Here is a 72,089-nt window from a genome sequence, read left to right as displayed (position 1 = left end):
CGCAGTTTCTCCAGATGAGATTTCTGTGGTGCTGGTGGAGGTTGTGGCTGTGGTTGTGGTGGTGGAATTGCCCCCATCATTTGCCGATAGAATTCGGTCATTTGCTGAAATAGAGCAAACTAAGGTTGGGTAGGTGCCTCAACTGCTAGTAGAGCAGATTCTCCCCTGCCCCCAGATTTAGCCCTGGGTGGAGCACGACTCTCCACCTCTTCATCAACTGCTCTTTGCGAAGCAGGATTCATATCATATTCAAAATAAGAAAACAAACAGATCTGCATCAGTGTCACCTCAACACTCACAAATGCAATGCAATGGTATGCACTTTATCTAGGCCCAGAAACGCCTAAATCGATGCTCTGATACCACTAAATATGACACCCCTTACCCGTCTACAGTATAGCCGAGCAAGATATGTCACTCAGTGTGCCGGAGCACCAATTCATATTTTAATTATAATTTATCCCTTTAATTCATTTATTTGCAATTTTTTGATAAATCCAAAATTTTCCACAAATTTTATGAAAAATCCGGCAGAGTGCCGGCTGTAAATTTGAAAAATAGTTCTTCTGAACCTGTTTAAAAACACTTCCAATATAATTTCCAAATCCAAACTCCATTTTACACATTCAAGTCAATCTCAAAATCTCAATCTCAAATCACAACACTATTTTCAGAAAATTTCCTTTTCACTTCATTACTGGAAGCACATTCCCAAATATTTCTCAACATAATATACAGAAAATTCCAATGATATGAAATTTCATATATTTACATCATTATATAATTACAAGAGTTTATAGTTACAACCCAAAGCTAATACAAAATGCAAAATATAAAATGCTACCCAAAATCCTAATGTCCTACCTTATGCACTGCAGAGGTGAGGTGACTCTGGACTCTGGATGCAGCTCTGAAGGCTCACCCTGTCTGATGTTTGCTGGGCTCCCCAGCTAGGTCTCTAATACCTGCGCGTGGCAAAAGTGACGCGCTAAACAATTTTGCTTAGTGGTGACAATATAAAATAAAATAAAATAAAATAAAACAAAGTATGCAGAATGTATGTTTACATTTTTTAGTAGACTTAATTTCTGATATTATTTACAGTATTATTCAATTAAAATTTGGTAAGGTTTATTATCATTGCCCGAGTAACCTATATCGATCGGATTGGGGTGGATAAGCAGTAATCGCACCTTTGGGTACTAAGTACCTCGGACCATCACACCATCGGTCACATTGTGTCTCTCAGTGTGCAACAGAACAGCTAATAAGCTGTAATAATTGTCAGGGTTAAAACCCAAGTATATCAACTCAAATAACATAGCCAAAGGCTAGTATGTCACAGAATGGCATGGGAAGCCATGAAACACAGAATGGCATGAAGCTATATGCAGTACTGCTAATAGAACCCTATTGGCATGCCAACCTATCCAAACCAATCACATTAGGCCTACTAGGGTATTTAACACTTTTAATTTATGTAATTCTTTGAAATTGAAATTTTTTTTGAAATTGAAATTTTATGGCTACTATTCATTTCATTAGTCAACTAAAATGTTGACTTTTGAATTGACAATAGGTATATTGGTTTAAGTATTATCAACATACCACATTTTGCAATTTAAATTTGTTGGTATTGGTTGCCAATACCATTTTTAAGCTTAATGTTAATTGGACAGAATTTTCAGTTTTCATGCTTTGTCTTTACTGTTCTATTAGTCATTTTTGCAGTGGGAATTTGGCAAAATGATCAACATGAAAGTTGTTTCTTATTTTGTCTAGTTGCATTTCCTCTTTTGAATCACTCCATTTGGAGTTTTGTAGCTCAAGTTATTGCCCAAATACCACAACTGGCCGGATTGAAATTTTGTCCAAAATTTCTAGACTGACCAAATCAATAGTACATGGAACAGTGACTGCAACTCACCTTTTGAATATGTTCTGGTCATAATTTGGGTTAGGTTTCTTCATAAAAGTTGTTGGTCTATATCTTAGCTTATTGCTGGTAAAATTTCAGGTCAATTGGACCTTTGTACATTGAGTTATGGCTAAATGACCAAATACTGTTCATTTGGTCATTTTGCCCAGGCAGACTGCAGGTCACCTAGATTAGGGCAAACTTTTGGTCAACTTGGTTTAGTTTTTCGGGCATGGTTTCTTCACCAAAGTTGTGTCATTATGTGTCTAATTTCATGTCCAATTAGCCTTGCACTAATTGAACCTCTACAATTCAAGTTATTGCTACTCAAACCTGCTGGACTCATGCTCAGTCTTGCAGGTCAGCCAAGGCAGCAACACTAACTGCAATTCCCACTAATCAAACCACCTCATTTCTTGTTTACACATAACCAAATGGTCATTAATTGACCATTAAAACTTACTTTCATCATTACATGATCAAAGTCTCCATTTTATATCCAAACCCTAACCCTAACATCTCAAATCATGCATTTAACTTGCATTTCATCATCCTAAACAATAGGTTAGTGTTAAGGGCAGCTAGGGTACCATTTTAATTCAAGAAAATCTTCAAAACCCTACCAAGCCCAAGGCTAATGGAATTTTAGGAAAAGTTTACACATGGTATATTTTTAATTTTCATGCAAATTTACATTCCACTCCACTCCTTTAACATGAATCAAAAGAGAATGAGTGAGTTTAGTCACTAACCTTTAATGAAGTAAATTCCAAGCTTATCAAAGCTCCTCCTTTCTATTTCTTTTTGCTATCTTTAGCTTGCCCAAGATGTATAAACAATTTTTTGTGAAGACAAAGTTGAGTTTCAAGGTAATTTAGTGGGTGATTTCAAGCTTTCCTAAGCTTCCATGGAGTTTCTCTTCTCTTTCTCTTTCTCTAATATTCCTGTTGGTTTTGGAAAGAAAATGGCTGCTGGAATTTTCTTCTTTGTTTTTATCTTATTTTGTGTCCCTTTTATCTCTTTAGTCATTTTGTTAAGTGGTGATTGGGTGGAAACTCCTAATTACATAAGCATGACATCATAATTCCCAATTTAACTCCTTTTTCTTTATTTTCTTTTCTACCAAATTTCAATTTAATTTTTAGCAATATTTATTTATATTTTGTGTCATAATAATTATTTACTTAACTGGACAAGTCGGTCAAAAATCACCTCTGAAGGTGAAATGACCAAAATGCCCTTCGTTTGGCTTAACAGACTAAAATTATCTGTACCGATTGAAAAATTTTTCTAAGCATTTTCTTGGTATTCTAATGCCATAGGAACCTCAATGACCCTTCTCTGGAGTCCCAATAATTATTTTATAATTTTTCCCCCTGGGTCTAGGGCTCCTAGTTGCGAGAACCGCAACTTCTCACTAGGTTACCCATCGCTAGGGCACCGGCTCATTTAACTTGGTTGTATTTTATTTCTAAAATTTTTCCTAAATTTTTCTTATTAATATTTGAGTTAATTATGATTCCTCACTTTAGTTTAAATATTGTTCCGGATGTTCTAGCTGTCCAGACCGACACTGGTCACCGGAACAGTATAATGTACGGAGTAGCTAAAGTGAGGATGTTACATGTGCAGCATCCCACTTGGGATCATTACCCTCTCTCCAAAAGATGCAACTAAAGGAGTGTGTAGCATCCCGCATTCTCAACCAATGTGTAACTTAGTCACCCTGCCTACTCCTCTCAGAGCGCTTGGCGTGACAATCAATGGGAAGAACTCAGTCACCCTACCTACTCATTTTTAGAGCGCTTGGTGTGACAATCAACAAAACATCCATTGCCTTTAGTGAAATCACTTCGATCCCCTTTCTCTAGGGTGGTAATACTTGCATAGTAGATTCCTTCATGCTCTCCACCATTCATGGATCGGTGGTTGCTCTGATACCAACTGTCACGGATCCAGGTTTGAGCCCTCACTTGGAACTGTGCGGCACTTGGCTTGAACTCTTTCAAGACAAGTCAGCCAAGAGAATCTGTTCAATATGATGAATATATTAGCATGGCTTGGCAAGCCAATTGGGAAAAATATCACAAGCATCACATTTCAACAAGCATCTCAAGCATAATAAAGAACAAGGCACCAATATATCAAGAATATGCTACTTTTTTCATTCATTAGTCATAATCGATACAATTAAGTTGGTTTTCCATACATCACTTGTAGGCAGGGGGGAACCTACAAGGAGTAGCAGGACAAGTACTCACCATGCCAGTGGCCAGCTGTACCGGTTGCTTCATGGTAGTCAACTAGTCACTCCCCCCTAAAGAGCATTAGGAACACAATGAGGTGTGACAGGAGGAGACATCACTATGCTTGAGCCATCACACCCCAAAATTACATAAATAGAAAAATAATTATAAATATCCCCTTTAGTCCCTAAAATTTACATATTACTACTTGAACTTTCTAACCCCCTCACATTCTCCCCCACTTGAATAGTCGACGTCCTCATCGACTAAGTTTATGGCAACTCTTCAACCTTCTGTGCATATGGTTGTAAGATACGCGATGAGATACTGCGTCATTAAAAAACCTTGACCAAGTAAAACCCAGTGGGAAAAAACCTTGGTGAAGGAAAAAGAGTGTAGTGCGTATTTACAACCAAGATTGCATTTGCAAGAACTCTCCACTGTACTATCTTTGTGGTTGGATGTCTGTTTCTAATTTGATGAGGTACTCCTTGTATGCCTGACACTGGGTGGTTTTGACAACTTGCTCTGGTAGGATTTCTTCTACAGCTTGGTTGATTAGTGCTGTGTAAATGAAAGCTAATCTGGCGGGTTTATCACAACTAGGATCCATCTCTTCTGCATGGTGTTGCTTTGTACTAGTACATGGCAAAGTGATTGAATCTTCATCCATTTTGATAACTCTACTCTGTTAGTTAGCTAGTCAACCCCGATAATCAGTGACAGTGGCTTCTTATCCCTGTGAATTAGTCTCTTGTACGCGTTGGTTCCATATTTTTGGCACTCCTTGTGAGCTGCTTATGGTCCTTGGCTTTCATATGTCCACTTCTTCATAAGTCTGTATGCTTGACGAATCTTGCCTTTGTTAGACATATGCCTGAAGAATTTGACTTTGGGTTGCTTTGACATGCCTTTCTCTCTCTTGTAAAAGAGTTTATTCTCTTACACCTTCTCAAAGCTAAGTAGAGATATTCCTCTAAAGTGTACGTATATGCCATGGTATCATCAAGGTGGACCACCACAACTTATCGGGATAATCGCAAAATACCTGGTTCATTGAAGTACAAAGATATCCAAAACATTTGTTAGTTAAAAAAGGTACAGTAAGAAGTTTTAAAGATACTTATACCGTGTTACACATATGGTTTTGGGTTCAATCTTCCCACACACATTAGTTTCTTTAAGCTTGCTTAACACCTTCCCTGAATTAGAGAGAATCAATATCACTTTCCTTTCGCAAATGGTAGTATAACTTGTAAGCATTGCACAAGGTCGGTCTCCTTTGTTCGGTAGTTAGTTTCAGCTTTTGCTTCTCCAAGGCTCTATAAAGCATAGGGTATCTACCATCAATGGAGCACTATCTTTTTCCTTTGTTCTCTCTTTTGGGATCCTTCTCCTCTTCTTGGATGGCCTTTTAAGGCATTTAAACACCTTTTTAGGAATAATAATTTCATAATTATATTTATTTTACTTAATTTAATAATTTTACATTTATGTTTTTTTATTAAGATACATAATATACTCATATTTTATATATTATTACTCTTGAAAAAATATTTTTCACTATGGAAATTAAATAATTTAGAATGGCAAAATATAAACAATGATATGAAAAATGATAGATGAGGTTGAAAAAAAAAAGGGCTTTGTGAAGGAAAAGAATGATGATATGAAGATGAGGTTGAAAAATTGAGTTTTGCGAGGGAAGAAAAGTAAAAAGTGAAAGTATGAGTAATTTTGTCATAAAAAATTTTGTAATAAATTTTATGAAATTCATTTAGAAATTTCATGTACTTTTATTGAATTTTTTATAATTATGTTTAATTTTGTAGAATTCAAATCATAAAATCAAAATTCATATTTTTCTAGAAATTTTGAATTTTAAAAAAATTTCCACAAAATTGAAATCCATTCCCACAGACTGATGCTCTTCTACGTTCATTCAGTTTTTTTAACTTATCTCTTCAAGTGAGTTGATAAAAAAAAAATTAAAAATCAATATATTACTTAATGATGTGCAGTAATAGTGTTGAACTCATAATTAATATGTTAAAAAATTTAACTTAATTTTGTAAATAAATTCATTAATCAATAAAATAGTCATATAATATAATATTGATATTGAAAAATGATGATACAATCTAACAAAATAAAATAAATTTTTTAAAATTATAATTTTTAAATTTGAGAATTGATGAAGATAGGAGGTTAAAAATTTAAGATTCAATGATATTAAAGCAGAGGCAGATTGACATACTGTTTATTTGGATACTATTTAATAAATATTAAATTTATATTATGTAGTTAATAGCATGTTATACATTTATATTTTATACATTTATATTAGTATGTCAATTTTTTAATATTATTTTAACTAATTTTTTAATATTAATATATTACATTTGTATTATATACTATTCAATTAAAATTAAATTTATGTTATGCGATTAATAATTTTTTCATAAATTATTATTAAGTTAAATATTAATATACTAAATTAATATTATCTTAATAAATATAATTTTTATAAATTAATTTTATTATTTTAACTTATATTAGAAATATATTATTTTAATATTTAATTAATTTATCTAATTTATCCTTAAATTTTAGTTAATAATACTAAAATTTTTAGTGGACAATCATATTTCTAATACTGACCATTGAAAACACCAATAATAAATTTTCATTATTAATAACAATAATTTAAAGTTATCTTCTAAAGAAATGGATATTACTATTGCGTTTAGAATGTTAAAAAAGAAAAATTAAAATGTAGCCATTTTATATATTTTTTTTATGCAAATGTTTGTCACATGCCATTAATTATTGACTGCTGTTTCTATAAAATAGTATCATTTTGTAAAAAGATTAAAATAAAAGATTAAAATTTGATTGACCTATGTGATCCATGATCAGTGACGCTACCACAAGTTCCTAGGACTTGGTCCTAATTTCACGTAAGCTTGCAATAAGGAAAAAAAATGAGGCGAGTAGCCTTTTAGGAAGTCACTTTGATGTTCAAGTTAGAGAACTGGATGTAAGAATGTTGAAAGAACTATAATGAGAATTTGTGAATGAGTATGCATATCTATTTTTGGTTACTTGGTTGGTATTTGTAGGCATTTTTAGGGAAATAGTTGTTGCTTCGTTTATGAAGAGAATATTGGCCGATCCACCAAGATTATCTCTAAGAAATTTGCTCTTGCTTGATTACTAGTATGATTATTGCTTGACATGTAAGATCTGGACTTTGCTTGATTACTGGCATGATTATTGCTTGATATATCTTTTGCTAGCCTTATTGGGCGATTGAAGGTATTTTATTCAGTCTTGTTTTAGTCCATAGTGCTTTGTTCGGCTCGCTTGATCTTTTGATCATCTAAAATAGTTTTTAACCTTTCTAATTGCCACGTTAGACATTCATGTAAATTTTTAACTGTTTGACTTGGATTTTGGGTAAGTAGTATCAATCAAATCAACCAAGTTTGACCAAATTTGATCACATTTTATAAATTTCGATATGATTTTGCAATTTTTAATTTTTAAGAATAAATCAAATTGATCAAAAGTGCAATTCTGATAAAACTGAACTAAAGGGTTCGAGTTTAACCATACTGCATAAAACATTGTATAAGAGTACTTTGGTACTGCTCCTTAATTATTTAGATATTTAAACAATAATTTGAAATTAATAAAAATTCCGATATGAAATAATATCAACAAATATAAAGAAGATAAACACATAAGATAGTTCTTTTCACGAGGGAAAAAGAGTGATTAATATTAATTAACAGCGGTAATTCTAAATTAAATTTTTGACGAAAAAATTAAAATAATAATTTCTCTAATTTTATTAATAAAATATTAATATCATATTTTATACAATTAATTAAAACAAAAATTGAGAAAATAAACTAATTTTGAATTAATAGATTGATTTCCAATTAATATTAAATCGATATTTGAGACAGTTGTTGTAATGACCTAAATTTAGACCGTTACCAATGATAGAGCACTGGGAGGCATAAGGTCATCAGCACCCATGGTAAGGTTAAACATTGATCTTTCCTCCTTTCTTTTATAATACCTTTATGAACATACAAGGAGAATTGATTTAAATGTTAACTATAAAACATCATCTCATTTATACTTTTTCTATTTACTTCCATATTCCACTTCTATTTTTATGGACTCGTTTTATTGGGCCAAGGCAATCCCTTCATCATAAACATTCAGTTTCTTTCATCTAAGGATGGAATCTGTTTAAATGGAACTTTTTATTCACTATTACCTTTATATTCACCTTGAAAATATAAACTGCCTCTTAAAATGACAAAGTCTCTTTAATTTATTATCATTACAAATTTTGCAGTAGCAACCGTAGTGCCCCAAATAACCAAAATTATACATATCTCAGAATAGCTTTACAAAATAATACAAGAAAATACACAAATTGGACCACGTCAAACCTTGGAGCTTACTTATCCAATTGTTCCCTTTACTTAGGTCCTTGAAGGGGATAGATAAAAGATGTGGGGGTGAGTATATGAACCTAATGAGTAGAGAATTATATGGGGAAGGAAAATATATTATTTAAAATACAGTTCAAGCACATGGATGCATCATTCACATTAATGTTTTCACAATAAACAATTCATAACAAGGTAGCTATACCACCAAAGGTTCCCTTTCCCTTTACTTTTTATGATTCCAATGTGCTTGACTGTCTATGGGAGCTCTTCAGATATTCCTCTTATCATTCGTTTCATATAAGCAGATGTCAAAGATATAGAACTGCCTTACCTGGACACCTTTGATATCATGTGAGTTCATTTTGCATGCATGCCATAATTTCCTTTTTCATATCGTTCCCATTGGGAACCATTGGGTCATTCGACATCTTTGTGAGTCAAATACATATATAATTATACATGCAATCCTATATGCATTATATCTAATTAAAATAGTTAAATGATACATGAATGTACTTGTGAAGTCAAATAGGATTTAAGAAAGAATTTTGTAATTTCTACTTACCTTGAGAGTAGTCTCTTTAACTTGACATTTACTTCTAATTAGATGTATTCCCCTCAATTCTAAAACTATGTTTTATAAGGTAGACAACTTCTGATAACTGAACATGGGATCTTCTGTTAGTAGTATGCCCTAGAGCATATCATTTAGTATGTATCTTGTACATCTTTTATTAATAAAAGGCATTTTCACTTTTCCATTTATATAATATATTTATGTGTAATAGAAAAGGTCCATTGATATTTTGTTAGAAATTCTATTCTTAAGTTGTTAAGAATATGAGTGACAGTATTTCTAGCACAAAGTATCATAAATAGGTTCACAATCGAGGATACTTCACAATAAGGACATGACTTATCCAAAAAAATTGTAATCATGTTTGTTCCTAAGTTATTTATATGAGATGTAAATAAGATGGAATGGTGAGTCTCATGCCATATAACAAACATGATAGGCACTTATACATGATAAGTAGGCCGAACCAGTGACACTTATGACAAGCACATGGAGTTTACTCTTGTCAATGCATTGTCATAAATCATATAAGTGCATATAATCTTTAGACCTAAGATAGCACAGTTATCTTGTATATAGGTGGTTTGAGTTTGATACTACTTTCATACTTGTACTGTGTATGGGTATATGGGCATGTGTTGGCTCTTACTAGTTATATATGGAGGTAGGTGTTGATCAAGATAGAATCTGTTCCTCTAAGTAAATAGGGATAAAATCCTATGTTCATTTAATTGTTCTTGATGTTTCAAGTTCCTAGCCAGGACAGATAGATTTAATCAGAAAAGAGTTTCTGATGAGAAAAGTCTTTTTAATCAAGAACTGAAATTAAAAGAGAACATAATATTCATAGCAAATGGGGTTTGACATAAACCATGACTCCAGCTTGAATTGAGATTTGGTAACAGAGAGATTCTAGTGCATGGTAATATATAATTATAGGTTCATTTAAGGTAAACCTTATTACTAATTGGGTGGCCATGGCATGCTATGCTAGGTGTTAACCATGGTCTATGAGGTGCATAAAATGATTTAGAGAAATCATTTATGGTAAGAAAGAGTTCTAATGATATTAAGAGTTGATATCATGTCTCATTGCCAATTAATGATGAGCCTAGTAAGTCACACACATACACAAGTAATCACCAAATTAAATAGGTTTGGTTTGCAATTAGATTGCAAAGTCCCTCGCATGGCTTGAAACCAAATCTAGGTTATTGGATGTATAATATAAGTTAAATTTATATTTAAAGTGTTTAAATATGAATTTAATTAATGAGAAATTAATTAATAGAGATTAATTAATTAATTTATATTTGATATAAATTGATTAGAAGAAGAAAAATAATTATTTTGGGTTGAGAACTCAAAATTAAGACACAGGGGTATTTTGGTCATTTCACAGGGTGATATGTGGCACCATGAGATGGTGACACATGGCACTACACATAAGCTTGCCAAATATCTTTTAATCATGTAAGATGATTAAAATTAAGATTAAATATAGGTTTGACACTTGGCACAATGTGATTGGGTCAATTAAACCTAGAGCCAATCAGAAGGTAACATGTGGCAAGGGTTTTAAGTGGGTACCTAGCTATATAAGTGTAAGGATGAAAGAACAAAAATACAATCTGCTCATTCTCACTTTGTGCCGCCACCCTTGGCTGCCCTCTCCCCTCTTCTTCTTCATCTCTCATCAGTTCAAAAAGATTAGCAAACAATCTCTTGAATTAAAAATACTAGAAATTGTTTCTAGTGTCCTATTTACATCTCTAATCTCTCAAAAGGCAAAACTTGATTTTCTAATTCATAGAAAAAGTTTTAGAAGCAGTTTAAGGGCTGTTATAGGTGATCTTGGTGTGGACAAGCTAGAGGGACAACATCTGGTGTCCTAAAGATGCATCGCAAAGGTGCCAAACACACTGTAGTGCATCAAGAGGTTAGTGCACTTGTTCTTGATGTAATCTAGGGTTCTAAAATTAATCTGATTAATTCTAAAATCTTAAATGGCAAATGTAGATCCAAAAATATATTAAAAGAGTTTTAATATGTTGTTTATCATTGAAATAAAATAATTAAAAATAAATCTTGCATGATGCATGTGACCCTAGATGAAAAATTTTGAATTTCAATGATCTAAACTTGTGTTTTTCATGTTTCTGCTCCTTCACCTTCAGCATTAGAAATCGCATGCATGATGTTCCTTACTGTTTACATAGTTTGACTATTGAAACTTGATGTTTTAGCCACTAAACCTATGTTTACTAGAATATTTGTTTTATTTTATCTCTTGATTTTATTTATTTAATCTTCCCTATTTATTTCAAAATTGTTTTTATCATCATATAAACTTAGTTAAGTTCTCATTTTGGTTATACAAAAATATATATTTCTTACCAATCACTTTGTAATATCATTTATTAATTAACCTTTTTAAACTTTAACAACACACATCAAATTAGGTAATCTAGCTTAGTTATGCAAGACCATTCTAATTACTATTAAATGAGCATGGGTGTGAAAAACACTTACTTGATTTATCTCTTAAGGTTTCCCTTTCCTGCACTCTTTTTTATTAACTCTAGATTTCCTACTTATCTTTTTAGTATTCTTGAGGCTATCGTACATTTGGTTGCTCCATTTTGCAAAGGTTTAGAAAGGGAGGGAGAAGAGAATATAGAGGGAAAAGAGCAAAAGGAAAGGGTGAGGGAATGTTAAGGTTCTTGAGTGTAAGAGAATGTAATACCCACCACCTGAGGTGGCCAGAGTAGGTGTACAGAGTTGGGACATTTGTCAAGAGGGGAGAGATGTAGGGCCAATAATAAAAGTGAAAAAAAGAAGGCTAAGGGAGGATTTGCTATGATAAGCAACTTCGCTCGTTAAAGTTCTTTTTTATATGGGGGTGGGGGGGGGGGGGGGGGGGAGGGGGGTTTGGTGGGGGGGAGGGGGTGGGCAGAAACCACACCTTATCTTACTTTTCCCTTTCCAGCTACATACCACCCAACCAATATCGTGTTAAAACAACCATTCCTCTCCTTTTCTCACCAATTCTCCCAAATCTCTCATTCCCAAGTGATTCCTATATCTAAAAGCTTCTTTAAACATCATTAAGTGTAAGAAACTATCCTTTTTATCCAATTTCCAATTTGGATGCAAGGAAGAGCAAGAGGGAGATTATTGTTCTAAGCTAACCTTAAGAGTTTTGAGTAAGTGTTGGTTCTCTCTTCACTCTTTCCCATTTTTTTAAATGTATCATGTAAGTGTAGAGGGATTTAAAGGGTTTTAGATATAAGGGATAAAAGTTAAGGTTTAGGGTAAATTGTTAGGGAAACCCTAAATCTAAGTTAAACAGAGTTTAATCAAGTTGTTTTATGGCTATAATGGTACGTGCTAGCTTAAAGAAGTAAATGAAACTTGATTTGGGTGTAAGGATGGAAAATGACACAAACCTAGGTTAGAATTGCGTTATGTAAAACCTAGCTTCAGCAGTTGAAGTGTGCTTTGGTAGTCGAAGTTTGCATGAATAGTCATGCATACAACGCATGGGAACTTTGGTCGCTGAATATGGGTTCGGCCATCGAACTTCCTATAACTCAGAAAATTCATGTTTTTCCTATTCTTTTCTTTTATATTATTATTTATTAATGGAGGCTCTATTATATTTTAAAGACTTGGAGGCAGGGCATCAAGAGAGTGATCCCTATAGATGGTATTTGAAGGGGAATATAAGTAAGTGGAATTAAGAGTAAGTTCTACAAGGAGAGTAGACACTATTAAATGTTTTCTTTAAAGAAATTTCTTTGAAATGCATCAATGCATCATTATTGAGAGCAAGTTCTGCATGTGCATTAATGTACCATTACTTATTTTACTAGATAATTGCATGATAGGATAACCATATAAGATATATGTATTATGTACACAAAATTATGCATAATTATTGATATGTGTAAACCCTTATTTTTGTGACATTGTGGGCATGTGCATTGAGGTTGTGAGGAACTTGATAATGAAAATTTTTTATGATTATAAGACATATGTAGAGGCATTAAAATTAGGTAATCATATATATGGCATGTTTGCTAGAGAAAATAATTTTGAAAAGTAAAAACTATTTAATTAAATTTAAATGAAATTTATTTTTTGTTTAAATTTAATTTTGAGAATTTATTTTTTAAAAAAACCTAATTGGACCGAACTGGGCTTTGTAAGGCCAGTAATGCCCAGTAGGAAATTTTGATTAAATAAATAAAAATCTACAATTCTTTTTTATTTTTAAAGGAAAATAAAAATAAAATAGAAAGTTTTCTTCTTTAAGACTCCTTAAATTTTATTATTTAGAGATTACATAAACATTCTATATAATTTTTTGACCTAAACCCTATAAATACCTGACAAAAGAAGAAAAAAAGAGGGAGGGGAGGAGAGAACAAAAAAATACACAAAAAAAAAACCCTCACTCCATCTCTCTAATTCATTAAGTTTTTCTCATTTCTCTCTTTCTTTCTTTCTTCTTACTTTCTTCCTTTTTTTTAAGAAACCTTTAAGATTTCTTTAAAGTATGTATTCTAAATTATGAATATTTAAGAAATATGCCATACATTTGTCCTTTCATGTTTATGTGCCTTTAGATGGTATCATGTTTGTTGGTTTTATAACCCCGCAAGTGCACGGATCGCTAACAAGCAATAAAGTAGTGAGCAGAGTATCGTCCCCCGAGGAATTTAATTAGCAAGTACCAAGTTACACGACAATTATGACTGTCTAGGCTACCAAATATAATGGGAGAGTGAATCTAATTTAACTTGAGCACTAAAGTTTAGAAGAATAATGAACTTAAAATTAAACAATCTATTAAAAAAATTCCAGAATTAAGATTTCACACTTTAACCTTGTTATGGATTCAATTTTGTCTATTCATTGGATTGAGGATCGTTGCTTTGATGGAAATTAATCTATGATATCCTAGATCCTCTCTCAAGGCACCTGAAGTGTGTTTCAATTAGAGCTAAACCCTACTTTCGTTGGTGATTAGTCCTAATAAAAAACCTTTAAGATCTATGATTAATTATGGAATTCCATGAGTCATTAGTCTATCTCTAGATCAAATTTCCTAAGTTTAATACTCTGATTTTCCAATACCAATATTTACCTTTCAGTTCTTCAATTAGTATCTTATATCATGTCTAAGCAGGTACCGACACATAACATGCATTTAGAACACAAAATATTTGATGTGTCTTATGAAGGAGAGAATGAAATTGATTAGTTATAAAAAAATAAGAAATTCTTCTGGAATGAATCGAGGAACAAGAATAAGCAAAAATTAAGAAATATAACATCAAAATCAACTTCAATGAAAAAAAAAAGGATTTCTTATTGGTATTTTATGATTTAAGATGCAACAGTAATGAAAGAAAAAAAAAAAAGAAGATAACTATAGAATGTAAAATTTGATAAGAGTAATCTTGCCACAAAGATTACAATCCCAATGAAGACGCCACACAATGAACTTTTGTGATAAGTCAAGACTTCGCCACAAAAAAATAATGTTTGATAAGAAAGAAGAAGCAGCACTTGCTATTGATTAAAATTCAGAATGCTTTGAGCTTACAAGAGTTAGCCTTTATATAAGCTAATTATAAGCACTATAAAGGAAAATCGCAAGGTTACTAAATGGGAAGTTTGAATAGTCTTCTAAATAGGAAATAATATTGAATTTTGAGAAAAAATACTCTAGAAATATGCCCATAGAGTGATGTATGAATTTGAGTAGATTTGGTGAATTTTCAACCTTATTCCTTCCTTAATTGAAAGATATTTCAATCTCCTTCTGATTTCTTTGACTTGGTCAATTCCAAATAGTAAATAGGGGCCTTTTACACACATATGAGCTTGTTTTCTTCATAATCAACCCATTATCTTTATTTTAACTTAAGCCTAAACATTTTAGTTTGCACCCATCTCACATGCCCCATGGACTTGTCAAGTCCAGCCCAACTTCTTTAATTATGAATACAAGCAAACAAAGTAATGAGCTTACTTTTGGACCTAGTCGATGGGCCCTCGTATGTCATGTCATCATATGGCACATCATCTCCCCCTTGTTGATTAGGACTTGCCCTCAAATCCAATTCTTCCCTATCATCAAAATCATCTTCCAAGTAACGAGAAAGATCCCTCGCATTGAAAGTAGAAGAAACATTGTACTCACTGGGCAAATCCACCTTATAGGCATTGTCATTGATTCTTGCTACCACATGGAATGGACCATCAGCTCTTGGCAATAGCTTGGACTTCCTCTGATTTGGAAATCTCTCTTTTCTCAAGTGAAGCCACACTAGATCACCTAGTTCAAACCGCACTTGCTTCCTCTTCTTGTTAATGGTTTTGCTGTATTGTTCATTTTTGGCCTCAACGTGCTTTCTAACTTACTCATGCATAGACTGAAGGAGCGAAAGTATGAAAAACATAAGTTTAGATCATTGAATTCAAAATTTTTCTTCTAGAGTCTCATGCATCATGCAAGATTCATTATTTATCTATTTGATTTCAATGTTAAAAAGCATATTAAAACACTTTTAATATATTTTTGGATCTACATTTGCATTTAATATTTTAGAATTAACAGATTAATTCATTAGAACCCTAGATTAAATCAAGAATAAGTGCACTAACCTTTTGATGCACTGTAGTTGTGCTTGGTACCTTTAGGATGCACCTAGGACACTAGATGTTGTCCCTCTAGCTTGTCCACACCAAGATCACCAATGGCAGCCCCTTGAACAGCTTCTCAAGCCTTTCCAATCAATTAGAAATTAAGGTTTTACCTTTAGAGATGTTATAGATGTATACAGGACACTAGAAACGATTTCTAGCAATTTTAATTCAATAGAATGTTGGCAATTCTCTTTGAATTGATGAGAGATGAAGAAGAAGAGAGGAAGAGGTAGACAAGGTGGCAGCACCTCTTTTGAGAAAATCAGATTGTATTTTGTTCTTTCATCCTTTCCCTTATATAGCTAGGTCATCACTTAAAACCCTTGCCACATGTCATCTTCTGATTGGTTCAGAATTTTAATTGACCCAATCATATTATGCCAAGTGTCAAAACTAGATTTAATCTTGACTTTGATCATCTTACATGATTGGAAGACAAATGGCAAGCTTATGTGTAGTGCCATGTGTCACCATCTCATGGTGCCACATGTCACCCTGTGAAATGACCAAATTATCCTTGTGTCTTAATTTTGAGTTCTCAACCCAAAATAATTATTTCTCTTCTTCTAATCAATTTATATCAAATATAAATTAATTAATTAATCTCTATTAATTAATTTTTTATAATTAAATTCATATTTAAACACTTTAAATATAAATTTAACTTATACTATACATCCAATAACCTAGATTTGGTTTCAAGCCATGCTAGGGACTTTGCAATCTAATTGCAAACCAAACCTATTTAATTAATCAATTAAACTCTCTAACTAATTAATTAAATCATTTAACTTGGTGATTACTTGAGTATGTGTGTGACTTACTAGGCTCATCACTAATTGGCAATGAGATATGATATCAACTCTTAATATCATCAGAACTCTTTCTTACCATAAATGATTTCTCTAAATCATTTTAGGCAGCTCATAGACTATGGTTAATACCTAGCATAGCATGCCATAGCCACCCAATCAGTAATAAGGTTTACTTTAAATGAACCTATAATCATATGTTACCATGCACTAGAATCTCTCTGCTACAAAATCCCAATTCGAGCTGGAGTCATGGTTTATGGCAAACCCCATTTTCTATGAATATTATGTTCTCTTTTAACTCCAGTTTTTAATTAAAAAGATTTTCTCATCAGAAACTCTTTTCTGATTAAATCTATCTGTCCTAGTCAGGAACTTGAAACATCAAGAGCAATTAAATGAACATAGGATTTTATCCCTATTTACTTAGGGTAATAGATTCCATCTTGATCAATACGTACCTGCATATATAACTAGTAGGAGCCAACACATGCCCATATACCTATACATAGTACAAGTATGAAAGCAGTATCAAACTCAAACCACCTATATACAAGATAACTGTGCTATCTCAGGTCTAAAGATTATATGCACTGATATGATTTATGACAATGCATTAACAAGAGTAAACTCCATGTGCTTGTCATAAATGTCACTGGTTTGGCCTACTTATCATGCATAAGTGCCTATCATCATGAGACTCACCATTCCATCTTATTTACATCACATATAAATAACTTGGGAATAAACATGATTATAATCTTTCTGGATAAGTCATGTCCTTATTGTGAAGTACCCTCAATTGTTAACCAATTTATGATACTTTGTGCTAGAAATACTGTCACTCATATTCTTAACAACTTAAGAATAGAATTTCTAATAAAATATCAATGGACCTTTTCTATTGCACATAAATATATTATGTAAACGGAAAAGTGAAAATGCCTTTTATTAATAAAATATGTATAAGATACATACTAAATGATATACTCTAGGGCATACTACTAACATAGACTTCACCATCTTTGCCTTCTTTTTCCCATCAACATTGGCTCATTCTTGAACAGGAATTGGCATCAAATCCATTGGTGTGATTGGATTAAAGCCATAGACTACTTCAATAGGAGAGTGCTTAGTTGAGCTCTGCACACTTTGATTGTAAGCAAATTCAACATAAGCCAAGCATTCATCCCAACTCTTCAAATTCTTCTTAATGATAGTTTTTAGCAAGGTAGAGAGAGTTCTATTCACCACCTCCATTTTCCCATCTGTTTGAGGATGACAGGTTGTGCTAAAGAGGAGGCGAGTTCTAAGTTTCTTCCATAAAGTCTTCCAAATATAGCTTAGGAACTTGGCATCATGATCTGAAATAATGCTTTTTGGAATGCCATGTAACCTAACAATTTCCTTAAAGAAAAGGTTAGCAATAAGAGAAGCATCATTAGTTTTATGGCGAGGAACAAAATGAGCAATTTTAGAAAACCGGTCAACAACAACCAATATGGAATCTTTGCCCCTTTGAGTTCTGAGCAAGCCAAGCACAAAACCCATGCTCACATGTTCCCATGGATGATTAGGAACTGGAATAGGCATATACAGCCCTTGTGCCATCTCCTTGCTTTTAGTCTTTTTACACGCCACACATTTCTCCACTACCTTGTGCACATCTTTCATCATACTTGGCCAATAGAAATTCTCCTTTAAGGCTTCCAAAGTCTTCTTTTCACCGAAATGGCCAATAAGACCCCCTCCTTGTGCCTCCCTTACCAATAATTCTCTGATAGAACAGTTGGAAATACACAACTTTCCCATTTTAAAGAGGTAGCCATCATATTGGTAGAATCCCCGAAAGGCTTTCTCTTTGCAAGAATCATAGATAGAAGAAAAGTCCCTATCTGACTTATATTGCTCAATCATCAATTCAAATCCCAAAAGCTTAGTATTTGGCAAAGAGATTAAGGCATACCTCTTGGTTAATGCATTAGCCATAATGTTGGAGTGTCCTTTCTTATGCTTGATCACATATGGGAATGATTTAAGAAACTCCACGCATTTGGCATGTCACTTGTTCAACTTACTTTGTCCTTTTAGGTGCTTTAAGGACTCATAGTCTGTGTGGATAACAAACTCTCTTGGCAAGAGGTAGTGTTGCCAAGTCTCCAAGGCACAAACAAGAGCGTAGAACTCTTTATCATAGGTTGAGTAGTTCAAATTAGCTCCATTCAATTTTTCAATGAAATAAGCAATGGGATGTCCTTCTTGCATTAGAACAGCCCTGATTCCCACTCCGAAAGCATTGCATTGTACCTCAAAGGTCTTCGAAAGATCCGGAAATGAAAGTATTGGAGTATAGGTCAGTTTTGCTTTGATGAGTTCAAAGCTCTTTTGGGCAGCTTCACTCCAATTAAATTTTCCTTCCTTCTTTAAGCATTCTGTTATGGGGGCCATGATGGTGCTGAAATTCTTTACAAACCTCCTGTAGAAAGAGGCTAGGCCATGAAAGCTTCTCACCTCCGAGATTGTAGTTGGTACTAGCGATTCTTATATTGCTTGCACCTTCTCTTTGTCCACCTCCACGCCATGTTTGGTTACCACAAAGCCAAGGAATGTGACTTGATCGTGGCTGCATTTCTTGATGTTTGCATACAACTTTTCTTGGTGTAGAACTTCAAAAATAGCCCTTAGATGCTTGAGATGATCTTTAAAACTCCTACTATAAATCAGAATATCATCAAAATAAACAACCACAAATTTGCTAATGAAGTGGTGAAGTACATGGTTCATGAGTCTCATAAAAATGCTAGGGGCATCAGAAAGGCCAAAAGGCATGACCATCCACTCATACAACCCAAACTTTATTTTAAAGGCTATTTTCTATTCATCCCCCTCCTTCATTTGAATCTGATGGTAACCACTTTTTAGATCAACTTTTGAAAAGATAATAGCACCATGTAACTCATCAAGCATGTCATCAAGTCTGGGGATGGGATAGCGATACTTTACAGTGATTTTGTTGATGGCCCTACTATCAACACACATGCGCATGGAACCATCCTTTTTGGGCACCAACAAAGCTAGAACAGAGCATGGGCTCATGGACTCACCAACATAGCCCTTTTTCAATAGCTCCATGACTTGCTTATGCAACTCCTTAGCCTCTTCGGGATTGCTTCTGTAGGCTGGTCTATTTGGTAATGCCGCTCCAAGAATTAAATCAATCTAATGTTCAATGCCACGAAGGGGAGGTAGTCCCTCTGGCAATTCTTCAGGAAAAACATCTTCAAATTCTTCCAATAGTTCGGCGACCATGGGAGGAACTACAATGTGGTTAGATTCCAGTAATTCTTTAACAATAAGCACAAAAACAAAATTATGGTTAGTGATAGCCTTCAAAACATCCCCCTTGTTGAGGAACAAACTCTCCTTCTTTTGTTTGTTACTAATCAGCTGCTCTTGATGTATATGTTGGGGACTAAGAGGGGCTAATACAATTCTTTTCACATCTTTCATAAAATAATAAGTATTTTTAAAACCATCATGCACAACCCTTCTATCAAATTACCGTGGCCTCCCTAACAACAAATGGCTAGCATTCATGGGCACAATGTCACACACAATTTCATCTTTATACTTGCCTATGGAGAAAGGAACAACTACTTGCTTAGTTACCTTAACATCACCATCATCATTCAGCCATTGCAATTTATAAGGATGAGGATGCACTAAGGTGGGCAGATTAAGTTTCTTGACTAAAGTAGTAGAAGCAACATTAGTATAGCTACCACCATCAATAATGACATTACATACCTTGCTAAGAATAGTGAATCTAGTATGGAAGATGTTCTCTCTTTGCTCTTCCTCTTTTGTTACATGTGCACTTAAGGTTCTTCTGACCACTAACATCTCCCCAACATCAGCATACTCTACTTCCTCATCACCATATGCTTCGTGATTCTCTTCCTCTAGCAAGTCTCATTTTCACTCTCTAGCTCCCATTGGGCTTCCCTCAACACCATTACTCTCTTGTTGGGACATTCTGAAGCAATGTGTCCATGGCCAAGGCACTTGAAGCATTTTATGTCTCTACTTCTTTTGGGAGGGGCTAGATCTACTTCATTCTCCTTGCCCTTGCTTACACCAATTGGTGCTTTGGCAGAGCTCTCCCCTTTGTCATGCTTCTTCATGCCACCTTTATCACTAGTAAGTGGGGTGCTAGTGTTAGAAGGTTTTGTGAATGCTTTGGTAGTAGTGCCTTTGTATCCACCTTTCATTCTTTGTCTTTCAACCTTAATGGCAAGTTTGATCACTTCTTGCAAAAACACATATGGTTGCAATTCAATAGTATTAGCAATTTCATAATTCAAACCACCAAGAAAATGGGCAATGGTTTGTTTTTATGGTTCCCTCACTTCACATCACAACATCAGCATATCAAATTCTTTAACATAGTCTTCCACACACATTCCACCTTGGCGCAAACTTTGGAGTTTAATATACAACTCCTTTTTGTAATATTTAGGTACAAATCGCTTCTCCATGATTCTTTTCATTTCACGCCAAGTTTGTACATCATCAAGCCCATCCCTAAGTCTTTGAGCCTTTACGTTCTCCCACCATAAGTTTTCATAATCAATAAACGCAATGGCAGCAAGTTTGCACTTCTTTGCTTCACTGTATTCCTGATACTCAAAGATTTTATCAACTCTTTGTACCCATTCTAGGTACTCTTCAGGTGAACTAGTACCTCGAAAGGTTGGAATCTTCATCTTGATGTTGTCTCTTTGGTCATGTGGATGCTTAGGCAGGTGCTAATCATAAGCACCTTCTTCAACTCCAGGTTCTTCATCATCATCACCATGCCCTTGCTGCCTAGGACCATTGTGCTTTCCTTGTGGCTGGAGTGCAACTAGTCTTGCCAAAGCTTGTGTGATCTGAGCAATTTGCTCTTGCATTGCATTCTGCTATCTTTCAAGTCTTAGCATATGAGCTTGATCCAATATGAGACCTCTTGGAACTGGTGGAGGCTCCTTTCCATCATCAGACATGTTGCTATCACAACCAAACTCACTAAGTGTTTCACTCAGTTAAAGGACATGCTGGTTTACTCCGTCACGTGTTTGCACTCTAAAGGCTTCAAAGTGCTGCTTAACCAAGGCTTTGATACCAAACTGATGTGCCTTGTGAAGGAGAGAATGAAATTGATTAGTTATAAAAAAATAAGAAATTCTTCGGGAATGAATCGAGGAACAAGAATAAGCAAAAATTAAGCAAAATAACATCAAAATCAATTTCAACAAAAAAAGAATGGATTTCTTGTTGGTATTTTATGATTTATGATGCAACAGTAATGAAAGACAAAAATAAGAAGATAGCTATGGAACGTAAAATTTGATAAGAGTAATCTCGCCATAAAGATTACAATCCCAATGAAGACGCCATACAAGGAACTCTTGTGATCAGTCAAGACTTCGCCATAAACAAATAATGTTTAATAAGAAAGAAGAAGCAGCCCTTGCTATTGGCTATATCGCCTTGCTTAACTATTTCTCTGATAATGTGGTAGTGCCTTTCTATGTGTTTGGATTTCTAGTGAGACTGGGGTTCCTTATATCCAAACAACTTCTTTTGCAGCATCTGATGCAGCAATATATTTAGCCTCGGTAGTGGAATTTACAGTCGTACTCTGTTTGGAACTCTTCCAACTGACTGCACCTCCATTACAAATGAACACATATCCAGAGGTAGACTTTCTATCATTGATATCTGATTGAAAATCAGAATCAGTAAAACCATCCAATTGCAAGTCTCCACCTCCATATATCAAGAATAAATCCTTAGTTCTTCTCAAGTAATTAAAGATATTCTTGATAGCTATCCAGTGTTCCAAACCTGGATTGGATAGATACCTGCTAGTCAAACTAATAGCATATACGATATCCGGCCTAGTACACAACATTGCATACATCAAACTTCCAATAGCCGAAGCATGTGGAATCCTAGCCATTTTATCTCTTTCTTCAGGTATCTTTGGAGACATCTCTTTAGAAAGGTGGATACTATGTCTCACTGGTAACAATCCTCTCTTGGAATCAAGCATGTTAAACCTCTTTAACACCTTTTCCAAGTATAGACTCTGGGATAAACCAATTATTCTTTTCGCTCTATCTCTATAGATGCGAATCCCAAGAATATAGGTTACCTCCCCTAAGTCTTTCATGGAGAATATATTTGACAACCATACCTTTACAGTTGTTAACATACCCGTGTCATTACCCATCAACAGTATGTCATCCACATATAAGACAAGGAAAGTGATAGCACTGTCACTAACCTTCTTATATACACATGGCTCATCCTCATTTTTTGATAAAACCAAATGACTTAATGGCTTCATCAAAATGGATGTTCCAACTCCTCGAAGCTTGTTTCAACCCATAAATGGATCGCTTTAGCTTGCATACTTTGGAACCATCTTGGGATTCAAAACCCCTAGGTTGTTCCATGAAAATGTTTTCCATTGTGACACCCCTTACTCGTCTACAGTGTAGCCGAGCACGTTATGCCACTTAGTGTACTGGAGCACCAATTCATGTTTCTATTATAATTTATCCCTTTTAATTCATTTATTTATAATTTTTGATAAATCTGAATTTTTACACAATTTTTATAGAAAATCCGGCAGAGTGCCGGCTGTAAATTGGAAAAACAGTTCTTCTGAACCTGCTTAAAAATACTTCCAATATAATTTCCAAATCCAAACTCCATTATAGACACATTTCTCAACTCAATCTCAAAATCTCAATATTATTTTCAGAAACTTTTCTTTTCTGTTCACATCATCACTGAAAGCACATTTATATTTCTTAGCATTTTATTTATCAACATACGTTATACAGAAAATTTCAATAACATGAAATTTCATATATTTACATTGTTACATAATTTCAAGAGTTTATAGTTACAAACCAAAATTAATACAAAATGCAAAATACAAAGTGCTACCCCGAAATCCTAATGTCCTACCATATGCACTGTAGATATGAGGTGACTCTGGACTCCGGATGCAAATACAAAGTGCTAATACAAAGTGCTCCTCCTGTCTGATGTTTGTTGGGCTCCCCAGCTAGGTCTCCAGTACCTGCGCGTGGCAAAAGCGATGTGCTAAGCAATTCTGCTTAGTGGTGACAATATAAAATAAAATAAAATAAAATATAATAAAAATAAGTATGCAGAATGTATGTTTACATTTATGAGTAGACTTAATTTTTGATATTATTTATAGTATTATTCAATTAAAATTTAGTAAGGTTTATTATCATTGCCCGAGTAAACCATACTAGTTAACTGGACTGGATAAACGGGTAAACTGGCACTGGGTACTAAGTACCTCAGACCATCACACCATCGGTCACACTGTGTCTCCCGGTGTGCAACAGAACAGCTAATAAGCTGTAATAATTATCAGGGTTAAAACCCGAGTGTAATAACTCAAATAACATAGCCAAAGGCTATTATGTCACAGAATGGCAAGGGAAGCCATGAAACACAGAGTGGCATGAAGCTATATGCAGTACTGCTAACAGAACCCTATTGGCATGCCAACCTATCCAAACCAATCACATTAGGCTACTAGGGCATTTAACACTTTTAATTTATGTAATTTTTTGAAATTGAAATTTTATAGCTACTATTCATTTCATTGGTCAACTAAAATATTGACTTTTGCATTGAAAATGGGTATATTGGTTTAAATATCATCAACATACCACATTTTGCATTTTAAATTTGTTGGTGTTGGTTGCCAATACCATTTCTAAACTTAATGTTAATTGGACAGAATTTTCAGTTTTCATGCTTTGTCTTTACTGTTCCATTAGTCTTTCTTGCAGTGGGAATTTGGCAAAATGATCAACATGAAAGTTGTTCCTTATTTTGTCTAGTTGCATTTTCTTTTTTGAATCACTCCATTTGGAGTTTTGTAGCTCAAGTTATGGCCCAAAAACCACAACTGGCCGGATTGAAAGTTATTCCAGAATTTCTAAACTGACCAAATCTACAGTGTTAGGAACAGTGACTGCAACTCACTTTTTGAATATGTTCTGGTCATAATTTGTGTTAGGTTTCTTCATAAAAGTTATTGGTCTATATCTCAGCTATTGCTGGTAAAATTTAGGTCAATTGGACCTTTCTACACTGAGTTATGGCCAAATGACCAAACACTGTTCATTTGGTCATTTTGTCCAGGCAGAATGCAGGTCACCTGGATTAGGGTAAACTTTTGGTCAACTTGGTTTGGTTTTCTGGGCATGGTTTCTTCACTAAAGTTGTGCCATTATGTGTCTAGTTTCATATCAAATTGGCCTTGCACCAATTAAACCTCTACAATTCAAGTTATTGCTGCTCAAACCTGCTAGACTCATGTCCAATTCTGCAGGTCACCAAGGGCAATCACACCAAACTCCAATCCCACTACACAATTCTCTTCATTTTTTGTTTAAACAGAACCAAATGGTCACTAATTGACCATTAAAACCTACTTCCCTCATCACATGGTCAAAGTCTCATTTTTCACCCCAAACCCTAACTCAAACATTACAATTCATGCATTATCATTGCATTTCTCCAATCCACTTAAGAAAGACATATTGTGGGCAGCCACACTAGCATTTTAGCTCACAAAAATCATCACCATATTACCCTAACCAAGGCTGCTGAAATTTATAGTTTACATACAAATGGTATTCAACAATTTTTCTTTGTAATTTACACTCATTCAAAGTCCTTAACATGAATTTAAAGTAAAATTCATGGTTAGGTCACTAACCACTATGGAGTGAGATTTTCCCACTTGCTAGAGTTCCTCTTTTTCCTTTCTTTTTGCTCCCAAAAGAATCACCAAGATGCAAGAACACTTTTTTGCGTTGCTAGGTTAGGGTTTTATTGGGTAGAAGTGAGTGAAAATCAAGCTTTGAAAGCTTGAAAATGGTTTGGCTATGGAGGAGGTTCACGGCAAGGAAGATGAAGAGAAGAGAAATCTGATTTTTGTTTCATTTTTCCAGTCCATTTGTCTCTTTTAAATAAGTTTATGCCATGTATCCACATTGGGTTGGTTGGGAAAACTTTAATGACATCACTATGATGTCATAATGCCATTTTCTTTCATTTTCTCTCCATTTCTTGTCTAATTAATTTCAATTAAATTTTTAACAACATTTAATCATATTTTATGTTATATAAATTATTTATTTAACTGGAAAAGTTGGCCAAAAATCATCTTTGAAGATGAAAAGACTAAAATGCCCTCCGTTTGGCTTAACGAGCCAAAATTGTCTGTGCCATAAGAAAAATTTTTCTAAGCATTTTCTTGGCATTCTAATGCCATAAAAGCCTCAATGACCCTTCTCTGGAGTCCCAATAATTATTTTATAATTTTTTTCCCCCGGGTCTAGGGCTCTTAGTTGCGAGAACCGCAACTTCTCACTAGGTTACCCATCGCTAGGGCACCGGCTCATTTAATTTGGTTGTATTTTATTTCTAAAATTTTTCCTAAATTTTTTTTATTAATATTTGAGTTAATTATGGTTCCGCACTTTAGTTTAAATATTTTTTCTAGACGTTCTAGCTGTCCGGACCGACACTGGTCACCGGAACAGTAGACTGTACAGACTAGCTAAAGTGAGGATGTTACATCCTTAATGTATCCATTGAGAAAAGCTGTTTTGACATCCATCCGCCAAATCTCATAATCATAGTATGCAGCTATTGCTAATTGAATCCTAATTGATTTAAGCATGGCAATAGGAGAGAAAGTCTCCTCATAGTCGATTCCTTGCCTTTGGCGAAACCCTTTCGCTACTAGCCTTGCCTTATAAGTCTCTACCTTTCCATTAGAACCAATTTTTTTTCTTGAAAACCCATTTGTTTCTTATAGGTACAATACCTTTAGATGGGTCAACAAGATCCCAAACTTGATTCTTATACATGGAATCAATCTCGAATTTCATAGCATCAATCCATTTTGAAGAGTCTATATCTGATATAGCTTCTTCATAGGTAAGTGGATCATCTCTATGATCTACTTTTTCATGAGTAGACAACTCTTGCTCTTCTTCATGAAGAAAACCATATCTGACTAGTGGGTGAGATACCCTAGTTGTTCTACGAGGAACAGCTGTAGATGTTTCATTAATAATTGTAGGTTGACTAGATGGATCTATATCCATCTGATTTGTTGGTTGGTCAAAATTCTCCAATTCTAACTCTATTTGTCTTCCTTTGCCTCCTTCTTGAACAAACTGTTGCTCAAGAAATGTGGCATCTCTACTTATCACAACCTCTTGTGATGTAGGCAAATAAAAATAGTATCCAAAACTATCTTTTGGATATCCAACAAATCAACCCTTCTCTGATCTGGTTTCCAATTTATCAGTGTTCAGCTTTTTGATATAAGTTGGACAACCCCAATTCTTAACATGCTTAAGACTTGGTTTTCTTCCATGCCATATCTCATAAGGTGTGGAAGAAACTGATTTTGATGGAATTCCATGCCATTCAGCTGTGGTGTTCCTGGAGGAGTCAGCTGGGAAACAATGCCATGCTCTCTTAAGTATTCATCAAATTTAGTACTCAAGTATTCACCTCCACGATCTGATCGAAGAGCTTTAATACTTTTTTCTGTTTGATTTTCTACTTCAGATTTAAATTCTTTGAACTTTTCAAAGGATTCATGTTCGTATTTCATCAAATAAAAATACCCAAACCTTGATTTATCATTAGTAAAGACAATAAAATAATGAAAACCACCTCTAGCCATATTTTTAAATGGACCACATACATCACTATGTATTAGCTCCAAAATATTTTCAGCTCTTAGCCCTTGTCCTATAAAGGGTGATCTAGTCATTTTGCCCTGAAGGCAGGATTCACAGGTTGGAGTAGGTTCAGAACCCAATGAGGATAGAATTTTCATTTTCTCCAGTTTTGTAATCCTATCTTCTGCAACATGACTTGACCTTAAGTGCCAAATATATTTTGAACTTGAGTTGATTTTCACCATGGCATTGCATTCATTTAGATCACTTGCATTCATTTTGTGTTTGTCATTATTATCCAAATAATACAGACCATCATTCATATAACTCGAACCAACATATTTATTTCCAAAATAAATATTGCAAACATCATATGTGAACTGAAATTCATAGCCATTTCTAGTCAAACTAGATATAGAAATGATGTTCTTAAAAGCATCAGGTACATATAAAATGTTATCCAAACGCAAAACATGTTCAGACATGTAAAAAGATTTAGATCCTATGGCTAAAGCTTCAACAGTTTAGTCATCACCAATCCGGAGTCTAACATTTTGAGAACACAAGTTGCTACTATTTGCTAGTTCCTGCATATCATAAGAAATGTGAGAACTGGCACCAGTATCTAAAACCCAAGTTGTAGATGAACTATGTGTATCATCAGAATCTAAATAACAAGATATGGACATACCTTTAGAAGGTGTATCCTTATTGTTCTTCAGAGAAGCAAGATACTCTGGGCAATTCCGTTTCCAGTGCCCATCCTTCTAGCAGTGGAAACACTTTCCTTTGCCTCCATCAACTTTAGTCTTCCCTTTCTGTTTAGCTATTTTCTTGGAAGGACCAGGAATCTGAGGTTTCTTTTTCTTATTGCCCTTCTTCTTGTTGGACTTTCCAGCAGAAGAAGATGCAATCAAAGCTACCTCTTTTCCTTTATTGCCCGGCATATTCTTTTGGGCAATAACCAGCATGTTGAGTAAACCAGCCAAGGTGCATTCTTGCTTAGTCATATGAAAATTTGTTACAAAATTCCCTAAAGACTCAGGAAGGGACTGAAGGATCAAATCGATCTGTAGTCGGAAATCCATGTTGAAGTCAAGATGTTCCAACTGCTCAATCAGCCGAATCATCTTGTGGACATGATCCCCAACATTTTATCCCTCAGACATCCTCATTGGGAATAGCTGTCTAGATATCTCATACCTAGCATTCTTACTGTGCTCACCATACAACTCTTGTAGGTGAAGGAGGATCTCACTGGCACTTTGCATGTTCTCATGCTGCTTCTGTAACTCATTACTCATAGAAGCAAGCATGTAACACTTAGCTCTCATATCATGCTCCTTCCACTTATCCAAAGTTTCATGTTCCTCTAGAGTGACCTCTGGAGGTAAGAGACCAGGAACATTTGAATCTAGCATATATCCTATATGTTCAAGGTTCAGGACAAGTTTCAAATTTCTTAGCCAATTAGATAGATTAGGTCCTGTCAACCTATTATGATCAAGTATGCTTGCAAGGATATTGGATGGTGATGGTTGTTCTGTGCTCATTGTTATTAGAAAATTAACTGCAGAAAATAACCAAATTAATTAATAAATATATCATGTATTTAACCAAAATGATTATGGTTTTTTAATCAAATTGGTCCTCCCACTAACTTAGCGAATCCTACACTTCCAAAGTAGAAAACGGAAATCCTAGTTGGATGGATTTCTAGTGGGTGATTGAATTTTTATAATTCTATTGATCATCCTTAGGTACATCCATTATTGGAATTACAATAAACTATAAGTGAGCAATTCCTTGCCCATCACATCTCATGTGAGGTTCAATCCTTTACCTAGCCCCTAATGCTCAAAATCTCAGGTACATCCATTATTCACTTATCTTGCATTAGTTAAGTTGATCTCATTAAGCCAGTAATTATGCAAATAATTTTAATGTCCTCAGGTACATCTAATATTGGCCACCAAACCATTTACATATTTAAAACATCTCATGCTTAACAATTATTCTTAAGAAAATCTCTTAAATTAATTGCGTCTTATGCAACTATTTAAAATTTCTTAAAATAATTGCCTCAATGGAGGGCCCATGTTATAATTACTTTAATTATAGCATTTTCAACTTAATCAATTGTTTGGAAGATTTTGTTGTCGTCCCAATTACTATTAAGGTCTCACTTTGCACATTATCCTTTTAGCATGCATATATCATATAGTTGCATACATTCCCATACATCTCATGCATTCATGGATAAACAGTAAATATGGTATGATCATGGACTTTCTAAGGGATTCAATTCTGAGCCACCAAGAATTGAATCAGGGTATTCCTAGGTGCTTTTCATTCATTCATATTACAAGAGTTGCTGAAGGAGTACATAATCAACATTTAATATTAAATTTCTCCCACTGGTCCCACCAATGCTCTTGACCTCCTTGATCTTCTTGCAATCCAATATTACATAGTAATCCTTGGCATACCAAGGCGAATTTACAAGAACTAAATAAATGAAATTACAACCCAAAATTATTACAACCTTAATAATACATGCTCAAAATAAATTAAAATAAATTAATAAAATTACTACCCAAAGAAACATAAAAGAAATAAATCCAATCACATTAGTCTTTTATAGTCCATGATCATCCATCATGCATATCACTATTTAACAATTAAATAAAATATACATACTTAAATTAAATTGAATATCTCATATTCAACTTAAAAAACCAGATTTGAAAATGATTCAAACAAATTTAAAAATTCAAATTTGAATCACTTTCAAACAAATTTAAAAATTCAAATTTGAATCACATTCAAACAAATTCAAAAATTCAGATTTGAATCACATTCAAACAACTTTTAAAATTCAGATTTGAATCACATTCAAACAACTTTAAGAATTCAGATTTGAATCACATTCAAACAATTTTTAAAATTCAGATTTCAATCAAAATTTAATTGTGTGATTAAAACAACTAATTAAACATTTTAATTAGTCATAGGGTGGACCTTAGAACATGTAACAATTGCAGATTCTAAGGCCAAACCATGTGCACCACTTTGAAGACCATTGATGCGCACCATTGATGGTGATAAACCTCATACCGCCACCTTTGCTTTTGTAATTAGCAATGAATAATCATCTCATGATCAAATCACACAATTAAATCATATATTAAATAATCTAAATGGCAAATGTAGTGGCTCTGATACCAATTGAAGGAGCAGAAGCATGAAAAATACAAGTTTATATCATTGAATTCAAAATTTTTTTCACCTAGGGTCACATGAATCATGCAAGATTCATTATTTATCTATTTGATTTCAATGATAAATAGCATATTAAAACTCTTTTAATATGTTTTGGATCTAGATTTGCCATTTAAGATTTTAAAATTAATCAGATTAGTTCATTAGAACCCTGTATTAGATCAAGAACAAGTGCACTAACCTTTTTGATGCACTGCAGTGTGTTTGGCCCCTTTGGGATGCTCCTTAGGACACCAGGTGTTGTCCCTCTAGCTTGTTCACACCAAGATCACCAATGACAGCCCTTGAACAGCTTCTAAAGCTTTCCTAATCAATTGAAAAATCAAGTTTTGCCTTTTGAGAGATTACAGATATAAACATGACACTAGAAAAGATTTCTAGTATTTTAATTCAAGAGATTGTTGTCTAATCTCTTTGAAATGATGAGAGATGAAGAAGAAGAGAAGGGGGAGGCTTCTTGGGTGGCGGCACCAAATAGAGCAGCAGCCTTGTTATTATTTTCTTTTATAACCACACATTATATAGCTAGGTCACTAATTAAAACCCTTGCCACATGTCACCTTTTGATTAGCTCTAGGTTTAATTGACCCAATCACATTGTGCCAAGTGTCAAACCTATATTTTAATCTTGACTTTAATAATCTTACATGATTAAAAGACATTTGGTAAGCTTATGTGTAGTGCCATGTGTCACCATCTCATGATGCCACATGTCACCCTATGAAATGACCAAAATACCCCTGTGTCTTAATTTTGAGTTCTCAAACTAAAATAATTATTTCTCTTCTTCTAATCAATTTATATCAAATATAAATTAATTAATCTTTATTAATTAATTTCTCTTTAATTAAATTCATATTTAAACGCTTTAAATATAAATTTAACTTATACTATACATCCAATAACCTAGATTTGGTTTCAAATCATGCTAGAGACTTTGCAATCTAATTACAGATCAAACCTATTTAATTAATCAATTAAACTCTTTAATTAATTAGTTAAATCATATTTAATTTGATGATTACTTGTGTATGTGTGTGACTTACTAGGCTCATCACTAATTGGCAATGAGACATGATATCAACTCTTAATATCATCAGAACACTTTCATACCATAAATGATTTCTCTAAATTATTTTATGCACCTTATAGACCATGGTTAACACCTAGCATAGCATGCCATGGCCACCCAATTAGTAATAAGGTTTACCTTAAATGAACCTATAATCATATGTTACCATGCACTAGAATCTCTCTGTTACAAAATCCCAATTTGAATTGGAGTCATGGTTTATGTCAAACCCCATTTGCCATGAATATTATGTTCTCTTTTAATTCCTCCCAGTTCTTGATTAAAAAGATTAGAAATGTCAAAGAAAAATTAAGTAATTAGTAAAAAGAAAAACGAGAAATCGAGAAAACGGCAAAACTAGGTATTATCGAAAAATCAAGAATGCAACCCGAATAGGGGCATTGTGGTTATTTGACACCCCGAGTTGCCTTTTGACCTAAATGTACATTAAAAATAAATGATATTAAACTTTGAAAATATCATGAAAATTAAAATGGTGGTCCATAATTTAAATAGTGAAAGAAAAGAGGTTAAATGTGGGAATTATGGGAAATTTGATTAAACTAATATTAAAACTTCATTAGTGCTCCACTAACATCACCTAAGTGGACTTTTAATCAGCCTTTGGACAGAAAATTCTGTCATCTTCAACCTTGGGACAACCAACCGAAACCAACTTGAGAGAAAACCTCCATGGCTGAATGTGAGGGAGCTTCATGCAACCAACTTTAAGCCACCATTTCCATTAGGTTCCTTCATTAAAGTTAATCCTCACCTTACAAGGAAGAGTTTGACAGCAATTTTAAGAAGTTTAGTGAGGTTTTGATCAGGCTTCAAAAGTGGTAAGTGAGTATTTTCCATTATTGTTTCATTAAACTTTGAGTGGATGTTGTGGTAAGTTATTTTATGGAGGAAGTTTTGAAGTTTGATGGATTAATGGAGAACCACCATTTCAGCAACCATGGAAACTCACTATTTGTAACTTGTTTTTACTTGTTAATGGTAGTTTAAGATGTTGGTATAAGTGTTTATGTGTATAGAAATAATTTAGATAATGTATACTAAGTGTATGTGTAATAGTGCACTTGGTTTTGGAAGCTTGAAGCTATTTGAAGGAGATGTGTAATTCGGTAACTTTTAAAGTGTAGTTGAAATGTATTGTTTCATGGTTTGGTTTATTGAATTATGATGCTTATGGTGGCAGCATGTGTATGTGCATAATTGTTTGGATTTATACATGTAAATGGGGTATGTTTATGTGGTTAAATTGTGTAAATGGACTTTGGAAAATTCTGTGTTATAGTGTGTATATTGAGAATAGTTACAAGCTATCCAAAATGACCAAAATGTGTTGTTAAGTATGTTAATGGTATGGTACAAACCAGAATTGGCATGAAAGAGTTAGCTTGGTAAGTATAGAATGTGTAATTGGTAAGTGATGAACAACGTGTAATAGGGCAGTGTATAATTTAGCTTAGAACCTTAAGTGTGTGACTCCAATTGGTATGAGACCAATTGAAGGTGAAACTAGGCACAAAATGTGCCAACTTTTATGAAGGAAGCTTATCTAAATTCTGCCTAAAAGGTAACTTGAAAAATGACCAAATCCGGATTAGTGACTTGAAAGCCTGAAAATTGACCATTTGGGCAGTAGTTAGTGTTTTGACCATAACTTACTCAAAATAGATCCAATTGACATGAAATTTTTACCATGAATAGTTTAGACATAGATCTACAATTCTTATGAAGATGCCAAAGCCCAAAAATGTCCAGAACCAAGCCCAATAGCTTGTACAATTTCAGGTACCAAAATTGGCTGAACCAAAAGTGACCTAAAAATGACCTAAGCCTACCATTTTAGTGCATTCTGTCCAAGATTGGTAAATTGACCATATCTTGGTCTACACAACTCAGAATGACCTGAAATTTTACCCCAAGTGCAATAAGACATAGACCTACAAGTTTGTTTGGACCAAAACCCGAAAACAGAGGGAACTAGGTCATCCGGCTAGGTCAAAATAGTATACTGAAATCCGATAAATTGCAATAAAATGCAATACAGTTGAAAATGAATTTGGTAACATATACCAACACTAAAGGGCTATAAAATGTGACATATTGGTAACATTAGGATTGACTTACTTAGAGTGCATCAAGGGTCAACATTATAGGTTGACTAATGAAATGAATTAAAGGAAATAGTACTAAGAAAATTTTGATATTGGATTTTATGGTTGGAAACAAATTCATTGAGTGCTGAAACACTTTAAATTGTGTGTTTCGATTGATAAGGATATTGAGAAGCATAAAGAACATTGAGTCAAGGCCTAAGAGCGACTCAAATCAGGTTTGTGCACAACTAGTTTTAATTGATTTTGTTCTAAAATTTTCATATGATTAAATGACGTATTTCCTTATGTATTATGTTTATCAAGTATTAGATTTAATTCAATGATTATTGAAATTGTTATAGTATGTATGAATTTAGCTTTGTGAAATGGTATTTCCACAAGTATTAAGCATTGTTGTGAATTGAATAAATTATGTTTTGGAAAATTGTGATAGAACATGTTTTGAATTGTGATGGGCAATTTGCATGGAAAAATACAAATTTATGATTTGAATTGTGATGAGCATAAAAATTATTGGATATTGGAATTGACTTTGAATCAAATTGTATTGTGATTTATGCACACTAAAAGGATTGTGATATTATTTTACATCTCACTACAGATGCTTAACTAGGTTATTATCCGTCTCTCTCATTTGTTGAGAAGACAATGGAGTTAGTTGTGTTTTGATTACCATGGTACGTGCACAGGCTTAGATTCTCCTCTTATTAGAGGTTAGATCTAAGTTTTTTATGTTATGGCCCTTTCGGAAGATTCATTATTGTGATGTGTACTGTGCACGATGATTCGACCTCTCCGACCATAGGGAGTTAGAATCTGATTCGACCTCCCCGAATATAGGGAGTTAGAATCACCCCGAAGATGGCCCTTGCGGATTAGTCATGCATAGTTAGTGAGATAAAGAATGGCTTTTGAGATAAAAAATGGTTTTTGATATAAAGAATGGTTTTTGAATAGTAAAGAATTGTTTTCAATTATGATTTATGTATAATTGATTTTGTTGGAATTACCTTAAATGGTTAGTTATGATTTGATAAATTGAATTTCGTAATCAAAGTCATTTTATACAAATGATTTATGTTATTGGTAATGAATGATTTGATTTTTGGAATTTGATGAGTATCCTGATTTCTAAATTATTTGCTGTAATTTTGCTAAGGTATATTGTACTATGTTTTAAATTATAGTTATGCACCACTGAGTTCACCACTCAGCGATAGCTTTGTATGTTGTCGCAGGTAAAAAGAGCATAGAGAAATTGAGTAAGCTTCTTTGAAGACACATTCAGATCAGCTCCAGGTATATCATAGGTATACCCATGTATACAGGTTTTGATGTATGCATGTAATAATGTGTATGTAAATTATTTAAGCAGTTGTATAAAAACTCTTGTAAAATATTTTGGTATGTAATTAAATATAAATTATTGTGATATAAATGTTGAGTCTTGTAATCAATGAAATGTTCTTCATGATGAGATTGGTTTGAAAATGAATTGATTTGATTATTGAGATTTGAATTGTGAGTTGAAATGAAGTTATTGGAGTTGTATTTGAGAAAAACTATTAGGAGTGTTTTCCTTTTCAGGTTTGAAGAACTGTTTTCTCAAATTTTATAACACCAGATTTTAATCGATGATTTAAATTTCACGAAAATTATTTTAAAATCCCTTATAGTATATCTAATGGGTTATCGGTAGGCAAAGTACGGTAATTCATTAGGTGTACTACGAGATCATGTTACATCTTACGGGGGAGTAGGGTGTGACAGTGCTATCTCAGGTCTAAAGATTATATGCACTGATATGATTTATAACAATACATTGACAAGAGTAAACTCCATGTGCTTGTCATAAGTGTCACTGGTTTGACCTACTTATCATGTATAAGTGCCTACCATATTTGTTATATGGCATGAGACTCACCATTCCATCTTATTTATATCTCATATAAATAACTTGGGAACAAACATAATTACAATCTTTCTGGATAAGTCATGTCCTTATTGTGAAGTATCCTCGATTGTGAACCTATATATGATACTTTGTGCTAGAGATACTGTCACTCATACTCTTAACAACTTAATAATAGAATTTCTAACAAAATATCAATGGACCTTTTCTATTACATATAAATATATTATGTAAATGGAAAAGTGAAAATATCTTTTATTAATAAAAGATGTACAAGATACATACTAAATGATATGCTATAGGGCATACTACTAACACCTCCTCCATGATTTCTCTTCTCAACTCATCAACATTGGGGACACAAAGTCTAGTGCCATAACGAAGAACTCCATCATCATTTAACATGAACCCTTGAGCTTGGCCTTGATGAATACTATCTATAATCTCACACAACTGAGAATCCTTCTTCTGAGCAGCCTTAATTCTATCAATCAAGATAGGCCTAACTCGAAAATGTGCTAAGAATGATCCAGCTACGATTTCAAACTCTACTCCCTGATCTAACAACTCATGTAATTCACCAATCAGAGGCCTCCTCTTGGTAGATATATGGGCTAAACTACCAGAAGACTTCCTACTTAGAGCATCAACCACCACATTAGCTTTTCCAGGGTGATACTGTATGGTGCAATCATAATCCTTCAGCAATTCTACCCATCTCCTTTGCCTAAGATTAAGATCACGTTGGTCAAAGATGTATTTGAGACTTTTATGGTCAGTGAAGATTTCAAGGTCTCACCATATAGATAGTGCCTCTAGATTTTTAAAGCAAAAATTACTACAGCCATTTCCAAATCATGACTTGGATAATTCTACTAGTGCCTTTTCAACTAACGAGAAGCATATGCAGTAACCTGTCCATGCTGCATCAAAACACATCCTAAACCAATCCTAGAAGCATCACAATACACTACATAACCCCCTGATCCAGACAAAAGAGCTAACACTGGTGCTGTAGTCAAACGAGTCTTAGGCTCCTGAAAACTTTTTTGACAAGCCTTAGACCACTGAAATTTTACATTCTTCTATGTCAACTTAGTTAAAGGTGTTACAATACGAGAGAAGTCTTAAACAAACCATCTATAATACCCTGCTAAACCCAAGAAACTACGAATCTCTGACACAGTTGTGGGTTTCGGCTAATGAAGGACTACCTTAACTTTTTTCTTATCAACACACAACCCATCCTTAGATATTGTATGGCCTAGGAAAGCCACACTATCTAACCAGAACTCACATTTTAAGAACTTGGCAAATAGTTTGTGTTCCCGTAAGGTTTGAAGGATAATTCTCAAATGTTGTTCATGCTTCTCTTTACTCTTTAAGTACACTAGAATGTCATCAATGAACATTATAATAAATTAATCAAAGAAAGGCTTAAAAACTTTATTCATGAGATCCATAAAAGCGGCTGGAGCATTGGTAAGACTAAAAGACATTGCAAGAAATTCATAGTGTCCATACCTAGTCCTAAAGGCCATCTTGAGTATGTCTTCTTTCTTGACCCTCAATTGATGATACCCAGATTGAAGATCAATCTTGAAAAAATACTTTGCACCTTGAAGTTGGTCAAACAGGTCTTCTATGCATGGAAGAGGATACTTATTATGCACAGTCACCTTATTAAATTACCTTTAATCAATGCACATTCTCAAAGACCCATCCTTCTTTCGCACAAATAACACAGGAGCATCCCATGGAGAAACACTAGGGTGAATAAACCCCTTATTTAGTAGGTCCTGTAGCTATTCCTTCAACTCCTTAAGTTATGCGGGTGCCATACGATAAGGTGGCATAGATATGGGCTCAGTTCCAGGAACTAAGTCTATACCAAACTGTATCTCTCGCTCCGGGAGTAAACCTGATAAATCTTCTGGAAACACATAAGGAAACTCCTTAACCACTGCAACATTCTCCAAACCTGCACCTTCTACCTAAACATCTCTAACATAAGCTAGATACCCCTTTACACCTCTTTTGCAATAATCGACTAGCACTCACTACTGAGATAAGATTACTAGAGGCTATACTATGATCTCCTTGAAATTGAAATTCTGCCTCCCCAGGAATTTTAAAGAGTATAACTTTATTATGACAATCCAATGAAACGTGATAAGTGGCTAACCAATCCATGCCTAAAATCACATCAAACTCAAACATATCCAAAGAAACAAGATCTGCAGCTAATTCCCTATCTCTAATGTGAACTATACATCCCCTATACACCATATCAGTGTCTATTGCACTCCCTATAGGTGTTGATACAGATAAAGGATACTCTAACAAAGTAGGTGGTGTACTAAATCTCATGGAAAAGTATGGAGAAATAAAAGAATGAGTGGAACCAGGATCAAACAGTACTCTAGCATCAAATGAGCAAATAGGAAGTGCACCTATCACTACTACATTAGGTGCCTGAGCATTCTGCTGAGTCAAAGCAAAAACCCTGGCTTGACCTCTACCACCAGATGTTTGTCCATGAGTTTGAGTAGATCCTCTACCACTAGAACCTCTACCACCCTGACAACGACCACCAGAACCCTAACTTCTACCACTATACTGTGAAACTGGCTGAACTTGAAAGGGAGCAGAATGTGCTACTTGACCAGCACCCTGAGTTGTCCCACTAGTAGGACAGTCCTGTCTACAGTGTCCTAACTGTCCATAACGAAAGCATGCTCCAGTGACTCGATGACAAGTGCCCTCATGTGGCTTACCACAATGTTGACAAGGAGTGAAAACAAACCCAGTGCTAATCTGACTATACGGAGCATTTCCTGCATGAGTTTGCTCACGTCCCTGACCAATTCTAAATTGATGTGCCCTATTACTAACTGTAGACTGAGAACCCTGCTTATTACCCTAATGATTCTATCCCCTGTTAAACTAATTAACTTGACTATCTTTCTTAAACCACTTGTGTTGCTCACAAGCCCAATGTTCATTATCATACATCTCCATTTGTCTAGCTCAATCAACCACCTCCTCATATTTAAGTAGTCGTAAATGAGCTACATGATCAATTAGCCTGTCTTGTAAGCCCCTTTCAAACCTGCGAGCCTTCTTCTCCTCATTTGGAGTCATGTGTTTACCAAAGTGGGATAATTTGGTAAACTTCATCTCATACTCTGTAACTATCATTTTACCTTGCTTCAAGATTTCAAACTCCAAAGCCTTAGCCTCTTGAACACTAGGAGGGAGAAATCGCTCTAAGAAGAGAGAGTGAAACTCAGGCCAGAGGATAGTACCTTTAGGTTGCCCATTCTTCTTAGAGATATACCACTCACGAGTAACTCCCTTAAGCTGATTTCTTATCAACATCACCATCCTAGCACTACTACAACTGATAGTGTCATAACACCTCTCCATGTCATCTAGAAAATCTAAGGGATTAGCTAATGCATCCTCTCCAGTGAACTCCTTTGGTATTAGCTTGGGAAAGTCTATAGAGTCAAGGAATCGAGCCCTATCCTGAGCTGGTACTAAAATAGAGCCAACTACTGGTTGCTATGGATGAGTTGTAAGGTACTCAGTTATAGTATTAACAGTATGATTCACTGCATGCAATCCCGCTGCTAGATCTGCCACAGTAACCTGACCAGCTTTAGGTGCTTGAGCTGCAGTACCTAATTGGAATGGTTGTGCCCCAGTCTTAGCCATAGGCATTTATTCAGATGTCTTATTAATAGTTTGAGGTGGTACCTCCCCTGTTGGATCAAGGTTTGCACCATTAAGACTCTTGGCCTTAGTTCTCCTCTTACGTCTAACAGACCCAGGCACCTATTCATTTTAATAAACAAGCATTAAATCTAAAATGTGAGCCAAATTAAGACAGGTGAAAAAGTAAGAAGGACGTAGATATCTAAAGTAATGATAAACTGAAAAGACGTTAAGGATCCTATGCTCTGTAAGTTTACTAGACCTCAACCAGGCTCTGATACCAACTTTGTCACGACCCAAAATTCTAAGCCGTGACCGGCGCATAATTTAAGTATTCTTAAATCATGCAAGCCTTATCAGAGTATCTTGAATAAATATATTGTCACTTACTAATCCCAATAAATAGACAAAATCCAAATAAACAAAATACTGAATAAACATCATAAATATCCCATAAGTAAACTACGAAGTCTTCATAGATTTCAAATAAAAACTTAAACTGTTCAATAAACGAAACTAATTATTAGCCCGAGGAAACATGAATTCGAGTATACCATGAGAACAAATCAAATATTATCCGTCTCCAGAAAATGGACTGAATATTTGGATCAGCTGTAGAATTCTATTGATCTGAAACAGATAACAGATAGAGAAAACGTGGTTTGAGTTAATGCTCAGTGAATGATAATTATAGCACACAACATAACAAGAATAGGCAGACGCTTGATTAATTTCACAATAAATTTTCTATTCGATAAAATCATGCTCATACTATCAAATCATTAATAAAAATAATTTCATAAAACATATATAAAAAAGAAATTCATTCAATAAAAATTTTATGGTACAGTACACCAGGGTGATACCCCACATCATCAAAGGCCAGATGATAAGCGCGCTATTAGATATTAGATACCTTCCTCCTCCTTCACTGATATCAATGCATATGATACTAATGCAAACCATAAACTGTAATAATGCATGACTCGAAAATGCAACCTAATACCGTGATAGTCCACACGGTGGGGCCAAATAACAAAAACAGATACTGGGCACAGGTACCAATTCAAAACAAAAAATTAATTTGTATAAATAAATCAAAATCAATAAAAAAATTTCAGATAGCAAATAATAACTGATAGTGCAATTCTAATAATTTATTTCAATAATTTTAGAGAGTCAATAAGATCAAATTAATCTCAAATAAATTCAGTATAACATATCAGTAAATTTTATAGTCAGATATCTATCAATATAAAGACACTAAAGGCCTGTTCCCGGAATCCTAATGGCTCTAATGCAGAGATAATTGATAAAATCAATTATTTAATCAAAATTAGAATAAAGTTCAATAATAAAATAAAACTCTAGAAAATCACATGTAAAATAATTGTTAAAATACTGATTTAAAATTTCATTTAATAACAAATTTAATTCTAAGAAATTTTAAAAGGGATTAAAATGGTGTCATGTACTATAATTACCACTCACCTGGAACCTCCAAAATAATAGTTATACTCAATGGAAGAGAAATAATTTCAACTGACAGATTGAATATTCGAATCTCCTACACACCCAAAATATAAAAGAAAAAATATCAAATAATAATAAAACAAAATAACTTTAATATATATATATTGGTGAACGAATAGTGGTGGGACGACAACGAAGCCAAAGGAGTGAACGAACAGTGGTGGGACGACAACGAAGCCAACTCCTTTATATATATATATATATATATAAATTCTAGTTTATTATTTCATAGTAATTATGATCAACCCAATTCAATACCAATGATCAAAGAAGAAAAAAAATGAATTTCTAGAGTAGTTGTAACAAATTAAGGGAAGAAAATAAAATCAAATTCACTCATTATTGAACAAAGAAAGGGAATTGTTTACCTTAAAAATAGAATCCAAGGTGATGAATAGAGAAGTAAAATTTATGGATTCTCTGCACACATCAGATTATAAATCGTAAATTTTATATATTTATATATATACATATATAACAATAAATAAAAGATAATGAAAATACATGTTGAGAGTATTTGGTAGAAAAATGAGCTGACAAACAGGTTTTGAGAACAAAGTTTAGCGGAAGAGATGATTAGGGTATATATATTTCAAGAGTTATATTAGGTGTAGAATGAGATAAGAGTTATTATTGAATTGGGTTATTCAGATTACAAATGTATATTTAATTTCAAAAATAATATATATATAAAATAAATAAACAAGCCATCCAATAAAATATTCTTTATTTTATTATTATTATTATTATTATTATTATTATTATTATTATTATTATTATTATTTTAGATAAATATTTTAAATTGTTGTTAGATAATAAAAATAAATAAATAATTAAATAGATAAATATTGGGTTTCCACAGCTATGGCTATGATGAGGCCGCCAAGCACAATGTGCATCGTAGGCTGGTGGGATATAAGGCGCAAATGGTTGCACAGGAAGAGCCCGATGCTGCAACATTGGCTGGTGACCATGCACCATAAAATGATAAGCTCGTTGGCGTTTATGATGCCTAAGCTATCACCATAGCCCGTGATGGTGTGAGCGGCCAGCCTGTGCATATATTGCAGAGCGAGGCTAGTTATACATGAAGATTTGGATTTGCTAGAGTTGTAGACATCGATGTTTGGTGCAATGGAGCGCCAGAAGTCCACGCTATTAGAGATCATCCTATTTTGCTGAATCTCCTAGAACCCGGTGTTGTCAAAGCCGAATATTGCATTAAACTCATCCATGTTGTAACACCCCGAATTTTTTCGAGCTCTAAATAGTACTATTTTTTAGTCAGTGAATAGTACTATTCAAAGCCAGTTTGAGGACTAAAAATAAGATGAAAAATAATTGAAAATAAGCAGAATAAAAATCAAGTAACCATTGGGTTATGGAAAATATCGGTATTAATAAAAAAGGACTATAACCTGATGAAGGGAATTTTGGTCAATTCACCCCTAGAGTTGATTTTTGACCAAAATGTTAATTTAATTAAGTGAAATTAATGTAATAAAAAAATGAAGAAATTTTGATGAAAATTTAAATAGAAATGTGTAATCAAAAGAAGAAAAGAAAAAAAAAATAAAAACTTAATTAAAATTCTGACATAAGCATGACCAAATTAAAAATAAAATTTAAAAAAAAGAGGAAAAGTAAATAAGTAAGAGACAAAAGCCTAAAATGAAAAGCCATCTTCCTTCTCTCCTTTCGCATGTGCCGCCCTGTCTCCCCCTTTGTCTTCCTCCATTTTCAACTCTTCCAAAGCTTGATTCCTTGCATTTCTTCCATATTTTCCCAAACCCCAAATACAAAAACTTGTTAATTGATCTTGATTTAGTGATTAGAAGTAAGAAGAAGAAGAGAAATTGAAGATTTGGAAGCTTGAAAAATTGGGCAAGTGAGGCTAGTGCTATCTCTACCTTTCTTTCTTCTTCTAACAAATAAATTGAGTTGAATAGTGAGGGAATTACATGAAAATTTGAAGAGATCATGCATGAATGGAAGAGATGGAATTTCAGCCAACCTAGAAAATTTGGGGATTTTGATATTTTCATGAAGTTAAGCATGAATCTTAGTGTGAAATGAAGTATATGTATGAAAAGTACATTGGATTGCATGAATTAGGGATTGGGAAAAATTAGGGTTTGGAAATTTTGGGAGAATTAGGGTTTTGATGTCATGTAGTGTAATTAATGTTTTTGAGGCCAAATATTGACCAAATTATGTATGTTGAGTATGAAATGAAGTTGGTTGTTGAGTAAAATTAATGAATTTGGAAGTTGGCCAATTGCTAGAATTCCATACCTTTGAGTCCAGCAGTTTTGGATGAGCACAAGTAGTGATACATAGCTCCAATTGGTGTGAAGCTAATTGGAGATGAAACCTAAGACATAATGCCACAATTTTCATGAAGGAAGCCTGCCCATAAAATGACCATAGGTTACCCTAATTCAACCTTGAATCTGGAAGTGGCAATTCTGGACCCTGCAGAATGACCATGTGAATAATAATTTTAAAATTGTCATAACTCACTCTAGGAAACTCCAAATGACCTGATTCTTGAAACTATGGAAACCTAAGACATAGGACAACATTTCATATGAAGGACTTAAGGCTAGATTATGAACTTAACCCAACCAAATTGCTGGACAAAATTAGATCAGCAATTCTGCCCTGTACTAGAACCAAACCTGAAATCCTAAATTTTGGATACTTGATCAGTTTTGGTAAAAATGACATAACTTAAGTTACAAAACTACAAATATAGTAATTCCAACGTCAAAATTCTCATAAGACATAGAACTAAAACTTTACTCTTTTGACCAGAACCCAGAACTTAAGGTAACCTAGAGAAATTATTAGGACAAATTAGTAGTGACAAAGCTAGAATTCTGAAATCCAGCAGACTTGCCTCCTGACCTCCAAATACTTAATAGGTCATACTTCTTCTAAAAAACTCCAAATTGAATGACTCAAAAAGGCAATTAAACTTAAAACATAGAGGAATAACTTTAATAAAGAAAGCATGGTCAAAAGGATTCAACATCTTGGCCAAAATGCTAAGGAAATTTAATGCATCAATTCTGGAAATTTATGAAACTTGAGTAAATGACTTGCATTATGATTGGCATTGAACATAAATGGTTTAATGCACATATAATGCATGAGAATATATGATTGGGGCTTATGTTCCCATCATGAATGGGATGAAAATGCTACAAAACATGAATAACACGTGATACAATATTGAGATTTATGAACACTTAAATGATATAAATTGCCCTTTTATGCCTAGACATATGGGTATAAGTTGGATCAATTGACATGTCAATTAGGGACTACAGATGCAGTACTGCCCATTGTTTTTGAGCTTACCTCATGAGTGATCATTGATAGATAATATATGTCTGATATGATTATTCTTCTGGCTCTTATGCCTGCCCATTGGCTTTATGCCCTACATGATTTTATTGGCTTCATGCCTGCCCACTGGCTTTATGCCTGACAGATGTATATATGGTAGGCACATGGGGTGTCTAACTAATATAATCCTGTGTATCTAGTTTTTAACAGTCTGTTATAGGTTGCTTGGGCAATGAAATGAGTTAATTTAACTGAATATCAAACAAATAAATGGAAAAGACCAATAAACTGTAAAACACTCATAAATCATGAAATGCATTCCTGTTATGGTATCATACATGTGAGACATGTATTTTTATTTATTTAGTTTATTTTTATTATATTATTACACCACTAAGCAATATGCTTAGTGTGTTGGTTTTTCATGCGTAGGTACTAGAGACAGAGCTTAGTAGTGATCAGATCTGCAGTAGAAGAGTGGTCGCCTCAGCTGTTCATTTTGGTAGGCCCCAAGGATATTAGATATATGCATTCATTTTAAGCATTGTAAATAGGAAAGTTTGTAAACAATTTTGAGATTGTATAAGTTATATAACTTATGTACTTGAACTCTATAAATGAAATGAGCTGATTTCTACAAGAATGATTATGAAAAATTTATATGAGTGGATGAAGGCATGATGAGATATGAATTGAAATGATTGAATTAAACTATAATGACATTTAAGCTAATGATGAATAAGACAAGATAAGATAAGATGCTCTGGCATAGAATGTGATGTTTTGTTCTTGGCTATACTGTGGACCGGATTAGGGGTGTTACATTTAGTGGTATCAGAGCAGAGGTTTAAGCATCCCTAGGCATAGATAGATAGAAAGAGATAGTGTGCATGACATGCATGTGCCTTTAATTAGGAGTCGAGGTGACACTAATGTAGATATGATCTTCTGTCTATTTTATAGGTTAAATGGCTTCTGATCCTTCAGAACATGGCCATCCTAGACATGTAGAGGAGGAGGTTGAGAGTCATGTACCTGTCCATAGTCAGGATTGGGGCAGGAGAGAGTAGTCATTACAGAGTGCTGTCAATAGGGCCCAGTAAGCATTCTTAGAGTAGATGACTCAGATGCTCCGATAGGTTATCGGAGCTATTCCATAGCCACAGCCACAGCCACAGCCATAGGCAAGGTTTGTGCAGAGGTCTCCATTAGAGAAATTAAGGAAGTATGGGGCTATTGACTTTAAGGGTAAGAAGGAGGATGATCCAATAGCTGCAGAGCATGGTTAGAGAGGACTAAGAGAGTACTACAATAGCTACACTGTACACCTAAGCAGTAGTTGGAATGTGCTCTTTCCCTACTACAGGAGGACGCCTACCAGTGGTGAGTCATGGTGTCCCAGGTTGTGTAGCCAGCTGTGATCACATGGGATTTCTTCCTGGTTGAATTCAAGAAGAAATATATCAATCACGTGTATTTAGAGGCCAGAAGGAGGGAGTTCTTAGCTCTGAGGTAGATGTAGCTGACGGTAATAGAGTATGAGAGAGAGTTTGTACGGCTAAGCAGATATGCCTGGGAGATGATGCCTACAAAAGCTGATAAGAGCTGACGGTTTGAGGATGGGCTGAATGATAATATCAGACTCCTGATTACTGCACATCAGATTATCGATTTCTCCCAGCTAATGGCAGCAGCTCTAAATATGGAGAGAGTCAGGGAAAGTGAATAGACCAGGAGGAATAGGCAGCAGAAGAGAGGACCAGGATAAAGACAGTTTAGTATGTCAGCTTCTGGTAGCAAGAAGCCCAAGGGTTCTCAAGGCCAGACGCAGGGCCAAGGCCAGAGATAGAGCTTTCGGTCTACTTCAAGGGGAGGCCAGTTTGGGGTGTCTGCAGCTAATTCTCCGAGCACAGTAGTAAGGGGATCAGCCCCAGTGCCAACCTATACACATTATGGTCAGAGTCATAGAGAAAAATGTCGATTATTGACTGGAGGCTGCTCCCGTTGTGGAGCTACAGACCACTAATTGCGGGATTGTCCACGAAGGAATGTTTCCACTGCTCCACCACAGACTGAGAGGTTTGCCACAGTAGCCCAGAGGGGTAGAAGACCTGCTAGGTCAAAGACAGCTAGTATTTCACAAAAAGGTACTTCAGAGATAGCTGAGAGGCCTAAAGCCAGAGTAGCACCACGTGCATATGCCATGCAGGCTTGGGAGGAGCCAGATCTAGCAGATGTCATTAGGGGTACATTTTCTCTCTATGACATGTCTGTTTATGCATTGATAGGCCCTGGTTTTATGCTTTCATACATATACATTACACCACCTATAGATAAAGGGGTACAGATAGATGAAATAGAAGTAGACATACTTATCACTAACCCTTTATGCCATAGTGTAATGGTGAAGAAGGTTTATAAAGGTTGTCCCTTGATGATACAGGGATATGAGTTTCTGGCCGACTTGATTGAATTACCATTTCACGAGTTTGATGTGACATTGGGTATGGATTGGTTATCACATCATCATGCGATGGTAGATTATTGGCTAAAGAGGATCACTTTACAGACAACAGATGGTGATGAGATGACAGTTGTGGGTGAAGGAACGGGTTATCTTTCTAGTATCATATCAGCCACAACAGCCAGGATAATGATAAGGAAGGGCTGTGGGGCTTTTCTAGCACATGTAATTGATACCAGGAAGACTAGCTCAAGTTTACATGATATCCCAACAGTATGTGATTTCCCGAATGTCTTTCCAGAAGAGTTTCTTGGTTTGCCACTTGAGAGAGAGGTGGAGTTTACCATTGAGGTTATGTCGAGTACTGCACTAATTTCTATTGCTCCATATAGGATGGCACCTACTAAGCTAAAAGAGTTGAAAGTTCAGTTACAGGAGTTACTAGATAGGGGTTTCATACGCCCTAGTGTGTTGCCCTAGGGAGCACCGATGCTATTTGTTAAGCAGAAGGATGGTACACTCCGGCTTTGTATAGATTACTGGTAACTGAATAAGGTGACAGTGAAGAACAAATACCCTCTACCACAGATAGATGATCTATTTGATTAGTTGAAGGGAGCCGGTGTATTCTCCAAGATTGATCTCAGATCAGGGTATCTCCAGTTGAGGGAAAAGGAGGCTGATGTGCCTAAGACTGCATTTAGGACTCGGTATGGGCATTATGAGTTCCTAGTGATGCCATTTGGGTTGACGAATGCACCTGCAGCATTCATAGACCTAATGAATCGTATCTTTCATCCTTATTTGGATTGGTTTGCAGTGGTCTTCATTGATGACATATTGGTGTATTCTATGGACAAAGAGGAGCATGATGAGCATCTGAGGATTATTCTGCAGACTCTAAGGGAGAGGAAGTTGTATGCAAAATTTTCCAAGTGTAATTTTTAGCTAGATGAGATTTCTTTCCTTGGACATGTTGTATCAGCAGATGGGATCAGGGTGGATCCAAAGAAAATTGAAGCTATAATGGACTGGAAGCCTCCTAAGAATACAATAGAAGTCAGAAGCTTTTTGGGGTTAGCTGGGTACTACAGGAGATTTGTGAAGGGATTCTCCCTTATAGCAACCCCACTGACTAAATTACTGCACAAGAATGTGAAATTTGACTAGAATGACAAATGTCAAGCCAGTTTTGAGAAGCTGAAGGCTATGCTTACAGAAGCAGCTGTGTTAACACAACCAGTATCTAGGAAAGACTATGTGATCTACAGTGATGCCTCCCATAATGGCCTCGGGTGTGTCTTAATGTAAGAAGGGAAAGTGGTAGCTTATGCATCTAGGCAGTTAAAACTACATGAGAAAAACTATTCTACCCATGATTTGGAGTTGGCAGCAATAGTGTTTGGCTTGAAGATATGGAGGCATTATTTATATGGTAAAAAGTGTTACATCTACACATATAACAGGAGTTTAAAATATCTGCCAATCCAGAAGGAACTCAACCCGAGACAGAGGTGATGGATTGAGTTTCTGAGACACCCCTTACCCGTCTATAGTATAGCCAAGTAAGATATGTCACACAGTGTATCGGAACACCATATTTTATTTCAATCATTTTTATTCTTCCTTAATTTATTTTTTTCATAGTTATGAAATACAATTTGTGAAATATAATTCATTTAAGTCATTTATTGAAATTATAAATTTATTTGAGGTTTCGCAAATTTTATAGAAAATTCTGCAGAGTACCGGCTAAAAATAGAGAAAACAGTTCTTCGGAACCTGTAAAAAACACTTCCAATATGTTTTCAATCATTCCCAAACTCCATTATATCATCAAAGTCTCAATATTTCTCAACAATACTTCTATTTCTCATGCATTCATTTCACATGATAATCATATACAAATCATAAATAAATACTCAATTTTTCATTTATAAACACAAATTCCAACTATTTACATTAATACCAAAATATAGTACATGAGTCTCAATTATACATGAGAAAATAAAAGCTTAATTACAAAATACCAAAATGGGACCTGGTGTCCTATCAATGCACTGAAGTCTGTGAGGTGACACAGACACTATGCAGAACTATGGACGGCCTCGCCCAGTCTGTGGTCTACTGGGCTCTCTGTCAGTTTCTCCGGAACCTACAAGTGGCAAAAAGCAACGCACTAAGCAATAATGCTTAGTGGTGCTAATAATAAAATAAAAAGAACTAAAAAGAAATAAATATACAGTGAATATATTAATGTCTCATGCAGAAAAATTTTTGATAATTATTTGTAGTCTTAATTATTTGGTACTTGTTATATTCATTATTTTATTAAATTTATCAACTTTCATTTTTGATTGCCCAAGTAACCTATACTGGATGACTGGACTGGATAAACGAGTAAACTGGCACTAGGTATCAAGTAACTCGGGCCGTTACAACATCAGTCACATATGTATCTCCCGGTGTGCAATAGAACAGCTGATAAGCTGTAATAAATATTAGGCACACGGCCAAGTATCACTATAATTTCAGAATGGCTAAAAGCCATAAAATCACAGAATGGAATAATGCCATGTGCAGTACTGCTAACTGAACCCTATTGGTATGCCAACCTATCCAAACCAATCTTACTAGGTGTATTAGGCCATGTTACACTTTTAAATTTTACAATTCTTGAGATTGAAGTTTAAGTGTTACTATTCATTTCATTAGTCAACTAAAATGTTAACTTTTGCATAGACAATAGGTACATTGGTTCTAATATTCCCAATATACCACATTTTGCATTCTAAAGTTGTTGGTATTGGTTGCCAATACCATTTCTAAGCTAAGTGTTAGTTATTCACAATTTTTAGATTTCAAGCATTAAGTTTACTGTTCTATTGGTCATTTGTACAGTAGGAATTTGGCAAAATTGTCTTCATGAAAGTTGTTCCTTATTGTGTCTAGTTACGTTTCTTTTTTTGAATTACTCCATTTGGAGTTTTGTAACTCAAGTTATGGCCTAAATACTATAACTGGCCGGATTACAAATTTTCTAGATTTTTTGGACAGAACCAAATCTATAGTGTTTTATACACTGGCTACAGGTTAGTTTTTGAACATGTTATGATCAAAATTTGGGTTTGGTTTCTTCATGAAAGTTTTAGGTATATGTCTCAGCTATCTTCTGGTAAAATTTCAGGTTAATTCAACCTTTCTACACTGAGTTATGACCAAATGAATAAACACTATTCATTTGGTTATTTTGCTCAAGCAGAATGCAAGTCAACCGGATTAGGGCAATTTTTAGGTCAACTTGCTTTGGTTTTCTGGGCAGGTTTTCTTCACCAAAGTTGTGCTATTATGTGTCTAGTTTTATGTCCAATTAGCCTTGCATCAATTGAGCCTATACAACTCCATTTATAGCTGCCCAAACTTGCTGGACTCACAACTAGTCCTGCAGGTCACCAAGGGCAGCATGCCTAAGGTCAACTTGGTTATCCTTACTCACTTTAATTCTACCTCACACACATTCATATGGTCACTAATTGACCATTACAATGTTAATATACTATTACATGAGCAAACCCCAATATTGTTCAAATGTCCAAGTTTTCAAGTTCATTCATGCACTATACTTGCATTTCACTTACACAAACATGTTCAATCACTCATCTAATACTAAGGGCAGCCCATGAACTACTTTTCTTTAAGTAAATTCATCAACCCTAACCAACCCTAAGCTGCTGAAATTATTGGGAATGAATACACATAATTTTTATTTTGTTTTTCTTACATTTTTTACTTATCTCATGGTGTTAAGCATGAAGTAAGTAAAAATAGTAAGAGTTTGGACACTAACCTCTCTGAGCAGAATTTCAAGCTAACAAAACTTCCTTTTTCCTTCCTCTTTTGGCTATCTAGTGGTGATTTAAGGTGTGAGGATCAAGTTTAGTGAAGAGCTTGAGTGGTTTTATGGTGAGATTAAGTAGGGTGTGAAGCTTGGAAAGCTTTTTAATGGAGGTTGGGTTATGGGAGAGGGAGACGGCTGGAATGTTGAGGAAGAAGGCAAATGGCTTTTGTTTCTTTTTTTGTATCAATTATCCTCTTTTTAATTGGTTTTTAATGGCTTGTTCAAATGTGATTGGTGGGAGCACTTTTAATGACCTCATGGTGATGTCATAATTGATATTTTTTCTCTTTTTTTTTCTTTTCTTCTCTACTCATTTTTAATTTCATTTTTAGCAATATTTATTTATATTTTATATCATAATAATTATTTACTTAACTTGACAAGTCAGCCAAAAATCATCTCTGAAGACAAAATGACCAAAATGCCCTCCATTTGGCTTAACAGACTAAAATTGTCTGTATCGATTAAAAAATTTTTTTAAGCATATTCTTAGCATTCTAATGCCATAGAACCCTCAATGACTCTGCTCTAGAGTCCCAAAAATTACTTTTATGAATTTTCTCCCAGGTCTAGGGCTCCTAATTGCGAGGACCGCAACTTCCCACTGGGTTATCCATCGCTAGGGCACCAGCTCATTTAACTTGATTGTATTTTATTTCTAAAATTTTTCCTAAATTTTTCTTATTAATATTTGAGTTAATTATGGTTTCTTACTTTAGTTTAAATATTTTTCCAGACGTTCTAGCTGTCCGGACCGACACTGGTCACCGGAACAGTAGAATGTACGAAATTGCTACAATGAGGGTGTTACAACTCTTCCCCTCTAATTTAAATTTCGTCCTCAAAATTTACCTGATGCAAACAGTTGAGAGAACTGTTGCCTCATCGTCTCTTCACTTTCCCAAGTTGCCTCCTTGGTGTTGTGGTGCCTCCAAAGCACTTTCACCAGTGGAATCTGCTTATTCCTCAACTCTTTCACTTCCCGAGCCAGAATCCGTATGGGTTCTTCTTCATATGTCAAATCCGGTTGTACTTCAATTTCTTCCATGGAGATGACATGTGAAGGATCTGAGCGGTATCTTCTTAGCATAGATACGTGGAACACATTGTGGATCTTGTCTAGCTCTGGTGGTAAAGCTAGCCTATAGGCCACTGGACCCACACGTTCAATGACTTCATATGGGCTAATGAACCTAGGGCTTAACTTACCTTTTCTTTCAAACCTTAGTACCTTCTTCCACGATGACACCTTGAGGAACGCTTTGTCTCTAACTGTATATTCTATTTCTTTTCTCTTCAGGTCGGCATTAGATTTTTGTCTGTCTGAGGCAATCTTCAGATTGGCTTTGATTAGTTTTACTTTCTCCTCTGTCTATTTCACCAGGTCTGGCCCTACTAGTTTATCTTCACCTAATTCAGTCCAACATACTGGGGTTCTATATTTCCTCCCATACAGTGCTTCATACGGGGCCATTTGGATGCTAGCTTGGTAGCTATTGTTGTATGCAAATTCTGCCAGTGGGAGGTATCTATCCCAACTTCCCTCAAACTCAATAACACAACTCCTCAGTATATCCTCAAGGACCTGACATATATATCATGTTATTATTATCATTTCAGTTCAATATTTGTATTACTTCAATTGGTTTCAATTGTTCACCTGGATTATTCTTTCTGATTACCCATCCATCTGAGGATGGAAAGCTGTGCTGAAGTCGAGTTGTGTACCCAAGGATTCATGTAACTTCTTCCAAAATCTCGATGTAAACCTTGGGTCTCGATCAGATATGATGGAAAGTGGAATTTTATGCAATCTAACTATCTCATTGATATACAATTCTGCTAACTTTTCTAGTGAGTAGTTAGTCCTAACTGGCAGAAAATGTGCTGACTTCGTCAATCTATCGACTATCACCCATACTGCATCATGCTTTTTCTGGGTGAGAGGTAGACCACTTACAAAATCCATGGTGACCTGATCCCATTTCCATTCAGGTATGCGTATAGGCTATAGCAAACCCGATGGAACTTGATGTTCTGCCTTGACTTGCTGGCATGTCAAGCATTTACTCACATAGTCAGCTATGTCCTTCTTCATACTAGGCCACCAATAATGAAGCTTCAGATCATGATACATTTTTGTACTTCCTAGGTGCATAGCATAAACACTGATGTGTGCCTCTTTCAGAATATTGGCTTTCAATTCCCCATTATCTGGTACACATACTCTTCCTTTGTAGTACAGACACCCATCTGCTTTCACCTCATAGTCAGTTGCCTTCCCTTCTGAGATTCTACTCATAGTAGTCATTAACTTTTCATCTACCTTTTGCCCATCTAAAATCTGCTATAGTAGGTTTGGCCTCACTTGTAACTCAGCCAAAATAGCTCCATCTCGAGCCAAGGATAGACGGGCATTCAATGATCTCAAAGCTGTGATGGATTTTCTGCTTAAAGCATCAGCAACTACATTTGCCTTCCCAGGATGATAGTCAATCACACAATCATAGTCCTTCAGGAACTCAATCCATCGCCTCTATCTAAGGTTGAGCTCCTTCTGGGTTGGCAAGTATTTCAGACTTTTGTGGTATGTGTAAATGTAGCACTTTTCACCATACAAGTAGTGCCTCCATATCTTCAGTGCGAAGATAATTGCTGCAAGTTCTAGATCATGGGTATGGTAATTCTGTTCATGTGGCCTTAGCTGCCTAGAAGCATAGGTGACCACCTTCCCCTCTTGCATCAATACACATCCTAAACCATTATGAGAGGCATCACTGTAGACCACAAAGTCCTTTCCCAACACTGGCTGTGTTAACACTGTGCCTCTGTCAACATAGCCTTCAACTTCTCAAAACTAATTTGACACTTGTCATTCTAGTCAAATCTGACATTCTTGTGTAACAACTTGGTCATTGGAGCATATATTAAAGAAAATCCCTTCACAAATCTTCTGTAATATCCAGCTAGCCTCAAGAAACTTTTGACCTCAGTTGTATTTTTGGGAGGCTTCCATTCCATCACTGCTTCTATTTTCTTGGGATCCACTCTAATCCCATCAGCTGACACTATGTGTCCAAGGAATGCAATCTCATTTAATTAGAAGTCACACTTGGACAACTTAACATACAGCTTCTTTTCTCTCAAGGTTTGCAGAACAATCCTCAAATGCTCATCATATTCTTCCCTGGTCTTGGAATACAACAAAATATCATCAACAAAGACCACTACGAACCAATCTAGGTATGGATGGAAGATATGATTCGTAAGGTCCATGAATGCTGCTGGTGCATTTGTTAGGCCAAAGGGCATCACTAGAAACTCATAATGCCTATACCGGGTCCTGAATGCAGTCTTTGGCACATCTGCATCCTTCACCCTCAACTGATGATACCCTGATCTGAGATCAATTTTGGAAAATACTCTTGCTCCCTTCCACTGATCAAACAGATCATCAATTCTAGGCAACGGATATTTGTTCTTCACTGTCACTTTATTCAACTGCTGATAATCAATGCATAACCTCAAAGTCCCATCCTTCTTTTTCAAAAAGAGCACTGGAGCTCCCCATGGTGACACACTAGGGCGTATGAACCCCTTATCCAGCAACTCATGTAATTGGATTTTCAGTTCCTTCAATTCTGGGTGCCATCCTATAAGGAGTAATAGAGATTGGTGCTGTACCAGGCAGTACTTCAATAGCAAATTCGACTTCCCTTTCTGGTGGCAAGCCAGGCAATTCTTTAGGGAACACATCTGGGAAGTCTCTTACTATGGGTATGTCACACGGATCTGGCTTAGCCTGCCTAGTGTCCACCACATGTGCTAGCTGTAACATCCTCACTTTAGCTAGTCCGTACAATCTACTATTTCGGTGACTAATGTCAGTCTGGGCAGCTAGAATATTTGAAATTTTAATTAGACTAGAGTGAGGAGTTATAAATAGACTAAATAATGATAAGAAAAATCAAGAAAAATTTTTAGAAATGAAATGCATTAAGGTTAAATGAGCCGTAACCCCAGTGATGAGTAACCCGAATGGGAAGTGATGGTGGAGGCCGTTAGTAACCCTAGACCCGGGGAAAACTTCATGAAATAATTTTTGGGACCTCAGGGAAGGGTTGTTGGGGTTTCAATGACAATAAAATGCTAAGAAAATGCAAGAAAAATTTAATCAATCTGTACACACAATTTTAGATTGTTAAGCCAAACGGAGGGCATTTTGGTCATTTCGTCTTTAGAGATGATTTTTGACCAACTTGTCCATTTAAGTAAGTGAATTATATGAAATAAAATATGAACAAATATTGATGAAAAATTTATTAAAAATGAATAGAAAGGGAAAAAAAAAGAAAATGAAAGTAAATTAGATTTATTACATAAGCAATAAGTAAGCATGAGGTAATAAAAATTTTTGGCCAATCAAAATCAATAAATACATTCATAATACATTAAAAAGAGTGGAAAGAAGTCAAAAATCTAGAATAAACTAGCAGCCATCCTTTCTCCTTCCAAGCCACACCATGTCTCCTCCATTGCCAAGCTTAGCAAAGCTTGAGTTCTTTGGTTTTTCATCAACTAAAGCCTAAGTTCCCAATACAAAACCTTACTCTTTCATCTTAGTGAAGCTTTTGGGAGCAAAAATAAGTAAAAAGGAAGAGTTCTTACAAGCTTGGAAGTGACTCCATTAGAGGTTAGTGACCAAACTTGTTCTTTTTCTTTAAATTCATGTGGAAGGAGTAGAATTAATGGATATTTACAAAAAAATTTAAATAAAATCATGTGCATACTCTTCCCAAATTTTTGGCAACCTTAGACTTGGTAGGGTTTTGAAGATTTCTTAGAACTAAAATGGTAGTATGGCTGCCCTTAGCATTAGTCTCTTGAGTAGGATAATGAAGTGTAAATAAATGCAGAATTTGAAATGGAGAAGTTAGGGTTTGGACACAAACTTGAGACTTTGTTCATGTAATGGTGAAAGTAAGTTTTAATGGTCAATTAGTGACCATTTGGTTATGTGTGATTAAGAAATGAAGTGGTTTGTTCCATGGGAATTGAAGTTAGGTATGCTGCCCTTGGTGACCTGCAGGCCTAAGTGTGAGTCCAGCAGGTTTGGGTAGCTATAACTGGAGTTGTGTAGGTCCAATTGGTGCAAGACTAATTTGACATGAAATTAGATACATAATGGCACAACTTTGGTAAAGAAACCCTATCCAGAAAACCAAACCAAGTTGACTTAAAAACTATCCTAATCTAGGTGACCAACATGCTGTCCCTAGAAAATAACCAAATGAACAGTGTTTGTTCAAATGGTCATAAATCAGCGTAGAAAAGTTCAATTGACCTTAAATTTTACCAGTAGAAAGCTGAGATATAGCCCTACAACTTTCATGAAGAACATAAACCCAAATTTTGATCATAACATGTTCAAAAACTGACCTGCATTCAGTATACAAAAACTATAGAATTGATTCTGCCTAGAAATTCTGAAAAAATTGCAATCCGGCCAGTTATGGTGTTTAGGCCATAACTTGAGCTACAAAACTCCAAATAGAGTGATTCAAAAAAAGAAATGTAACTAGACACAATAAGGAACAATTTTTATGAAGAACATTTGGCCAAAATCTTGCTGTAGAATGGCCTAATTGAACAGTGAATTATAACACTCAAAATTGAAAATTTTGAATTATTCTCCATTGGTTTTAAGTATTGTTTGGCAACTAATGCCAACACTTTTGTAAACCAAAATGTGGTATCTTGGTGAACTTAGGTTCAACAATTCTATTATAAATAAAAAAAGTCAACCTTTGAGTAAAATTAGCTAAGTAAATAGTGACCTCTACATTACAAAAATAAATAATTAAATCATTAACTGTGTAAAATGCCTAATATGCCTAGAATGATTGGTTTGGATAGGTTGGCATGCCAATAGGGTTCAGTTAGCAGTACTGCACTTGGCATTATGCCATTCTGTGATTTTATGGCTTTTAGCCATTCTGATATTAGTGTGATACTTAGCCTTGTGCCCAATGTTTACTACAGCTTATTAGCTGTTCTGTCGCACACCGAAAGACACAATGTGACCGATGGTGTGATGGCCCGAGGTACTTGGTACCCAATGCTAGTTTACCCATTTATCTAGTCCAGTCGACTAGTATAGGTTACTCGGGCAATTAAAATAAATCTTACCAAATTTTAATCAAATAATACTGCAATAAATGCCAGAAATTAAGTTTACATAAAATATCAACATACATTCTGCATATCTATTTTATTTTAGTTATTTTATTTTTTATTGGCACCACTAAGCAGAATTGCTTATCGCGTCACTTTTGCCATGTGCAGGTACTGGAGACATAGCTGGAGAGTCCAGCAGACCTCAAACCGGGTGAATTGTCAGATCTGCACAGAGTCCAGAGTCACCTCATATCTGTAGTGCACTTGGTAGGACATTAGGATTTGGATTGTATTTTGTATTTTGCATTTAGTATTGGTTTTTGATTGTAATTACAAACTCATAAAATTGTATGATAATGTAAATATATGAAATTCAGGTTACTGAAATTATCTGTATATTATGTTGAAAAATAAAATGTTGGGAAATATTCATGAATGTGATACGAATTGTGATGTGAACAAAAATTTGAAAATTATGTTGAGATTGAGTTGATATGTATGTATATTGAAGTTTGGATGTGAAAACTATATTGGAAGTGTCTTTTGAACAGGTTCAGAAGAACTATTTTCCAATTTACAGCCGGCACTCTGCCGAATTTTCTATAAAAATTTATAAAAAATTTAGATTAATAAAATTTGCAAATAAATGATATAATTGGTAAATCTTGCACTTGGTGAATAATAAATAAATAAATTATGGAGGGCAAATTGTTATGAAATAAGTTATGGTGCTCCACACACTGTGTGGCATATCTTGTTCGGCTACACTATAGACGGGTAAGGAGTGTCACACTAGGTAGGCTTCACAGCCTTTTCTCATCAGTTTTCTTGCAACTGTGACTGAGATAACATTGGATAAGAAATCTGTCCTTTCCCCCACAATTGTAATCTCATTACCCTTAAAAGTTTTTAAGGAAATCCTCTTTAGTTTACAATCAACCATTGCCTGATGATGTGACAGCCAGTCCATTCCCAAAATCACATTAAACTCATGGAAAGGCAACTCAATCAGGTCTGCCAAGAATTCATACTCCTGAATCCTTAACGGGCAACACTTGTACACTTTGTTCACCACTACACTGTGGCCCAATGGATTAGTGACCAGAATGTCTTGGTCACTCTCCCCTACTAGTATCCCCCTTTCTACGGGTAAGTTGATGCAGATGTATGAATGAGTGGATCCTGGATCCACCAATGCATGCACAGATGTATTGTAGAGGGAGAACGTACCCTTGATAACGTCCGGGGCATCTTGCTCCTCCTGAGCTCTTATGGCATAGGCTCTGGCAGGTGCTGTGGCCTCTGGCCTCTCTGCTGGCTCAGATGCAGGCCTCTGTGATGGTCCTACTACCTCAAATTTACTAGACTTTCTACCCCTTTATGGTGCAGGAGCAGGTCTGTCTTCTTGTGTTGGAGCAGTTGTAGCAGTTCTGCATGGACAGTTCTTAACTGATGCTCTGTCGACCCACACCTTAGGTAGGCACCGTTACTCTCCAACACTCCCCCTTATGCCACTTCAAACAATGCGGACATGCAAAAGATGTTAGGGCTGGTCCCCTGAAGACCGTCCCTAGAGAGCTGCCCACTGAGGGTGTGGATTGGCCTTTCGTAGGTGTAAACTGTAGCCTGGGCCCCTGGGACTGACTCTGACCTTGAAGCTGACCTGAACTCTATGCAGGAGGACCTTTGAACTTCTTCCCAGATATAGGAGATGAGCTAGATTGACCCAGGCCCCTCTTTTGCTGTCTCCCTCTTCTAGTCTGCTCACTTATTCTAACTTTCTCAACTTTTAATGCAGCTTCTGTAACACCCTCGTTTGCATAGCCTGGTAGATCTCACTGTTTCGGAAACCGGTGTCGGTCCGGACAATTAAGGAGATTAGAATCATACTTAAGACAACTAGAGAAGCCATAAACACAAATAATTAGTAATGTCCAATTAGTTAAGTATAAACACGAAAAACAGAATATAAGAAGTTAAACGAGCCGAGAGTCACAGCGATGGGTGACCTTCTCGGGAAGGACTGCGAAGTCATTTTAAACTCAAATTTCGAACCGTAAAATGTGACGCTGCGGTCCTTAGGACCCTTACGAACACAGTGGAAAAGAGAAAATCACGAAAAAGAACTGTTAAGCCAGTCAAATAATTAGGTCAGAGAGCGGAAAGAAATATTGAATTATTTACAAACCGGGATGAACCGGCGAGGGGCAATTTGGTCAATTAACCCCGAGAGCTGACTCCTGACCTAACTGTCAAATAAAATCAGAGAAAAGAAAATTTCAGAATCGAAAATTAAATTACAGAACTAATAGAAGAATAAATAGGAAAAAAAAGGAGAAAATGAAAAAGTAAAAAGGTGATGACATCATGCATGACATCATGCATGATGCCATAAAAGTAATAATTAATATATTTAATTAAATGGATTTTTGCACTTCTTAAGACATAAAAAGACAATAGAAAAGGAAAAAAAAAAAAAAAGGTCATCTTCTTCTTAGTGTTGCCGCCCCATCACTCCCACCTCTCTCTTTCATCCCTTTTCCACCATTAACAACCAATTCAAGCTTTTAAAAGCTTGATTTTATTCTATCTATACCCTAAATCCCTCAAGTAAATTTTGTTCTTGGATCTTGACAAGTATCTTGTGCATAAAAAGGAAGAAAAAAGTGGAAGAATTGAAGTTTTGGGAATACTTCCTTAAAGGTTAGTAAAGAATCCTCTCAATTCTCCTTATATTCATGAATTGCACTTGAAGTGAACTAGTATTGATGAAAATAAAATAAAAACAACATATTTAGGAATATAGTGAAATTCAGCCAGCTTAGAGGTAACTTGAAATTGATGGATTTTGATATAATTAAAAAGGTAGGCAAGCTTGATTGAAGGTATAGTTGAGGTTTATATAGTTTAATTGCATGAAATGAGCTAAACATGGAAATTAGGGTTTTGGACATTAGGGTTTAGAGACCAAAAATGTGAGAAACTTATAAATGGTGTCTTTGACCTAATGTGAAGTGAGAAAAGGTCATTTGTGACCTAATTAAGTGTGCTAGAAGTGTTGGAATTAAAGTCAAATTCGGAGGGAGTGTGGTCATGCTGCTGGCAGCATGACCAAATCAACTTTGAGGGACCAAAAATGAAATTTTACAAGTTCAATTGGTATGGGACCAATTGGGACTGAAAATAGGCACTAAATGACACAATTTTCATTTGCGAAGCATGCCCAAAAGTGACCAAAACCTAGTGAACAAATTGACCAAAGTTAGAAAATTACAGGCTAACCCTGTATAAACTGACCAAATGAATAGTATTTGTTCATTTAGTCATAACTCGAGCTTGGCAGGTCAAAATGTCCTGAAAGTTTAACAGTGGTTAGATGAGATATAGACCTAAAACTTTCATGAAGAACACAAACCCAAATTATGCCATTAACCCAATCAAATTACTAAACAAATTTGAACAACTGAATCTGCAGAACTGCAGATTTGCCATATGAACAGTAAAGTTTCAATGGCTATAACTCTCTCTAGAAAACTCCGAGTTAAGCAATTCTTGAACCAATGGAAACCTAAGACATAGTAGAACATTTCATATGAAGAAAATTAGACCAAATTATGGACTTAACTTGATCAAATTACTGAATGAAGTTGGATCAATAAATCTGCTAGAACTAAAATCTGCAGCATGAACAGTAATCATATTTTGGACATAACTTGGGCTACAAAACTCCAATTGGAGTGATTCAAAAAGGAGAATAAACTTAAGACATTAGGGAACATTTTGTATGAAGAAATTTTTGCCAAATTCTAACAGTAAAGTGACCAATGGAATAGTGCAACTTAGGACTCCAAAACTGAAAATTGGTAATTTTGCCTAAAAGACCTAAGTTTTGAGAAAACAACCAAAACCAATAAATTTAGTGACCAAAATGTAGTATGTGGGTGAAGTTAGAATTCCCATACCTATTAAGCCTTATTCAAGTCAACAATTTGACTTGAATAGTGTAGTGAATAGTAACCCCAAAACACAAAATTTCAAGAACATCGAGTTTAGCACGTTAGAGCTAGGTAAAAGTGAAGTTAAATTTATTTTTGGATTTATGCTAAGTTATGGTACTAAAACACTGTAAAATTGTGTGTTTCAGTTGAAAAGAATACCGAGAAAAAACCCGAGGAACCGAGTCAAGGCCAAGAGGCGACTCGCTTGAGGTTTGTGCACAACATCACTATGCTTTAAAATTCATTGATAAAGTGAATGAAATATGCATTTTACTTTTGCTTTAAATTGTTGAAAGTTTATTGTGACCTTATTTATGATGTTTCGATTTAAATTGTGAAAGTTATTGTGTATATTTGAAATGATAATATTTAGCAAATTATTAAGATAAGTTTTGAAACCACAGTGTCATGACCATATATTTGAACACATCACTAGCACGACTAGTGGGGGTAATTAGTTTCGAATTTTGATTCCTTCTTAGGAGAAGTGTTGAGGTGTGCCAGTAGAAGAGGATGTGAATGGATATCCATATATTTGAGCTAGCTAGTCTTGTGATGTGATTTCTCTTTAACCTCTGGCTATTGAGATTCTATTTGTTTTGAATGGCATGATCTAACTGTGGGTTTTATGAAATATGATTTGATACTTCAAAATGAAATTGTTTGGTATTAAAATTTCATAATGCATGATTTGTATTTAATTCTCTTGTTCAGTCAAATTTTTGAATAAATGTGATTTAAGTTTTGCATAAAGATTATTTTAGTATGTTGTGCACCACTGAGTCCTAGTACTCAGCGATAACTTTTATTGTTGTCGCAGATTTAGAGATTAGAGGAGCAGCAGACTGAGCTGCTGAGGTGTGAGGATCTATCAGCTTAAAGTTATCGGGTATAATTTATACCCTTACTGTAAATATTTCTTTTGATGTATGTATTGCACATAAATGTATGGACATGTAAATTCGGTCTTGAGCAGTTTGTACAAAGTTTGTATAAAGTTGTAATAAAATTTAGTTTGAATTTTCATACTGTAGATTTTGGTATGATGTATATATATATATATATATATATATATATATATATATATATATATATATATATATATATATATATATATTGTTGTCTTTAATGAATGGAAATGTTTTATTTTAATTTGAATGTGATTGATAGATATTATTTTACTGATGGTTGAATTTTGGAAGTTGAGAAATGTTGACTGTTGAATTTTGAAATTTGAGAAATTGTTGAGATTGATTGTGAAATTGAAGTAGTGGTTGAGAAAATTTATTGGAAGTGCTTTTTATAGGTATTTGAAGAGCTGTTTTCTCAAAATATAAACGGAACTCTGTCAAAATTTTTATAAAATTTATGGAAAAATAAAATGGCCCAAAAATATTAACTAGTCTTAAGTTTAACTAAATGTTTTAAATACCTATTAGTAAATGCTCACCACTTATTAAAAAAAAATTGTTTTAAAATCCCTTGTAGGGTACTTAATGAGTTATCAGTAGGTGAAGTTCGGTAGTTCATTAGGTATTCTACGGGATCATGTAATGCCCTATAGAGGGGTAAGGTGTGACATGTTTTAGTGGTATCAGAGCAAATTTTTAAAGTATGTTTTAACTTATGAATTTGTGTCTTTTCTTTATTAAGTATAACTGCTCAATGTCCATATTTGTTACATACAGTGCATTACATCATAAATATGAACTAACGGAGGGAAGTCTCCATGTGTTACTTGTTCAGGAGATACCCTAACTTCAGCCTGAAATGGAAGAAGGGGATCGCTCAGTTGTGCAGTCTGTTGAAGCTGAGGCATAAGGGGAAGCCCCAGCTTTATAGAATGTTAGTGGATTAGTAGCTCCAACCCCGCAAATGCAGCAGTTCCCTGCATAGTTCGCTCAATAGATGGCTGCGATGTTTCAACAAATTGCTGGGGGTATGCCTGTTCAAGCTCCACCTCAGACACCTGTGGCACAACCACTGCCTCCAGCCAGACATATGATAAATTACTGAAGTATGGGGCTACAGAATTTAAGGGTATAGTGGAACCTTTAGAGGCAGAACAATGGCTTGAAAGAGTGGACAGAGTATTTAAGAAGCTACACTGCCAAGATGAACTGAAGTTTGAATACTCTGTGTCTCTACTGCAAGGGGATGAGTATGATTGGTGGAAGACCATCCCCCACAGCTTGGCTGAACTACTAGTGCTGACCTGGGATGATTTCATCAGAGAATTCAGACAGAAATACATCCCAGCTACATATGTTGATCAGAAACTACAAGAATTTTTGAGTTTGAAACAAGGCGACAGAACAGGGGCAGAGTATGAGAGGGAGTTCTCCCGCTTAAGTCACTATACAGGGAGTCTCCTTACTACCAGTAAGGCTAGATGCAAGAGATTTGAGACTGGTTTGAAGCCCAGTTTGAGGATGCAAGTTGTGGGATTCAGGCACAGCAACTTCTCAGAGCTCATGTCTCAAGCACTTGAGTTGGAAAGAATAAAATTAAAAGCAACCCCAATGAAAGAAAAATCAGAGAAAGCTGAGAAATCAGAAAAAGACAAGGGGGAAAAATCAGTAAAGCAGAGTTCTGGTGGGACTTTTGGGAAGAAGAAGAAATTTAGCGGACCCAACAGGGGTCAAGGTGGAAGATTTGGTAGGGGCATATTTTCCGGACAGAGACCCCCTAGGTCTGGTCAACAGTCGAGTAGGGGTTCACATTCTGCCCGCCCCTGTGAGACTTGTGGCAAGATTCATGGGGGGGGGGGGGGGAATGTTATTGGGCCACTGGAGCCTGCTTTAACTGTGGAGGCAAGGGCCATATAGCTAAAGACTACACTAGTGCTCCGTCTCCGAGATATGGTCCAGCTCCTACTACTGCCGAGGGATCTATTCAGAGTCCTATTCCCAGAGGTTCACAGTTAGTTAGCAGAGGAAGAGGCAGAGGTAAAGGCACTACTTCTGGCAGTCAGGGCACAGTTGGTCAGTCAGCACAAGGGAGTGCGTCAGCCAGAGTCTTCACAATGAGACAGCGAGAAGAGGCTGAGACTTCTGATGTGGTAGCTGGTACATTCTCTATCTCTGATCAAGAAGTATTTGTATTGTTTGATCCGGGTTCAACCCATTTATATGTTAGTGCTAGTATAGTCAATTCACTTGCTGTTCCATGTGTCCAAATGAGTTTTGAAGTGCTAGTAACTAGTCCGTTAGGACAAGAGGTCCGGGTTAACAGAATTTATAGAGACTATCCTTTGGTGATCCAAGGACACATTTTCCTATCAGATTTGATTGAAATGCCCTTCAGAGAGTATGATATTATCTTGGGCATGGATTGGTTAGTCAGGCATCATGCCATGATTGACTGTAGACTGAAGACAGTCACTTTTGGTCTCCCTTTTTACGGTGATGTGGTAATACATGGGGAGAGGCATTTACTGCCATCAAACATCATTTCGGTTGCACTAGCCAGAAGGTTGATCAGAAAGGGCTGTGAAGCATACTTGGCATATGTGATAGACACCCAAGTGGGGAGTCCAGCACTAAGGGACATCCCTACGGTATGTGACTTTCCAGATGTGTTTCTTGATAAACTGCCAGGATTACCTCCAGAAAGAGAGGTGCAGTTTGAAATTGATGTTATGCCTAGTGTGGACGCAATCTCCATAACGCCATATAGAATGGCACCAGCAGAATTGAAAGATTTGAAAGTGAAGTTGCAAGAATTGCTTGACAAGGGCTTTATCCGCCCTAGTGTGTCACCTTGGGGAGCGCCGTTGTTTGTAAAGAAGAAGGATGGCACTCTCCGCTTGTGTATTGATTATTGGCAGTTGAATAAGGTGACAATAAAGAATAGATATCCATTGCCCCGCATTGATGATTTATTTGATCAGTTGAGGGGTGCAGCTGTGTTCTCCAAAATTGACCTGAGATCAGGTTATTATCAGCTGAAAGTACAAGAGCAGAGTATTCCTAAAACTGCCTTTAGAACCCGCTATGGCCATTATGAGTTCTTAGTCATGCCATTTGGGTTAACAAATGCTTCGACTGCTTTTATAGATTTGATGAACACTATCTTCAGACCATACCTCAACCAATTTGTTGTGGTATTTATAGATGATATATTGGTTTATTCGAGGAATGCAGAAGAGCATGATAGACATCTGCAGATTATACTGCAAACTTTAAGGGAGAAACAGCTATATGCTAAATTGTCGAAGTGTGAATTTTGGCTCAAGGAAATATCTTTCTTGGGGCATGTAGTATCAGAAGAGGGCATCAAGGTAGATCCAAGTAAGATTGAAGCTGTCCTTAATTAGAGGCCACCAGAAATATCACAGAGATTCGTAGTTTTCTGGATTTAGCTGGATACTACCGTCGAATTGTGAAGGGATTCTCCATGTTGGCATCTCTATTGACCAAGCAACTTAGAAAAGATGTAAAATTTCAGTGGACGGATAAATGCTAACAGAGTTTTGATGAATTGAAGAAATGTTTGACTGAAGCTCTAGTCCTGACTTTACCTACCCCGGGTAAAGAATATACAGTATATAGTGATGCTTCTCACAATGGGTTAGGCTGTGTATTGATGCAAGATCGAAATGTCATTGCCTATGTATCACGCCTGCTGAAACCACATGAGAGGAACTATCCGACACATGACTTGGAGCTTGCAGCTATAGTTTTTGCTCTTAAGATCTGGAGACACTATTTGTATGGGGAGAAATGCTACATTTACACAGATCATAAGAGTTGAATTTGAGACAGAGGAGATGGTTAGAGTTGATAAAAGACTATGGTTGTTTGATAGACTATCAGCCAGGGAAAGCTAATGTTGTGGCTGATGCCTTAAGTCGTAAGACTATGGAAAGTCTACGGGTTACTCCTTTGTCTTTGGTACATGAGCTAAGATCATTGCATGCCAGCTTAGAGATTAATAATGATGGGCAGATAGCAGTTACATGGCATGTACAGCCAGTGTTGATTGATCATATCAGAATGGCTGCTCAGAATGATCAGAAGTATCAGAAGCTATTAGAAGAAGTCAGACAGGGCAAGAAACCAGAATTCTTGATCAGAGATGATGGTCTACTGCTACACCAGGGCAGAATATGTGTTCCTAATGATGTTGATTTGAGGCAAATCATTTTGAAGGAAGCACATGAGTCTCCTTTTGCCATGCACCCTGGTGGCACAAAAATGTATAGAGGGCTAAAGGAGCATTATTATTTGATGGGTATGAAAAAAGATGTGGCAGAGTTTGTTTCCAAATGTCTAACTTATCAGTAAGTAAAGGCAGAGCATCAATTACCCGCTGGGTTGTTACATCCACTACCAATACCGGAATGGAAATGGGAGAGAATAACGATGGATTTTGTGATGAGACTTTCGAGGACACAGAAGAGTCATGATGCAGTATGGGTCATTGTTGACAGACTGACCAAGTCTGCTCATTTTCTGCCAGTCCGGATGGACTACAGTTTAAGAAGATTGGCCAAGTTGTACATTGATGAGATTGTGAGACTGCATGGAGTGCCAGTATCGATCGTGTCAGACAGAGATCCTAGGTTCACTTCTAGATTCTGGGGTAGTCTTCAGAGAGCCCTAGGAACTAGATTGAACTTTAGTACGGCATTCCACTCACAGACAGATGGCCAGTCTGAGAGAGTAATTCAGATCTTGGAGGACATGCTACGGGGTTGTGTGATTGAGTTTGAGGGCAGTTGGGACACACACTTGCCTTTGATTGAGTTGGCTTACAACAACAGCTACAAATCAAGCATTGGGATGCCTCCATATGAACCTTTGTATGGCAGAAAATGTAGAACCCCATTGTGTTGGGATGACATGGGTGAAAGAAAGATGATTGGACCCGAAATTATTCAGCAAACTGAAGAGAAAATTAGATTGATCAGAGATCGACTTAAGACTGCATCAGACCGTCAGAAGTCCTACATTGATCTGAAGAGAAGGGATATTGAGTATGCAGTGGGTGAGAAAGTATTCCTCAAGGTTTCTCCTTGAAAGAGAATTATGAGATTCGGCAGAAAGGGGAAACTAAGTCCTCGTTTTATTAGGCCATATGAGGTTCTGGAAAGAGTGGGTCCATTGGCATATCGTTTGGCACTACCTCCAAAGTTGGAGAAAATACATAATGTCTTCCATGTGTCTATGTTGAGGAGGTATCGATCAGACCCATCTCATGAACTACCAGTAGAAGAAATTGAAGTGAGTCCAGACCTCACATATGAAGAAGAACCCATAGAGATTTTGGCTTATTAGGTGAAGCAGCTATGGAATAAGCAGATACTGTTAGTGAAAGTGCTGTGGAACTATCATTCGTGAAGGAACGGAAGCGTGAAAAACACAAGATTATACCATTGAATTCAAAAATTTTCACCTAGGGTCACAAGCACTATGCAAGATTTATTTTTATCTATTTGATTTCAATGATAAACAACATATTAAAACTCTTTTAATATGTTTTTGGATCTGTATTTGCCATTTAAGATTTTAAAATTAATCAGATTAATTTTAGAACCCTAGATTAAATCAAGAACGATTACACTAACCTCTTGATGTGCCGCAGATGTTCGCGCTTTGAGATTCGTCTTCAGGACACCAGATGTTGTCCCTCTAGCTTGTCCACACCAAGAACACCTATGGAAGCCCTTGAACAGCTTCTAAAGCCTTTTCTATTAATTAGAAATTCAAGTTCTGCCTTTTAAGAGATTAGAGATGCAAATAGGACACTAGAAACAATTTCTAGTGTTCTTAATTCAAGAGATTGATGGCTAATCTCTTTGAATTGATGAGAGATGAAGAGAAATAGCTGGAGAGGCTCAAAGTGGCGTGACATATGAGAGGAGAGGCTGCTGGTTATGTTTTCTTTTCATAACCACACTTAAATAGCTAGGTTAACACATTAAACCCTAGCCACATGTCACCTTTTGATTAGCTCTAGGTTTAAGTGACCCAATCACATTGTGCCAAGTGTCAAACCTATATTTAATCTTGATTTTAATCATCTTACATGATTAAAAAAAAACATTTGGCAAGCTTATGTGTTATGCCATGTGTCACCATCTCATGGTGCCACGTGTCACACTGTGAAATGACCAAAATGCCCCTGTGTCTTAATTTTGAGTTCTTAACCCAAAATAATTATTTTCTTCTTCTAATTAATTTATATCAAATATAAATTAATTAATTAATCTCTATTAATTAATTTCTCATCAATTAAATTCATATTTAAACACTTTAAATATAAATTTAATTTATACTACACATCCAATAATCTAGATTTGGTTTCAAGTCATGCTAGGGACTTTGCAATTTAATTGCAAACCAAATCTATTTAATTAATCAATTAAACTCTTTAATTAATTAATTAAATCATATTTAAATAGGTGATAAGACTTACTAGGCTCATCACTAATTGGCAATGAGACATGATATCAACTCTTAATATCATCAGAACTCTTTCTTATCATAAATGATTTCTCTAAATCATTTTATGAACCTCATAGACCATGGTTAACACCTAGCATAGCATGCCATGGCCACCCAATTAGTAATAAGGTTTACCTTAAATGAACCTATAATCATATGTTACCATGCACTAGAATCTCTCTGTTACAAAATCCCAACTCAAGCTGGAGTCATGGTTTATGTCAAACTCCATTTGCTATGAATATTATGTTCTCTTTTAATTCCAGTTCTTGATTAAAAGATTTTTCTCATCGTAAACTCTTTTACAATAAATCTATCTGTCCTGGCCAGGAACTTGAAACATCAAGAACAATTAAATGAACATAGGATTTTAACTCTATTTACTTAGAGGAACAGATTCTATCTTGATCAACACCTACCTCCATATATAACTAGCAGGAGCCAACACATGCCCATATACCCATACATAGTACAAGTATGAAAGCAGTATCAAACTCAAACTACCTATATACAAGATAATCATGCTATCTCGTGTCTAAAGATTATATGCATCGATATGATTTATGACAAAACATTGACAAGAGAAAAATCCATGAGCATCTCATAAGTGTCACTGCTTCGGCCTACTTATCATTTATAAGTGCCTATCAAGTTTGTTATATGGCATGAGACTCACCATTCCATCTTATTTATATCTCATATAAATAACTTGGGAACAAACATGAATACAATCTTTCTGGATAAGTCATGTCCTTATTATGAAGTATCCTCGATTGTGAACCTATTTATGATACTTTGTGCTAGAAATATTGTCACTCATATTCTTAACAACTTAAGAATAATATTTCTAACAAAATATCAATGGACCTTTTCTATTACACATAAATATATTATGTAAACGGAAAAGTGGAAATGCCTTTTATTAATAAAATATCTATAAGATACATACTAAATGATATGCTCTAGGGCATACTACTAACAATCTCCCACTAGCACTAGAGCCATTCATTACAATACCTTAGACCCATCTTCTCAAGATGTCAGTCTAACTGAGCTTGTGACAAAGGCTTAGTGCATGGATCAGCTGAATTTTTTCAGCTGATATTATTTTTCTGCATGGCTATATCGCCTTTGCCCAACTATATGTCTGATAATGTGGTAGTGCCTTTCTATGTGTTTGGATTTTGGGTGAGACCTTAGTTCCTTAGCTCAGATGATCGCTCCATTATTGTCACGATGTAATGGAACTCTGACTCAATGGAAGGAACTCTGTAAGTTCATCACGAACTTCTTTATCCAAACGACTTCCTTTGCGACATCGATGCGAGAATATACTTAGCCTCTGTAGTGGAATCTGCAATCGTGATCTGCTTGGAACTCTTCCAACCGATCGCACCTCTATTACAAATGAACACATATCCAGAGGTAGACTTTCTATCATCGATATCGATTGGAAATCGTAATCGAGATAACCATCCAATTGCAAGTCTCCACCTCCATAAATCAAGAATAAATCCTTAGTTCTTCTTAAGTACTTAAGGATATTCTTGATACTATCGATGTTCCAAACTGGATTGGATTGATACCGCTAGTCAAACTAACGAGATATGCAATATCTGGCCTAGTACACAACATTGCATACATCAAACTTCCAATAACCGAAGCATATGGAATCCTGGCCATTTTATCTCATTCTTCAGGTGTCTTTGGAGACATCTCTTTAGAAAGGAGAATACCATGTCTCACTGGTAACAATCCTCTCTTGAAATCAAGCATGTTAAACCTCTTTAAGACCCTTTCCAAGTATAGACTTTGGGATAAACTAATTATTCTTTTCGTTCTATCTCTATAGATGCCAATCCCAAGAATATAGGTTGCCTCCCCTTAGTCTTTCATGGAGAATGTATTTGACAACCATACCTTTACAGTTGTCAACATACCTGTGTCATTACCCATCAACGAAGATATCATCCACATATAAAACAAGGAAAGTGACAGCACTATCACTTACCTTCTTATATACACATGGCTCATCCTCTTTTTTGATAAAACCAAATGACTTAATGGCTTCATCAAAACGGATGTTCCAACACCTCGAAGCTTGTTTCAACCCATAAATGGATCGCTTTAGCTTGCACACTTTGGAACCATCTTGGGATTTAAAAACCCTAGGTTGTTCCATGAAAATGTTTTCTTCAATGTATCCATTGAGAAAAGTTATTTTGACATCCATCTGCCAAATCTCATAATCATAGTATGCAGTTACTGGTAATAGAATCCTAATTGATTTAAGCATGGCAACAGGCGAGAAAGTCTACTCATAGTCAATTCCTTGCCTTTGGCGAAACCCTTTCGCTACTAGCCTTGCCTTATAGGTCTCTACCTTTCCATCAGAACTAATTTTCTTCTTAAAAACCCATTTGTTCCCCATAGGTACAATACCTTCAGGTGGGTCAACAAGATCCCAAACTTGATTCTTATACATGGAATCAATCTCGAATTTCATAGCATCAATCCATTTTGAAGAGTCTATATCTGATATAGCTTTTTCATAGGTAAGTGGATCATCTCCATGATCAACTTCTTCATGAGTAGACAACTCTTGTTCTTCTTTATGAAGGAAACCATATCTCACTGGTGGGTGAGATACCCTGGTTATTCTACGAGGAATAGCTGTAGATGTTTCATCAATAGGTGTAGGTTAACTAGATGGATCTATATCCATCTAATCTATTGGTTGGTCAGAATTCTCTAATTCTAACTCTATTTGCCTTCCTTTGCCTCCTTCTTGAACAAACTATTGTTCAAAAAATGTGACATCTCTACTTATCACAACCTTTTGTGATGTAGGCAAATAAAAATAGTATCTAAAACTATCTTTTGGATATCCAACAAATCGACCTTTTACGATGGTCTCCAATTTATCGTTGTTCGACTTTTTGATATAAGTTGGACAACCCCAAATCTTAACATGCTTAAGACTTGGTTTTCTTCCATGCCATATCTCATAAGGTGTGGAAGAAAGCGATTTTGATGGAATCCTATTCGAATATACAAAGCTGATTCTAATGCAAATCCCCAAAAGGAGATTGGCATATCAGTATAGCTCATCATACTACGTACCATATCCAATAGGTACACCATTCAGTTGTGGCGTTCCTGGAGGAGTCAGCTGAGAAACAATGCCATGCTCTCTCAAGTATTCATCAAATTCGACTCAAATATTCACCTCCACGATCCGATCGAAGAGCTTTAATATTTTTCTGTTTGATTTACTACTTCAGATTTAAATTCCTTAAACTTTTCAAAGGATTCATGTTTGTATTTCATCAAATACAAATACCCAAACCTTGATTTATCATCAGTAAAGGTAATAAAATAATGAAAGCCCCCTCTAGCCATTTCTTTAAATGGACCACATACATCACTATGTATTAGCTCCAAAATATTTTCAGCTCTTAGCCCTTGTCCAACAAAGGGTGATCTAGTCATTTTGCCCTGAAGGCAAGATTCACAAGTTGGAGTAGGCTCAGAGCC

This window comes from Hevea brasiliensis, chromosome 15 (assembly GCF_030052815.1).
Source record: "Hevea brasiliensis isolate MT/VB/25A 57/8 chromosome 15, ASM3005281v1, whole genome shotgun sequence".
Classification (NCBI taxonomy): Eukaryota; Viridiplantae; Streptophyta; class Magnoliopsida; order Malpighiales; family Euphorbiaceae; genus Hevea; species Hevea brasiliensis.
This window is presented reverse-complemented; position numbering follows the sequence as displayed.